The sequence below is a fragment of the Protopterus annectens genome, chromosome 17.part0, assembly GCF_019279795.1.
Source record: "Protopterus annectens isolate FY-2018-M chromosome 17.part0, PAN1.0, whole genome shotgun sequence".
NCBI classification, from domain to species: Eukaryota; Metazoa; Chordata; order Ceratodontiformes; family Protopteridae; genus Protopterus; species Protopterus annectens.
Window position 1 is genome coordinate 477,541,043 of NC_056751.1, and position 72,089 is coordinate 477,613,131.

Genomic DNA, 72,089 nt, shown 5'->3' on the forward strand with positions numbered 1-72,089 from the left:
CTGAAAAGCCGCGTTTTAGGTGGAATTAGCGTTTCAGGGAAATAACAAGCAAACAAACAGCAAGCATACAAACAAAGCTAGATTCAGCAGGCCTGGATCTAGTCTATGCTACAGCAAGCAAGGTGTACCAATTTCAGTAAGAAACAGTTCAAATATGCAGGCACTATAAGCCTTTAGCCAGAAATTCCCAGCACAGAAGGGCAGAGTCCAGCCTCTCCTCCCACAAAAGTGCAGACCACGAACCTTCTTAATGTAAAATAACTGGCCTGAAGCCCAAGTGCTTAAACCAGAACTAATACACTTTTAGAATAACAGACACTGAGCCCAGCAGTTCCCAACTTAGTAGGATGTAAGCTACCTGTCCTGCCACCACAGTGCAGGCCACAAACCTTCCTAATGTAAAACAACTGGTCTGAAGCCCAAGTGCTTAATCCAAAAGACTTACAATGATAGCTACACTTTAATCAAGTTACTACCAAGCAGTAATAAATACAATTGAATACTTTAAAGAATGCCTGGATTAGTGCTCAAGTTATACAAACAAAGCTAGATTCAGCAGGCCTGGATCTAGTCTATGCTACAGCAAACAAGGTGTACCAATTTCAGTAAGAAGCAGTTCAAATATGCAGGCACTATAAGCCTTTAACCAGAAATTCCCAGCTCAGAAGGGCAGAGTCCAGCCTCTCCTCCCACAAAAGTGCAGACCACGAACCTTCTTAATGTAAAATAACTGGCCTGAAGCCCAAGTGCTTAAACCAGAACTAATACACTTTTAGAATAACAGACACTGAGCCCTCAATCAGCAGTTCCCAACTTAGTAGGATGTAAGCTACCTGTCCTGCCACCACAGTGAAGGCCACAAACCTTCTAATGTAAAACAACTGGTCTGAAGCCCAAGTGCTTAATCCAAAAGACTTACAATGATAGCTACACTTTAATCAAGTTACTACCAAGCAGTAATAAATACAATTGAATACTTTAAAGAATGCCTGGATTAGTGCTCAAGTTATACAAACAAAGCTAGATTCAGCAGGCCTGGATCTAGTCTATGCTACAACAAACAAGGTGTACCAATTTCAGTAAGAAGCAGTTCAAATATGCAGGCACTATAAGCCTTTAACTAGAAATTCCCAGCTCAGAAGGGCAGAGTCCAGCCTCTCCTCCCACAAGAGTGCAGACCACGAACCCTCTTAATGTAAAATAACTGGCCTGAAGCCCAAGTGCTTAAACCAGAATTAATACACTTTTAGAATAACAGACACTGAGCCCTCAATCAGCAGTTCCCAACTTAGAAGGATGTAAGCTATCTGTTCTGCCACTACAGTGCAGACCACAAACCTTCTTAATGTAAAACAACTGGTTTGAAGCCCAAGAATGAGTTACACCAAGCAGTAATAAATAGAACCGAGTACTATTGAGATGACGCAAAAGCAAAATAAAGTAGGAAGAAACACAAATACAGTAAAAGCAGATAACATTTTTTTTTTTTGAGTGAGCAAATGATATGGGCCCAGGAGTTACAGGACAGAAACAAGTGCAAATGCAGGCCTTCAAATCAGAAAGTTGAGAGAGATGGAAGACCGCCCAAATGGCCAATAACTACAAATTCTGGGCCAGAACCACTCCTTATGTGGTAGACAGGTTACCTAATGCTTACCACTCCCACTGATAAGCTAGAAGGCTTCCCTCCAACACAGAAAGGCTTGGGGGGCTCAGAAGCTTACAAACAGTCCTGGATACAGCAAATCTGTATCTGGAACACTAACTCCAGGAATTAGTGGAACACTGGAAAGGACTACAGTGCTAGGAAAAGGTAGAGTTGAAAGTGATTAAGTTCGTGAGGGTAATGGAAGGCATGATTTATGAGTTGAACTTAGGGGACCACTCACACTTTTTTAAGCGGCAAAGGCACATGGGTAGGCAAATATGTATACATAAGGTACAAAAGTATAAATGTATTAGTATTACTCTAATAACAAAAGACAGGCTGGGCAGGAGGGGGCACAATTATCTTGTTAGGAGCAAGTTATTACTTTTCACAAATAGTGTGGTTGCTGTTGTTTGTCTTTCGGCTTTTCCCAGTTAGGGGTCGCCACAGCAGAACTCCGGTCCGCTAATGATTGGCAGTTGGTTTTTATGGTGTCGAGTTGCCAGCCTGACGCCCAACCTTCAATGAAGGCATGCCCATTCAACGCATGTCTTTCAAATGCCCACTCAACCGCAGGGAGGACATGCAGACTCCACACAGAAGGCACTCCCAACCCAAGCCGAGAACTGAACGGGAGAACCTCTTGCTGTGAGGCAACAACGCTACCACTGCACCACCGCGGAAGTCTTTTCAAAAATAGTGTGGTACACAGATTAATCAATTCCTGAGACTGGTGATAGAAGTTAAGAGATGAAATGTTTAAATCAGTTTCAGATTGCTGAAAATTTGATGTGGAATGGAGGTAAGGTAATTCCTAAAACTGGTTTAAACACTCTAGCCAGCAGGATAGACTTGAACCCTCCTTTTTCTGCCTACCATGTATAATGTGATGTAAAAGATGAAGAGTAATAAATTATAAGGTCATCAGCATGCAGCAGGTGTTGAAAGAGAAGTTGTCAGTGGGAAGGTTGCCATCATATCATCCAGTTTTGTAAGATAGTACAAAGGACTGGGGAGAAGCTGATCCTGACTTTGAAATATCTGTTCAATGCGTAATCTATAAACCATGTTCTAAACTTAAAGACCAGTTTTGTGTTTACTGTGATTGATAGTATGCTAAGCAATAAAGCATGATCAACAAAATCCAAAGATATTTTTAATGGTTGTGAGATCTACACACCAGGCCTTTTTCAGCAAAATCAGTACCCAAAGGCACTTGGACAACAATACAAAAATATTGTTTGAGATATGAGAAACAAAACATGCAATAACTGGAATATACCTTGAAAGTCTTAAGACATATAACTTTCTTCTTACAAACATACAAAAACAATATGGCATCCAAATGTATTCATTATGCTCAAAGTGACAGTATATATGTTTTTTCTTGAGTGTTAAGTGACAGTTGAGATTAGTATCTTAGCAATACTGCTTCTTTCAAATATATGTAATTTTTTACCTGAATGTAAGGATGGCTTGTTTAGTTAGTAAATTAACAGGCAAACAAATCCAGTTAGCTGCCTTTCTAAATGTCCTATACCAGACATAGGGTGAATGTAGGATTGTTGTTCTTTAGTCATTAAGTTGAGCTTTTCTCTTCATAACCTCAAGGACTTTAGTGAATTAGACCTTTCTAACAACTACTTCTTTAAGTTTTGAAAATTTATATTCATTACCTCCACAATGCTATTGATTCATTTTAACCTCTTACACTCCTGTCTTCTTTTGTATTTCATCTTTCCCAACATCAAAGTCTTCTTCAGTGAATGCTGCCTTTGCATCATGTCGCCAAAGTAGTTGAGTTTATTTGCAAACCACAGAATCCTTAAAAGATTACTCCAGCATTACAGTTCAAAATCATTTATTTCCTGGAGCATAGTCTTACTTAAAGTCTAGCCCTTAAGCCATAGGTTATTACTCAGTAAGCTACAATGTTGACTATACTGGCCTTTGTTTCAGTGCATGATTTGACACTAGTTATTGTGGGATAGCTAAGTTATTTGGAGATTCAATGGCTGTTCCTACAGTAATTTGCAAGCTTATTCAGGCAGAGCACTTTAGTATTGGCTGTTACTTAAGTAAAGTAGATGTCAAACAGGAGAGGTCATAACAGAGAACCTTGAGGACTCTACTGGTGAGTAGCCTCTTTTTGGATATAACTTCACCTATTTTCATTATTTGCATATTATCTGTGAGCCAGTTGGCAATCCAGGGGTGACATAGGGGTTTATTCCCAGTTTATTTAGCTTTTGTAATAATGCCTGAGTGGGGGGTTGTGTCAAAAGCTTTGGCTGGGTTGAGGTAAGCAACGTGTTCCATTCTGCCTTCATCCATTGCCTTGGTGACCTTTTCAAAAAATATCCACCAGGTTGAGTAAGCACAGCCTGATCTTGATGAATCCAAACTGAGATGAGTCCAGTGTTTGGAGGTTTCCTATGTCTTGACTGATTTCTTTTATGATAAGTCTTTCCATGTCTTTGCATAAGAGGCTGGTCAGACTTATGGGCCTGTAATTGCCTGGGTCTATGGAAGGTCCTTCCCGTATGCAGCAGAATGACTGAATCTGTTCTCCAATCACTTGGTACAAAACTTGGGTCTATATTATATTATCGAAGAGGCATTATAGTAAATGTCTCTTTATTGACCCTTAAAAAGTGAACTGAGAATGACGCGAATGCCCGAATCAGCGATTTTTTTCCTAGGGAAACAAAATCGCTTGGCCATCGGTGTACATCTGCCCCTTTCCATACTATAGTGCGATATCAGAGATGGTATATTTAGTTAGCATGGTGTGGGTAGCAAAGACCCCAACATAGGGGGTGTGGGGGAGCGAAGACCCACACTTTGAGAACTCTGGCTGGATCAGTGATTTGTTTCCCTAGGAAAAAAGTCACTGATTCAGCCATTCGTGTAATTTGTGGTTCGCTCTTTTAGGGTTGATGAAGAGGCATTCCCTGTAATGCCTCTTCAATAATATAATATAAACCGCAAAACTTATATGGAGGCAGAGATAGAACAGTGCTGTTATCTGTGTAGCTAAATCATGCTTTTAGGATGCACCCAGAAATACTGTCAGGACCCACTGATGCAGTGTTTTTAGCTTTTTATAGCACTTTTAGGACTTGATCTTGTGTGATAGCTGGATGTTAGCCATTTTCAGGTATATATTGAGGGACAGATGGAGAGGAGAGAAGGGTAAAGTTAGCGCTAAATTTAGCCGCCAGTAGGCTCATGATATCTTTACCCTCAGTGTTGAAAAAATAATATCTTTGCTGTTTTAAAATCTTATCAACAATTCTCATAGTTTTTATTTTCAAGAAGCAATAATCTTTTAATTTCATGTCTGTAAAAAGACACACAGGCTTTAAGTTCCAGATTCTGGATCGCATAGACATGGGTGATCTTGAAGGAGACATCCCAAATATTCTGGAGAAACATGAACTCATGTGGCAATTAAAGATGAACTCTTTTAGGAAGCCTGAACTAAACTACTACTGTTCAATTAAAAGTGTACTGGAATTTAAAAAATTGTCACATTGTTTGCATGAATAATTTTATTTTATTTTATTCTACATTGACTAATTTAATTTATTTTATTTTATTCTACCAGTTGGTTTTAAATACCATGTTAAATCAGTTTTAATTTAAATGTATATTTTATTTCCATCATCATACAGATTTTCTTATTCCCCCGGATTCACTAATCCTCCATGCAGGACTAAACTAGTCCTGCATGGAAGCGGCAGTTTAAAAGGAGGACGGCAGCGTGCCATGCATATTAAGGAAGGTGCGGTGCCAGAACACCTAATGCTACATGGAGTGTGGACAAGTGCAGGGGGCATGTCTGAGAGCAGAGCTCACAGAATAAACATGCCCCTGCAAAGAATAACAGAAGAATGTGTACATAAAATAGTGAGACCACCCATAAGTGTCCGCATATCCCCACCAATTGTCCCCATGTGTTCAACAGCAACAGTACACTGAAAAAAAAACACGAAGAAACCATTGTAGTAATTTATTTAAAACTCCGAGTACCGCTAACCATAGGAACATGGGTATGCTCATTGCTTAGCTACGGCTAAAGCAGCATAAAAGGCTGAAGAGGATAACAAGAAAGATATAGCAAATGAAGCAGCACAGCAATAGTGTAGTGGTCAGAGCATCCGCCTAATGAGGAGGCATTCCCAGCTCGAGTCCCACTGCAGCACATACCATTTTCCATGTGTAATCTGTATATGAACATTTATGTACATTTTATTGCTGTATAACCTAACAAATAATATTTAAATGTGAACCGGAGTACTGCATGAAATGCACTTGTGAAGAGTCAGTACCATAATGAATAAGTAAGCAGGCGTAAGCACAGATAAGTAGTAGTAAGCATATGTAAGCAATAGTAAGTGTATGCAAGTGCGTTTGGGTGGGGTGAAGCACCGCCGACACAAATCAAGCAAAGGAGACGCTAACTGCATGTAATACACTGTGACCGGAGGTCAGCAGTGCTAATCGCTGCGCAAACCCACTCGCAACCACATGAAAGTGCCTTAAGCACACCGTATCCAATGGCCGGTGTCACGTGTGAGTCTGTGTACACTAACTGAGTCAGTCGTAGGTATCGCAAAGCATGCGTGGCACACAAGGTTGGCTTGTATGCACACAAAACACAGTATCCAGCAATAACAATCAACATTACCGGATATGTAGCTAAAGAATTAGAGGTATATGTGTTTGTATGAATACCCATAACTATATAGATATATACCACCCCTCTCTGTAGTACAAATGTATACATACATAGATAGACATACATATAAATAAACACCCACAAATACAGATATACATATGCATATATGTGTATGTATGCAGACATATACATATATATATATATATATATATATATATATATATATGTGTGTGTGTGTGTGTGTGTATATATATATATATATATATATATATATATATATATATATATATATATATATATATATGTGTGTGTGTGTGTGTGTGTGTGCATAGATATACACAGATATATAACTATGATAAGATACAGCACCTATGTTCCCAGGCCATGCCAATGGAGGTGAGGGGCCCGAGAAAGAAATGTGTAACATGTAGCATGACCCCCCCCCAAGCTGGACGGGACAAACATACAAATAAACCCACAAAGAATATAAACAATCCACTGCTCCCCAGACCACAGGCAGAATACAACCGGGGGGGGGAGACACAGTGGACCCATGAAGTCTAATCTTGGAACAGAGACAGGAGCGTCCCTTGTGGGACACCCCAAAAATTGTCTTGTTATAGGAGGCATCCCGTGCAATGACCTATCAAGGGGGGGTATGTACATACCTGGACTACAAGGGTGGGAAAGCCTGATGACCCATGGGTGAAGACAAAATACAAGATGGGTTCCGTGAAGTGGAGAGTGGGCATTGTGTAGTTGTGTGTTTAGACCCGACTTACACCCAGAATAAGGATGAGTGTTGTAGAGGAGGTGTGGGTGGAGGAATTATGGGTAGGTAATTATGGGTCTAGGCGTGCAGGTGTTTGCTGGAGTGGGTCTATACGGACAGCCCTAGGGATGTAAACAATAGTGTTCATTGGCAGAGGTGCCGCCAAACGAGCAGCCACACCTGCTACGAATCCCACTGCAGCACAATCTATTTTACGTGGCAAAGAACAGAATAACCAGATGTAGATGTAAATATGTAGACATATGTGTGTGTGTGTATATCTACCCATAGTTACATGGAGATATACCTCTCTCTGTAGCACAAATGTATACATGCACAGACAGAGCATATATAAATATCCATATATAGATATATATATGCAGACACCCATACATCCATATGTCGTATATATATATATATATATATATATATATGTATATATATATGTATGTATGCATACATATATATATATATATATATATATATATATATATATATGTGTGTGTGTGTGTGCATGCATACTTATATATATATATATATATATATATATATATATATATATATGGTTATGTAGATATATATGTGTGTGTGTGTGTGTGCGTGTGTGTGTGTGTTTGGTTTTGTGTGTGTGTGTGTGTAAATATACACATATATATAGCTAGGCTATGATACAGCAGTTAAGAATTACATAGGTTTACAGGCCGTGCAAATGGGGGTGAGGGGTCGAGTCAACAAACGTGTAACACGTAGCATCACCCCCCCAGCTAGACCAGTGAAACATACAAACACACAATAAAAGTAAACACACTACTGCTTCCCAGACTACAGGCAGGATACTACCAGTAGGAGAGACCCGCCATGTCTAATCTTGAAACAAAGACATGACTGTCCCTTGTGGGACACCCCAAAAATTCTATAATTTTCAGGTTTCCAGCCATTTTACTGATGTCCAATGGCAGGCCACGCATGTTCTCAGTTTACAATGTAGGGGAAGCCTGATGATCCATGGGGCGAGGCAACATATGTGATGGGTCCTGAGAAGTGGGTAGTGTGTACTGGTGTGGCCAGACCTGATCTGCACCCGGAATAGGGAAGAGTGCCAAAGAGGATGTGCAATTTGGGAACTATGGGTATGAAATTATGGGCCTAGCTGTGCAGGTGTTGGCTGGAATGATTCTATGTGGACCACCCCAGGCATGTAAGCAATAGTTTGCATTGGGCAGAGCCAACGCCTAATGAGCAGCCATGCCTGAAACGAGTCCCACTGCAGCAAAGTCAAGTTTACATGGCAAAGGACGGCATAACCAAATGTGTTTTTGCAAACCCACTAAATTACACCAAAGAACACTTGGTTGCAACACCCACTGTAGGCATGTAAGCCGGACTAATTGGAATCACAAGGTATTATTGCTGTCTAGACCACTCAACTGTCCCTGATATAGACTCCAATATTAGGTCTATCCCTCTTAATCCCCCTGAAAACTGGTGAGTGCTAAAGAAAAGGTGATGAATTGCTCTTAATAAATAATGATAGTAATTCAGAGTTATAGAAGTTTCACGTCAGGAATCCTATATTAATCCACATTTTCTTATTCTGCAAATGTTACAGATTAATACTACAAATATTCAGAAAATGTACCTGATTGTCCCTGATTATTTGAGGAGTTGTCCCTGATTCTGTTGAGGTTTTCTTCTGATCGGTTGAGAGCTATGTTGCTGTCCTCACCCCCCACCCAGGGGTGTGATTGCCCAGACCTACCCCCAAATGCAGGGTATATACACAGCTGTTGCTGTAGAAGAAATGGTCAGCTGTGGACCTTTCTATCAGCCATCCTGTACATCCCTGGACATGTCCCCTACTATCAGCCCCTCTGTGTGGCCCAATAACACCACTTACCTATCGACTCCTGTTGCATTCGTAGTAATGTCCACAGTCGCAAGTAGGTGACACCCTCCACACAACTATATTGGCAGAATCTGGAACCCCCAACCCAGGTGTATTACCACAGCTGTCCCAGACTACATATGTAAAAACACATGAAGGGAAAACCCAAGCACACTTGGATCATCACCTGTCGAAGTCCACCACCCCCCAACACACCAGCCCCCTACACCAACTACTGACACTGACACCTCATGTCCTGCCTTGCATACATATCCCAACACCCTGCATACCTGCACTGCCCTACCCCCACCAATCAGTCGAACGGCCTACTATACAGTTAAAATGTCCCCCCTCCACCTACCCGCCTACACCTCCACTATTCACATCTACTCCACAACGCAGGTATGGCATATGTAAACCTAACCCGAATACCTGAGTGTAGCCTAACCAGAAATGCTAAACTGGAATTCCACTTAACCTTACACTGACCTTCATGAACAGTCATACCTGACATGTACACCTGACTTAAACATGTATAAAACCTACATGTACATGAAGTAGCACAGGGGTATGTGGCAGCAAGTAGGATTACATCTGTGTGGGTGGCGGTACACAGATTAAGCAAAGTAGAAGCTAACTGGTTTAAGAAACTGTAACCGGAGGTTAGCAGTGCTTACCGTCACACAAAGCCATGCAAACCCGCATGTCCTGACAGCAACAAAATAAACTGCCTCTGCAAGGTTTGAACTCAAGACCCTGTACACTATAGTCACAGTAGTCAACCAATAAACCATCATAGCAATACAGGTGAATGAGGTATCAGAAAACTAATCCTCACCACAGGTAAATCAAAAGAAAGATGTGATCTGAATCTATGTACAGTGTGAAGTGGTCTACCTTGCTACATAACATAAATATGTGAACTGGAGTACTGCAGTAAGCATAGATGTAAGGTGTTATTGTAATAAAGTGTAGAAGTCCCCAGGTCCCTATACAGTGTATGTACACATGAATCACGGATACCAGACACATAAAAACCTGTAATTAAGAATAAATTACTGCCAGAAGGCAAATATAGTGCAAATAAACTATTAAGCAATGCTAACCGCAGCACAGTTCAACTTAGTAAGAGTAAGCAATGTGTAGGGGAGCCAATCCAATCTGCCTACTGGTATACCTCGGTATACCTCTATAAGCACTGCCAACCTTAAGTAAGCAGGTGTGCCCATAGCTTAGCCTCTTCAAATCTGGCCAATCATGAAAAAGTGTAGGTAATTGGCTCTATATAAACCACACAGGCAGGAATAAGTTCCATAAGTGGTTGTAGCTACCTACTGCAGGCAGAATGGCTAGTATGGGTGAAGACACTCATTTTAGAGCACAACGCTGGGGCATCCAGGAGTCAAAATGCATGGTATGGCTCCTGGTACAACACCATGAGGAGAGACCAATGCAGGGCTAGTACCAGGGCTCGCAGTATAAAATGGAGGCCTGGGTCAGTCTTGCCCATGACCTCACCAGTGCCACAGGTATCCCCCGGGCTGGTGAGCAGGTCAGGCACCACCATGCTTTACTGAAATGGTGGAGGGGGGAAGTACTGGAACAGTGGATCCAGCAGTCTTGGCAGATGGCTAATGCCCCAGTACTAAGTACTCATTTCCCTAAGTACTTAAGAATTGCCTAGCTTGTGTATACTATAGATAGGTATGGCTAAATATCACTGTATACCTCCGACATCTGCAGATGAGCGGGCTGTGAACCAGCAAGCCCATGATGCTAGGTTGCAAAGGCTGCGTTGCGAGGCAGGTTAGTATTTCTCTGCATGTACTGTCATAACAAATAAATATAAGAGCCTTAGAAAGTGTCGTACCAGTAGGAATAAATATGTAATATTCTGTGAATAAAGGTATAACCCCTGGAATGCTTCTGTGTACTCTTCTGTCATATGTAATTGAACTGTTGCTTACTATAAATAGTACTGTTGTATTAAGCAGTGTTGCCCTTGCTGTGGTATGCAGATAAAATGTGTATGAAGGTCTGTATAACAATGTTGGAAGTGCCAAGAGGTCAGTCATATTGTACAAGTGAGGGAGACTTAGATAGAATCACATCAATTCCCTGATGGCACAGTGTACTGTGAGGTTAACTATACTTTTGTTGTCACACACAGCAGGGGTTTGAATCCTGGGAGTGCTAGTAAGCTGTATGCATAATCATACCCCAGAACTGTAGGGATTTTGTTACAATGTTCAGATAGAAAGCTGTATGTATAATTACACCCAACAACTGTACAGAATTTGTTAGAGTGTTCAGATAGACAGTTGTATGCATATTCATACTCCACAACTGTTCCAATCTGTCCAGCATGTCCAGATAAATGGCCCATATAACCAGCCTGGTACCCTGTCCCCTGAAAAAGCAGTGTGAGGTACCCAGACATGTAGGCAGCTGTTAATGACATATAACTGAAAGTCAAATGTGTACATAGTCATAGAATGTATATGAAAAAAAAAACTGTCATTGTAGCACCTCACCCAAAGTGTATGACAGCAATATGCAACATATGTTGCATTAACACCTGCATCTTGTCACGCCTGTATGTAAGATACAGGTCACGTATATAATAATCTATAAACATACCAGTGTACAATATAAGGCCATTGGGTAGTGTAATAATACTTGTATGGGAAAGAACACTGCAGTGACTAGGAATGTTGTGAAAACTACAAGGATATGTCAGTTGTTAATTGAACTCTCTCTCACCCCTACCATATGTGCGAAATAACCCAATGACAGTCCTTAACTGGTATGTGTACACTTCAAACATTTGTTGGGACATATGTCCTAATGGTTTATATATATTCACATTTGTTTCTATGCATGTGCCATGTTAAAATACACCCATATTGGTGGCCTGTTGCCATCAATGACACCTGCATGCTCTTGTAATGGCCACTGTTGTTCATATAGGCATGTGTTCTGCTTGCTCTGCAACTGTGTTAAATCTGGTGTGTCAGCTTAATGGGAATACCTATGCATGCTGTTATAACTAATCCTGAATGCTGTTGACTGTTACTAACACATATCTGCCATAAACCAGTGACAACACAGCTCGTATGGGAAGGCCAGTCCCAGCAGACCCACCTGTCCCACCTCAGCTGGCCATGGCATCGGGCACCAGCACATCTTGGGGCCCAGCCTGGGACCTCCTCCTCTGTGGGCCCTTCACCACCTTTGGGAGGAACCGCTGCAGGGGATGGGGCTGGCCCCCCCTCAGAGTGGGTGCAGAGGGGAACCTGGCACCCGTCAACAGGTCTGGGCCGTGGTGCGTAGGGAGCTCGATCTGGAGTATCAAGGGTGGCTACGCCAGCTTGAGGGCCGAGTGGTGCTATTAGAGGGTGAGCTTGCCCCTCCTACACAGCCCCCAGCACAGCCACCTTTGGGGCCGTAAAGGTGCAATGGTGACTGCCCATGGGTGGTGACCTCAGTCTCACTGTTTCCAGTTGGGGGCTCATGGGCTTGCGACTTCCAAACATCCCTCCCCATTCAAGGTGTTTACCTCCCACATGTGTCATATACTGGCCCTGTATGCATCTTGTGTGTCTTGTCTGTTAACCTACCCAACCTCCCTCCCCAAATATACCTACTACCTCTCCCCAAAATCCCACTGTCACCTGAAAAATAAAAGAAGGGCAATCTGTTCCCACAACAAAATCTCGCCCAATACATGTCTGTTCATTTTGAACACGTGCCCACTGGACTCATGTAATCTGGTCTATTTGGCATCACAATTAATATATGTTGTCCTCACCCTTCCCCCAGGGGTTTGAGGATCCAAATGTACCTGCAAATATAGTGTATATGCACAGCTGTTGCTGTAGAAGAAACAGGCAGCTATGGACCTTTCCTATACCCTTCCTGTACATGCTTAGCTATTTTCCCTACTGTTTTTCCCTCTTTGTGCCCTGTTTTTCACCACTGTCCTATCAACCCTTTTTTTTTTCTTTTATTTTAAAGAAATTAGCACGGGGGTAAGCGGCAGTCAGCACTTTTAAGCAGCAGTAAGCGGGTTTGTGTGGGCTTGCGCGGGATAAGCTATGCCTACACAGGCTGAGAAATCAGAAGCTAACTGACTGTACGAAACCATAAGTGGAGGTTAGCAGTGCTTACCATCACGCAAACCCACACAAACCTGCTGACAACTACATAAAAGTGCCTTAATCCCTCTGTAGCCAATGTCCCTTGTTCTGCCCAGCAACAAAATGAACTGCCTCTCCAAGACTTGAACCCAGGACCCTGCACTCAATACACAAAGTGATCTACCACTAAATCATGGCAGATATACATAACCTGATGTTTTCACAAACGTCATCCAGCACAAGCAGTCAACAGTACAGAAAATGTAGTAATATCATACCACACAACCACTTAATGCAAGAATTCTGGACAAAGTGTGCCAATATGTGGGTACAAGTAGGGATATATGTCAAATACTGCTCTAAGACACCTAACATGTTAATAGTCACACAATGATATGTATTAGAAAACATATCTTAAAGGAAATGAAGTATAAACACAAAAGTGTTGGCACTAGTTACTGACAACAGTCCTGTGATCATCCATGTCAATTGCCAACAGAAAGAGGTACAGGCCAAAAATATGATCCGAACATGCATGGACATATGGACAGATATACATCTGGAAATACAGACAGATAGAAAGCTATATGTATATATATATATATATATATATATATATATATATATATATCTATATACACACATATATCTATCTATATATATATATATATATATATATATATATATATATATATATATATATATATATATATACATACATGCATATATATATATATATATATATATATATACATACATATATATATATATATATATATATATATATATATATATATATATATATATATATATATATATATATATATACATACATATATATATAGATAGAACTGTGTATAGCATTACTACATGGGAACAAAATCCTGAACCACTCACTGTAACATAACAGACCATATGCAGTGTTAATGGGGATGGGGGCTCAGATGAGGGATACCTGGTAATTAGTGCTATGTTATCCCCCCACAGCCCCAACGGATATGCTGTGCAATCCAATACCCAGCACATGCAGTTTTTAGCTACAGGCCCCTCCATGACACAGCCACAATGCATTCACAGTAAGCCAATTCACCTGTAAATGTCAGGGCGATATCTGTAACATATCTTGCAGAAAAGTCATTCTAACATAGGAAATGTACAATGTGGAAGGAGTACACATCACAATGGTTCAGATATCACACACATCCATACATTGACATATATGTTCAGGTATATACAAATAAATATCTATATCAGATATATATATATATATATATATATATATATATATATATATATATATATATATACACATATATATATAAAGGTACATACACATATACACAGACAAAAGGTATTAGTAGCCATACATATGTAGTAGTGGAAGTACTGGGAGCAAAGTATATCCTTCAGCCACAAGCCCTGTAACTGGTACCTGTGAAATGTGTAGTGTGGCAACCATTCCCACAAATGAGAATACTTACATTAAACATATACCCACAAACAATTCAAAGGACATGACACAACACATAGGTTTGCATACACAGAAAACCTTTATTTGTGTACTATACAATAATGTATGCCATTACTTACAGCACATAAAGTCTGACATACGTTTTCAGTGATGAATGCAAGGCCCACACAAAACAGTAGATGCAAGCAATGTGGATATATAACATACTATGCTGTCCAGGCCAAGGCCTTCAATTGGTACAACAGTAGACAAAGGATTTGCCTTCAAGATAGGTAACAATCAACATTTACTGATGTATTTCAGCAACCTCCAATTACACCCTGTAGTCAAGCCCTAGGGGGGAATGTATTAGCTGTGGTAATGTCAATGTATCAGTCACATGTATGGACCCAACAGATATTGTGGGAGTGCACGATATGACTAGGATGATATCAGGAATGCTAGCAGTAAATAATGATAGGTCATTACCCAACACCCCTAAGTGTATCACAGCAGGACAAAGTCTGCCATATTTCTGGAGGCCAGAGGCAGGCACACAGGGCCATACTTGCAATATTGCTGTTACACATCCTGGAAATTGCTGGTGTTACAGGATTTGTTGCAACATACCCTTATGCAGGAATACGACAGCAGAAACACAAATGGATGTAGCCATGTACCGATAGCACACAACAGACAGACTGCCAGTGATATATGTAGGGCAAGACCTGTGTAGTACACAGACCAAACCAACCAGACAAGCCATTGGCCATCATTTCGATAGGCCCACAGTTGAGAGCTATGCAGACAGACTGCATTCCATCCTAAACAACTATGTACACACAAACACTGCAAGACCAGCAATATACGATGAACATAAGAACACTACTCACTCTGTCTGTAGGTCTGGAACCACATACGAATGTGTAATTGGCCTCTGTCTGCAATTCCTGCTGTAAGAGGTATTGCAACCTGCTGTCTGTAACACTGCTTCCCACATACAGGAAGGGTGTCCTCCATACTGGAAAGGTTAATGTACAGCCCCCACATGACTCAGTATTTTATAGTACTGGGTTGCCGTGACAGTGGTTATCTGAATTATTACACAGCAGGCTGCATGCAATTAGCACCTGTTGCACACTGATTGGTGCAGAGCCCATCACCTGATCATGTGCATCACTTAAAAAAGCCATGCTGCAATCCATTCAAACCAGCTCAATCACTCTAGTGGAGAGAGAGAGAGAGACACACACACACACACACACACACACACACACACACACACACACACACACACACACACACACACACACACACACACACACACACAGAAAAAAAATAGCAAACCTTAAAAACAACAAGCAATCACAGCTGTCAGGAAAAAATAATGACAGGTATGTAAAACATATATGCATGTAATTGAAAGTAGTATCTGGTATAGAATAATAGGAAATATTATGTGGAATGTTTATATGTGCCATCTGTAGTTGTCCCTGTAAAGAAGTTCTGCTGAACAACTGCTTTGGACAATACTGTCTGTCCTTGTAGGTAGTGGGACAGACCCACCAACTGTTTCAGATCAGCAAGGAATGACAAAGATTTAAGCCATAATATGTGTGTTTGGTATGTTAGTGTGGGCAATAGATGGTGATGGAAGTACTGCCGTCATGATAGACACATGAGTGTCAAAGCACACCACACGCAGGATAGTCATGTTAATGTCTAATGCAGCATGCACAAATGCCATAGGGGTATAATAGGCTTATCAGCAATCTATCACCATATATACCACCCTAATGTTAGTCTGTGTTCATATGTGACACCTGGCTGTGTTGCAGTAAGGCAGAACAGTGCAGCTGTGAATGAAAGATAGTTACAGAATGTGGACCAGATGTCTGTATGCACCCCACATATGGATAAATATGTGTATGATATATAATTAGACAGGTATGTCTACAGATATACAGACAGTCATATAGATGTAGGTATATAAACACCCAAAAGATATATCTATGCATATATGTATATATATATATATATATATATATATATATATATATATATATATATATATAAATAAAATGGCACTGACAATGGCATGCAGGTGAAATAGTCTGCAACAGGCAAGGAGAGATAATGTCCCCACAGGGAGCATGGCTACAAACACATAGCACAAAGCATGGCACAAACACATAGCACAAAGCTTGGTACAACATATGTCCCAATGGTAGGTAAGCAGCCGACATAGCAATTGCATTTTGTGAATGGTTTATTGCAGCTGATATGGTGGGGAGAGAAAAATCTGTATTAAGAACTATGTTAACCCTGCTGTATGAGTTGCACTGACCTATTTCCATCTTTATGTCTTCCAGGGAGGATGCCCCACATCCATCTGCCAGCCTACAGTACTGCCGAGACAGAGGTCATCATATCACATTTGGTACAGCAGAATGAACAGCTGTTCAGACGGACAGACCATGATCAGCAGGAGAGGACCACCCTATGGAATGAACTAGTCCACAGGGACAATGATGTCGGACTGCATAACTGCAGCTATGAGCTGGTCCGGCATCATTGCAGCTACCTGCTTCGCCATGTAAGTCGGCATGCAGCTGCTGTATGGGGAGACCATCTCACATCAGGGGGGAGGCAAGCTGTCCATCCACCCCTCACCCTTGTGGAGGAGCAATTCAGGAGCCTTGTGGCACCTGCCCACCTGCAGCACCAACAACTGGCAGGCACACTGTGGAGGTGGGTGCCACCGACACACTGGCCGAGGAGTGTGCAGCTAAGGCCCCAGGACACATCCATACACCACTCGTGTGTATGAATCTCCATCTGTACAGGTACAACATGCAAATCTGGGGTGTCATATACGTAGTCTGTTGCTGTGAAGTAGTAATAAACAGACATGCATAAGTTGTAGTATTACGGACCCCTACTGTATATGTAACATAATGCTGCATTCACCCTTTATGAATGCCACAGCTGTGGCCACTGACAACTGCATTCTCACACTCTTATGTAGGTCGCTCCAGGATACCACCACAGCAGCAGCCTGTAGCTGGTGAGTATGGTTCATGTTCATGCATTACAAGACACTGTGCATGTAATGACTATGGGATATTCCATGCACACATCTAACACACCTACCCATACTGCATGCTGTACACTTTTACGTTTTGTTGTTGCAAAATGCTCTGAGTCACCATGCTGGGGTATTGGAAGTGTACAAGAGCCACATGCAAGATAACTAACATCCTGTCATTTTGCAATGTGTCCACAGGGATGGGAAGTATGGCAGGTCACATGGCCTACAGTAGGGGCATGTGTGAAACAACACCCTCATGGCTGTAACTGCACACAATCAGGTTATGTAACTGTGGCAGATGTAACCTTGACCCACAGCAATAGTGACAGCAGTGTGTACACTCCAAGGGATGTGCACATGAGTAGACCTTGCAACCATGCAGAGTTTGGCGACATGTGTAGGGCACCCCCCACAGACGTGGTAAGGTCTGGTGGGTGTCAGTGTAATAGTCCTGTACTGGTCATACATGAAGTGCTAATGTTGTGATCTGTATCATAACATATCATGCCAGGTATGAGGTTGTGTAACACACAGTGGCTGTGAGCATTGGAACTGACATAACAGACACAGTACTATGTAAGCAGCAATGGTTTGTACACCTGTGTGGTATGGTGCACAGTACAAGGCAGGGTGCAGAACAAGTCGACAGTAACACTTTGTACATGGGTGCAGTGTTAACAAGGGGAAGGACCATCACTTACCAACACAGCCCATGCATCACACACATGTATACTGCTGCTGTGATGAGGTTAATATAGTTGCACTGCATGCTGTTGAGCACCAGATGTAATGCATGCTGACAGAAGGGTAATGGGAAGACTGTGTGTACAAAAGGTGTGCAACCCCACATGTAGGTGTGTGTGTGTAAGGGGGGTGTTGAATGTGTGTGTAAGTGCAATCTGGTAGAGTGTGGTCGATGCATGTCTGATGTGTGTGTACATGTGTGTCTGTTTGTGCGGGTGCCCATGTTTGCACAGGCGATAGTGGGATTGATCACATGGCAGTACTTCTCCTTGGGATTGTGCTGTAGATGTAGTGACACATGAGACACCAGGACAGCCTGTCCAATATGTGAAGACAGGACAGCTGATAGCATAACAAGGTCTGTAGCACAGAACATGCATTGGGAGGGAAAGTACATACCAGGTATACATATCATAATGCCAGCAGCAGATAGATAACCGGCTACCCATGTATACAGCACTACTAATGCAATGGGGAATTACCAGACCACAACAGTGAGTGTATCCAGGTATTACTATTGTCCGCATGATGGGTTGATTGTGCAGCTGATGTGGCATGGACTGATCAAGATTGTAGTATGAGGCTCCGGTGTGTGACATATGTAGTGAATGTAGCAGACCCAACCATATAGGGGCCATGTACACCATGACTGGACATACACAGGGTATTACTGGATGACAGCAGTGAGGTCATGTAAAACCTACTCCACCAAAGTCAGTGAGGTGATGGAGTAACAGGTCATGTGTTGTGATCACATGTGTAGGCATGGAGAGGTATGATATGTTAATGGGTAGTATTGATGAGTGTATGTTAGCAAGTACCATGCAGGATGGGGAACATCTGTAACTGAATGTGGGACTATCTGTAAACCCAGGGCAAGTGAGGTAATAAGGTGGACTGTCAGTGTTTGTAGGTATACATGTGTGTGTGTCTGTGTGTGTGTGTGTGTGTGTGTGTGTGTGTGTGTGTGTGTGTGTGTGTGTGTGTGTGTGTGTGTGTGTGTGTGTGTGTGTGTGTGTGTCTGTGTCCGTGTGTGTGTGTGTGTGTGTGTGTGTGTGTGTGTGTGTGTGTGTATGTGTGTGTGTATATGTGTGCGTGTGAGACTATGTGTGTGACTGTGTGTGTGAGTGTCTGTGTGTGACTGTGTGTGTGATTGTGTGTGTGTGTGTGTGTGTGTGTGTGTGTGTGTGTGTGTGTGTGTGTGACTGTGTGTGTGTGTGACTGTGTGTGTGACTGTGAGTGTGTGTGTGTGACTGTGAGCATGTCTGTGTAAATGTGTGTGCTGTTGTGCAATGCTATACAAGTCTTAAAGTGTGTGTTTGTTTCCTCCACAGGTGGTGAGGTGGATCAAGGTCCCTCCTGCATGCAAACTGAGGTAGGTGTCCGTACAAACACTGATGATGATGACGGTACTGTTAAGGCACAGGTGGGGTTGTCAGAGGCCGACACTGCGCCTACATGTGTCATCACCCTCCTAGCCACCCCAAGCCTGCACACAGTTACAGTGCCCCTACAAACCCCATCACACATGGCCATAGCAGAGGGACAGTTGGTGGTTGGTGCCAGTGACGAGGAAAGTGTGGTGTCCATGTCAACTGTGTTGGGTCACAGTCGGCATAGCCAGATGTCCGGCAGGCCACCACATCAGCAGATGTACCGTGGTACTTGTGGGAGGGTCGCTGGTCATCATGCCCCTGGCAGAGTTGCAACAACTGGTACCACCAGGAGCATGTTTCAGGCCGTACTGGAGGCATAGGCATGTATGGACATGCACAACAGACAAGGCATGAGGCTGCAGAGGGCTGCTTTCTCATCTGTGTCACCCTCCATGACATTGCTGCTACCCTCCATGAACATACCGAGGTAATGGATAGACAGTGGGGTGAGATGGTGGGCCTCCTTGACTGTGGAAGGTTTGTGCTTGAATGTGTGGTGGGAGTGGTGCGATGTCCGCATGGATGTAGGCCAGAAACACCAGCAGCTGGTAGTAAACGTGGACATGCCAGGACACCAAGCCGCTACTTTAGTGGCAGTACCAGCCCCAACCCCAGCACACCACTGGGGGTGCTGTCCACACCACTCCACAGCAAGCCTCATGCACGTGGCCCCTGGCCAGTCCCAGGTGGGACATGGTTCCAGTGGACACCTGTCATCATCAGGGGAGAGTAGCAACTCAAAGTCTGTACTGATGTGCCCATGGAGCCCCTGGCAGGCACAGTCAGTGTGTCTGTGGCCGAAGGCACTTAACTGCACACCCTGCCAGGTATGGTCTGCAGCTGTCCAACAACACCTGTATAGGGCAGCCACATGGCAGGACTATGTGCATGCATACCAACACACTATGCAACCACACCTAGGGCGACCCCATACCGACACACACCACATCACCATGCCCCAATCATTGAACCAAACCCCTCACCCACACTCATGGTAACACATGTATGGACCACCCTCGGCCTCTGGCAAACCAGCAAAACACCCTGTGCATATGATGATACCTGTGCCACAACCCTGTCATTCATAACATCGATGGAGGGACAAGCTAATATGGTTCTGATACACACAGTGACTGTTATAGAGTGCTGTAATGTACTGCAGTGTAAGATGTTGTCAGGGGTAATGTATAATGCATACATGTCAGGTAGTGTAGTCATGCAGCTATGATGCATTTCAGCTGTCAGTAACACTGATTGTTATCTCCATGTTATCCATTTGTGTTTTGGGTGTACATGTGTCAGCAGGAGGATGGTCTGCAGTCATATTTCACAAGAGTATGGCACTGTCGTGACTGCCCATGGGTGGGGACCTCAGTCCCACTGTTACCACTAGGGGGCTTGTGGGCTTCTGATATCCCAACACCCCTCCCCATCAAGGTGTTCACCCCCCATGTTTCATATACCGCCCCTGTATGTGTCTTGTGTGTCATGTCTGTTACCTACCCAACCTCCCTCTGCAAATATACCTACAACCCCTCCCCAACATCCCACTCCCACCTGAAAAGATAATGGAAGGGCAATATGTTCCCATGAAACAATCTCGCCCCATACATGGCTGTTAATTTCGCACACTTGTCCACTGGACATATGTAATCTGGTCTAATTGACATAACAATACATTTATGTTGTACTCACCCTCTCACAGGGATTTGAGGGTCCACATCTGCCTCCAAATTCAATGTATATGCACAGCTGTTGCTGTAGCAGAAATGGGCAGCTATGGACCTTTCCTACACCCTTCCTGCACATGCCTAGCTATTTCCCCTACTGCCTTACCCTCTTTGTGCCCCTTTTTCACCACTTTCCTATCAATCCTTTTTTCCTTTCCTTATAAAGATGTTAGCATCGGGGTAAGCAGCAGTGTTCTGGCCAGCAACAAAATAAACTGCTTCTGCAAGGCTCATACCCAGGACCCTACACAAAGTGATTTACCACTAAACCATGGTAGATATACATAACCTTGATGTTTCCACAAACATATCATCCAGCCCAGTCATTCAACAGTACAGAGAATGTATTGCAACATATAGATGTATGTGTGTGAGTAAATATATTAATGTCTAAACAGGTACAACATATTGATATATGTAGATATATGTATATATATATATATATATATATATATATATATATATATATATAGGAATATATACATATATAAATATATATGGACATATATACATGCAAATGCCTACATCTATGGATATATATGTCTACATCTACATGTGTAAATATATACAGCAGGTCATTTATATGTCAACAGATATATACATGTACATATATCTTTACTCTCCCCTCCTGCGCGTGGCTGCTGACTGAGCCGTTGTGTCTACTAGTGTTATCTATACTTGTATAAGGTACTTTCTCCACTCTCTTAACTCCTGGAAGTGCTCGTGTTTGGACTCCTAAGATCTGCCATACCCTCCCGCCAAATCCTGCCTTGGGTTTCCCCTGGGTTATCTAAACCACCCTGGACAACACCTCAGTAAACATCACTCTTGTATAAGGTACTTTCTCCACTCTCTTAACTCCTGGAAGTGCTCGTGTTTGGACTCCTAAGATCTGCCATACCCTCCGCCAAATCCTGCCTTGGGTTTCCTGGGTTATCTAAACCACCCTGGACAACACCTCAGTAAACATCACTCTTGTATAAGGTACTTTCTCCACTCTCTTAACTCCTGGAAGTGCTCGTGTTTGGACTCCTAAGATCTGCCATACCCTCCCGCCAAATCCTGCCTTGGGTTTCCCCTGGGTTATCTAAACCACCCTGGACAACACCTCAGTAAACATCACTCTTGTATAAGGTACTTTCTCCACTCTCTTAACTCCTGGAAGTGCTCGTGTTTGGACTCCTAAGATCTGCCATACCCTCCCGCCAAATCCTGCCTTGGGTTTCCCCTGGGTTATCTAAACCACCCTGGACAACACCTCAGTAAACATCACTCTTGTATAAGGTACTTTCTCCACTCTCTTAACTCCTGGAAGTGCTCGTGTTTGGACTCCTAAGATCTGCCATACCCTCCGCCAAATCCTGCCTTGGGTTTCCCTGGGTTATCTAAACCACCCTGGACAACACCTCAGTAAACATCACTCTTGTATAAGGTACTTTCTCCACTCTCTTAACTCCTGGAAGTGCTCGTGTTTGGACTCCTAAGATCTGCCATACCCTCCCGCCAAATCCTGCCTTGGGTTTCCTCTGGGTTATCTAAACCACCCTGGACAACACCTCAGTAAACATCACTCTTGTATAAGGTACTTTCTCCACTCTCTTAACTCCTGGAAGTGCTCGTGTTTGGACTCCTAAGATCTGCCATACCCTCCCGCCAAATCCTGCCTTGGGTTTCCCCTGGGTTATCTAAACCACCCTGGACAACACCTCAGTAAACATCACTCTTGTATAAGGTACTTTCTCCACTCTCTTAACTCCTGGAAGTGCTCGTGTTTGGACTCCTAAGATCTGCCAAACCCTCCCACCAAATCCTGCCTTGGGTTTCCCCTGGGTTATCTAAACCACCCTGGACAACACCTCAGTAAACATCACTCTTGTATAAGGTACTTTCTCCACTCTCTTAACTCCTGGAAGTGCTCGTGTTTGGACTCCTAAGATCTGCCATACCCTCCCGCCAAATCCTGCCTTGGGTTTCCCCTGGGTTATCTAAACCACCCTGGACAACACCTCAGTAAACATCACTCTTGTATAAGGTACTTTCTCCACTCTCTTAACTCCTGGAAGTGCTCGTGTTTGGACTCCTAAGATCTGCCATACCCTCCCGCCAAATCCTGCCTTGGGTTTCCCTGAGTTATCTAAACCACCCTGGACAACACCTCAGTAAACATCACTCTTGTATAAGGTACTTTCTCCACTCTCTTAACTCCTGGAAGTGCTCGTGTTTGGACTCCTAAGATCTGCCATACCCTCCCGCCAAATCCTGCCTTGGGTTTCCCCTGGGTTATCTAAACCACCCTGGACAACACCTCAGTAAACATCACTCTTGTATAAGGTACTTTCTCCACTCTCTTAACTCCTGGAAGTGCTCGTGTTTGGACTCCTAAGATCTGCCATACCCTCCCGCCAAATCCTGCCTTGGGTTTCCCCTGGGTTATCTAAACCACCCTGGACAACACCTCAGTAAACATCACTCTTGTATAAGATACTTTCTCCACTCTCTTAACTCCTGGAAGTGCTCGTGTTTGGACTCCTAAGATCTGCCATACCCTCCCGCCAAATCCTGCCTTGGGTTTCCCCTGGGTTATCTAAACCACCCTGGACAACACCTCAGTAAACATCACTCTTGTATAAGGTACTTTCTCCACTCTCTTAACTCCTGGAAGTGCTCGTGTTTGGACTCCTAAGATCTGCCATACCCTCCGCCAAATCCTGCCTTGGGTTTCCCCTGGGTTATCTAAACCACCCTGGACAACACCTCAGTAAACATCACTCTTGTATAAGGTACTTTCTCCACTCTCTTAACTCCTGGAAGTGCTCGTGTTTGGACTCCTAAGATCTGCTATACCCTCCTGCCAAATCCTGCCTTGGGTTCCCCCCTGGGTTATCTAAACCACCCTGGACAACACCTCAGTAAACATCACTGTATGTCACAGTGTTTTGATTTTTATCAAGAGTATTTCTTATGCTAGTATTTGTCCTTTACTCTTGTTTTTTGTACTAGACTACTGCCAGTCACTGCCAGCAGCGAATCTTCCTCCCTGCTTAGTATAATTATCCTATCCCTTAGACTGCCTCTTTGTTTCACTAGACCCTTACCTTCTTTATCTAGCCCTTAAGCTATCTGTGATTTTTGTACCTGCCATTCCCTTCTCCCACCTCCAGTGCTCTTCTCTCCCCCCTAAAGACATTCTAGTTTCTCCCTCTACCTCCCTTACTGATTATTTTGTTGTGCTCTCCTTGACTCTTCTCCTCTTCTTGGTTGTCTTTCCTTTCTTGAGCCCTGACCACATCTCAGTCCCTTAGTCTTATTCAACAGTCTCTAAGCTGCACCTTTACTACCTCTACACTATTCTAGGCTTCATTGAGCCTATCCAAAACGGTTTCTCTTTAGCCTCACCTATCCTTTGATTTTTCCCCTATCCTCCACTTTACCCTTAGCTACCCTCCTTTTGCCAGCCTATTGCCACTGAATTATACCTTACTGATTGTTTTCACTCCCACTGCTCTCTCCTGATTTTGTGAACCTCTGGTCACTCATCTATGTTTCCTCATTCTGACTAGTACCTTCCTCTCTATTTAGTGCTTACACCCCTTTCATTCTATGAATCCTCTCCTCACTGTGTCCTCCCCTACTTATTGGGTGTATCCTACTGCTATACCTCTCTCCTCGTACTGCTGTCTTCATCTCTATTCTCTAGAGGATTATCTTTACCTGTTTACAAAATAGGTATTGTGCCCAATTATTGTCTCTTCCTGGACATTTCCATTCTATTCCTACCTTTTTCCAACTGTTGTTTATTGTAATTCCTGCTTCTCCCTCTTCTCTGTATCCGCTGTTTCTTCCCACCTTTCACTTGTTATTACTGCCTTCTTTTTTTTGCTACTTGAATACTCTGCCCGCCCCTTAGCTCTTGACTTCCGCTTGTGAACTTATATATAGATGTGTTTCCTTAGGGCGCCATCTTTACTCTCCCCTCCTGCGCGTGGCTGCTGACTGAGCCGTTGTGTCTACTAGTGTTATCTATAGTAAGTTTTGTATGTTGTGTTAATTTAGCTAGTTAACTGAACAAAAGCCTTACCTGTCTTGTTACTGAATTACACTGAATGTAACCTTATGCTGTGTTACTTCCTATGTTGTGTTGTATTTCTTTTTAAAGCATTTTTCTGTTCTTTTTCCTGGATACTTTTACGTATTATTAGCACAGATTATTGCCGCCTAAACTGCTGCGCCTGAAACGCTGCGGATTTTTCTTTTTTAGAGCGTTTTTCTGTTTTTTATCCTGGATACTTTTACTTAGCACAGTTGATTACCGCCTAAACTGATGCGCCTGAAACGCTGCTCTTACTAAACGCGCCATAGCTACTCGCGCTTTTTGATCCGTGCTTAGGATTGAAACTTAGTTTGTATTTTCTCCTTTACCTGTATTTTGTCTACTGATTAATAGCATAGAAGCTTGCCGCCTTAACGGTTGCACCTGAAACGCTGCATTCAATAGACGTGTTATAGCTAATTGCACCTTTAGTTGAGTGTTTGATTGGTAAATAGTATGTATTCAACTGGTTATTACTGATGTTGAGCAACGTTATGGTTATTGTTGGTTTTGAATACTATCTCTTGAAACGACATTCTACTTACTTATTTAGTGTAGCCTTTAGCCTTTGGGCTAGCCTTACATTTAATCTTGGTTCCGCTACCCTTATTGCTACTTGTGAAAGGGGTGCTAGCGATTTGAGCTCTACATCGCCAGTCTCTATGCATGGCCTGTGTCTTAAGACAATACCATTTTTTGTTTACCTACTTCTCCCCTGTATGTGCAAGGTAGAATTCTAGGGGATTTATTTGGTGTGTTATAGTAACTCTACTTTTATGTACTCCTAATATCTGTGATTTAGGTGCTTTCTGTTATTCCTTTTTTGTTGGCCTTGTAGTATCTATGTTTAGCTCTCATAGGGTAGGCTCTGTTGATTGTTGCTAGTTTATTGTGGGATTGTGATTAAACTGTAATGGTATTTTAAAGAAATTAGCTTTTACTACTTTTGTCTTTTCTTTGTGCTTGGCTATGTCGCATTGACTTTTAGCTTAATCTGTGTCAGGCACTGTTACCTAATAAGGGTTCAACTTGGGGATAGCACTGAAGCTATCTGAATACTTTTTTTTCCGCCTTATCACTGTTGAATTCCCTCTAGCAAATTGCGTTGCACCACATTACTGCATTTTGGATTAAACTATTGTTACTGCACTGTGTTCCTGTCCTCTGCTTTTACAGTTGGGTTTTGTGTAACCGGATGCAGATGCGTACATGCAGAAAAGAAATTGTACTTTAATCTTAACACCTGGCTGCAAAGTATATTAACCTTTGTTATTATTGCCTAGTAAATGCATATATATGTCAGTCCTATGTATGATCTGATTTTGTAGGTCAGAGTACCACTGTATTACATGCTGCTCATTTATTGTCTTTTTATTTATCTTTTCTCTACCAGCTTGTATAAGGTACTTTCTCCACTCTCTTAACTCCTGGAAGTGCTCGTGTTTGGACTCCTAAGATCTGCCATACCCTCCCGCCAAATCCTGCCTTGGGTTTCCCCTGGGTTATCTAAACCACCCTGGACAACACCTCAGTAAACATCACTGTATGTCACAGTGTTTTGATTTTTATCAAGAGTATTTCTTATGCTAGTATTTGTCCTTTACTCTTGTTTTTGTACTAGACTACTGCCAGTCACTGCCAGCAGCGAATCCCTCCCTGCTTAGTATAATTATCCTATCCCTTAGACTGCCTCTTTGTTTCACTAGACCCTTACCTTCTTTATCTAGCCCTTAAGCTATCTGTGATTTTTGTACCTGCCATTCCCTTCTCCCACCTCCAGTGCTCTTCTCTCCCCTAAAGACATTCTAGTTTCTCCCTCTACCTCCCTTACTGATTATTTTGTTGTGCTCTCCTTGACTCTTCTCCTCTTCTTGGTTGTCTTTCCTTTCTTGAGCCCTGACCACATCTCAGTCCCTTAGTCTTATTCAACAGTCTCTAAGCTGCACCTTTACTACCTCTACACTATTCTAGGCTTCATTGAGCCTATCCAAAACGGTTTCTCTTTAGCCTCACCTATCCTTTGATTTTTCCCCTATCCTCCACTTTACCCTTAGCTACCCTCCTTTTGCCAGCCTATTGCCACTGAATTATACCTTACTGATTGTTTTCACTCCCACTGCTCTCTCCTGATTTTGTGAACCTCTGGTCACTCATCTATGTTTCCTCATTCTGACTAGTACCTTCCTCTCTATTTAGTGCTTACACCCCTTTCATTCTATGAATCCTCTCCTCACTGTGTCCTCCCCTACTTATTGGGTGTATCCTACTGCTATACCTCTCTCCTCGTACTGCTGTCTTCATCTCTATTCTCTAGAGGATTATCTTTACCTGTTTACAAAATAGGTATTGTGCCCAATTATTGTCTCTTCCTGGACATTTCCATTCTATTCCTACCTTTTTCCAACTGTTGTTTATTGTAATTCCTGCTTCTCCCTCTTCTCTGTATCCGCTGTTTCTTCCCACCTTTCACTTGTTATTACTGCCTTCTTTTTTTTTGCTACTTGAATACTCTGCCCGCCCCTTAGCTCTTGACTTCCGCTTGTGAACTTATATATAGATGTGTTTCCTTAGGGCGCCATCTTTACTCTCCCCTCCTGCGTGGCTGCTGACTGAGCCGTTGTGTCTACTAGTGTTATCTATAGTAAGTTTTGTATGTTGTGTTAATTTAGCTAGTTAACTGAACAAAAGCCTTACCTGTCTTGTTACTGAATTACACTGAATGTAACCTTATGCTGTGTTACTTCCTATGTTGTGTTGTATTTCTTTTTTAAAGCATTTTTCTGTTCTTTTTCCTGGATACTTTTACGTATTATTAGCACAGATTATTGCCGCCTAAACTGCTGCGCCTGAAACGCTGCGGATTTTTCTTTTTTAGAGCGTTTTTCTGTTTTTTATCCTGGATACTTTTACTTAGCACAGTTGATTACCGCCTAAACTGATGCGCCTGAAACGCTGCTCTTACTAAACGCGCCATAGCTACTCGCGCTTTTTGATCCGTGCTTAGGATTGAAACTTAGTTTGTATTTTCTCCTTTACCTGTATTTTGTCTACTGATTAATAGCATAGAAGCTTGCCGCCTTAACGGTTGCACCTGAAACGCTGCATTCAATAGACGTGTTATAGCTAATTGCACCTTTAGTTGAGTGTTTGATTGGTAAATAGTATGTATTCAACTGGTTATTACTGATGTTGAGCAACGTTATGGTTATTGTTGGTTTTTGAATACTATCTCTTGAAACGACATTCTACTTACTTATTTAGTGTAGCCTTTAGCCTTTGGGCTAGCCTTACATTTAATCTTGGTTCCGCTACCCTTATTGCTACTTGTGAAAAGGGGGTGCTAGCGATTTGAGCTCTACATCGCCAGTCTCTATGCATGGCCTGTGTCTTAAGACAATACCATTTTTTGTTTACCTACTTCTCCCCTGTATGTGCAAGGTAGAATTCTAGGGGATTTATTTGGTGTGTTATAGTAACTCTACTTTTATGTACTCCTAATATCTGTGATTTAGGTGCTTTCTGTTATTCCTTTTTTGTTGGCCTTGTAGTATCTATGTTTAGCTCTCATAGGGTAGGCTCTGTTGATTGTTGCTAGTTTATTGTGGGATTGTGATTAAACTGTAATGGTATTTTAAAGAAATTAGCTTTTACTACTTTTGTCTTTTCTTTGTGCTTGGCTATGTCGCATTGACTTTTAGCTTAATCTGTGTCAGGCACTGTTACCTAATAAGGGTTCAACTTGGGGATAGCACTGAAGCTATCTGAATACTTTTTTTTTTTCCCGCCTTATCACTGTTGAATTCCCTCTAGCAAATTGCGCGCGTTGCACCACATTACTGCATTTTGGATTAAACTATTGTTACTGCACTGTGTTCCTGTCCTCTGCTTTTACAGTTGGGTTTTGTGTAACCGGATGCAGATGCGTACATGCAGAAAAGAAATTGTACTTTAATCTTAACACCTGGCTGCAAAGTATATTAACCTTTGTTATTATTGCCTAGTAAATGCATATATATGTCAGTCCTATGTATGATCTGATTTTGTAGGTCAGAGTACCACTGTATTACATGCTGCTCATTTATTGTCTTTTTATTTATCTTTTCTCTACCAGCTTGTATAAGGTACTTTCTCCACTCTCTTAACTCCTGGAAGTGCTCGTGTTTGGACTCCTAAGATCTGCCATACCCTCCCGCCAAATCCTGCCTTGGGTTTCCCCTGGGTTATCTAAACCACCCTGGACAACACCTCAGTAAACATCACTGTATGTCACAGTGTTTTGATTTTTATCAAGAGTATTTCTTATGCTAGTATTTGTCCTTTACTCTTGTTTTTTGTACTAGACTACTGCCAGTCACTGCCAGCAGCGAATCCCCCTCCCTGCTTAGTATAATTATCCTATCCCTTAGACTGCCTCTTTGTTTCACTAGACCCTTACCTTCTTTATCTAGCCCTTAAGCTATCTGTGATTTTTGTACCTGCCATTCCCTTCTCCCACCTCCAGTGCTCTTCTCTCCCCTAAAGACATTCTAGTTTCTCCCTCTACCTCCCTTACTGATTATTTTGTTGTGCTCTCCTTGACTCTTCTCCTCTTCTTGGTTGTCTTTCCTTTCTTGAGCCCTGACCACATCTCAGTCCCTTAGTCTTATTCAACAGTCTCTAAGCTGCACCTTTACTACCTCTACACTATTCTAGGCTTCATTGAGCCTATCCAAAACGGTTTCTCTTTAGCCTCACCTATCCTTTGATTTTTCCCCTATCCTCCACTTTACCCTTAGCTACCCTCCTTTTGCCAGCCTATTGCCACTGAATTATACCTTACTGATTGTTTTCACTCCCACTGCTCTCTCCTGATTTTGTGAACCTCTGGTCACTCATCTATGTTTCCTCATTCTGACTAGTACCTTCCTCTCTATTTAGTGCTTACACCCCTTTCATTCTATGAATCCTCTCCTCACTGTGTCCTCCCCTACTTATTGGGTGTATCCTACTGCTATACCTCTCTCCTCGTACTGCTGTCTTCATCTCTATTCTCTAGAGGATTATCTTTACCTGTTTACAAAATAGGTATTGTGCCCAATTATTGTCTCTTCCTGGACATTTCCATTCTATTCCTACCTTTTTCCAACTGTTGTTTATTGTAATTCCTGCTTCTCCCTCTTCTCTGTATCCGCTGTTTCTTCCCACCTTTCACTTGTTATTACTGCCTTCTTTTATTTTGCTACTTGAATACTCTGCCCGCCCCTTAGCTCTTGACTTCCGCTTGTGAACTTATATATAGATGTGTTTCCTTAGGGCGCCATCTTTACTCTCCCCTCCTGCGTGGCTGCTGACTGAGCCGTTGTGTCTACTAGTGTTATCTATAGTAAGTTTTGTATGTTGTGTTAATTTAGCTAGTTAACTGAACAAAAGCCTTACCTGTCTTGTTACTGAATTACACTGAATGTAACCTTATGCTGTGTTACTTCCTATGTTGTGTTGTATTTCTTTTTTAAAGCATTTTTCTGTTCTTTTTCCTGGATACTTTTACGTATTATTAGCACAGATTATTGCCGCCTAAACTGCTGCGCCTGAAACGCTGCGGATTTTTCTTTTTTAGAGCGTTTTTCTGTTTTTTATCCTGGATACTTTTACTTAGCACAGTTGATTACCGCCTAAACTGATGCGCCTGAAATGCTGCTCTTACTAAACGCCATAGCTACTCGCTTTTTGATCCGTGCTTAGGATTGAAACTTAGTTTGTATTTTCTCCTTTACCTGTATTTTGTCTACTGATTAATAGCATAGAAGCTTGCCGCCTTAACGGTTGCACCTGAAACGCTGCATTCAATAGACGTGTTATAGCTAATTGCACCTTTAGTTGAGTGTTTGATTGGTAAATAGTATGTATTCAACTGGTTATTACTGATGTTGAGCAACGTTATGGTTATTGTTGGTTTTTGAATACTATCTCTTGAAACGACATTCTACTTACTTATTTAGTGTAGCCTTTAGCCTTTGGGCTAGCCTTACATTTAATCTTGGTTCCGCTACCCTTATTGCTACTTGTGAAAAGGGGGTGCTAGCGATTTGAGCTCTACATCGCCAGTCTCTATGCATGGCCTGTGTCTTAAGACAATACCATTTTTTGTTTACCTACTTCTCCCCTGTATGTGCAAGGTAGAGTTCTAGTGGATTTATTTGGTGTGTTATAGTAACTCTACTTTTATGTACTCCTAATATCTGTGATTTAGGTGCTTTCTGTTATTCCTTTTTTGTTGGCCTTGTAGTATCTATGTTTAGCTCTCATAGGGTAGGCTCTGTTGATTGTTGCTAGTTTATTGTGGGATTGTGATTAAACTGTAATGGTATTTTAAAGAAATTAGCTTTTACTACTTTTGTCTTTTCTTTGTGCTTGGCTATGTCGCATTGACTTTTAGCTTAATCTGTGTCAGGCACTGTTACCTAATAAGGGTTCAACTTGGGGATAGCACTGAAGCTATCTGAATACTTTTTTCCCGCCTTATCACTGTTGAATTCCCTCTAGCAAATTGCGCGCGTTGCACCACATTACTGCATTTTGGATTAAACTATTGTTACTGCACTGTGTTCCTGTCCTCTGCTTTTACAGTTGGGTTTTGTGTAACCGGATGCAGATGCGTACATGCAGAAAAGAAATTGTACTTTAATCTTAACACCTGGCTGCAAAGTATATTAACCTTTGTTATTATTGCCTAGTAAATGCATATATATGTCAGTCCTATGTATGATCTGATTTTGTAGGTCAGAGTACCACTGTATTACATGCTGCTCATTTATTGTCTTTTTATTTATCTTTTCTCTACCAGCTTGTATAAGGTACTTTCTCCACTCTCTTAACTCCTGGAAGTGCTCGTGTTTGGACTCCTAAGATCTGCCATACCCTCCCGCCAAATCCTGCCTTGGGTTTCCCCTGGGTTATCTAAACCACCCTGGACAACACCTCAGTAAACATCACTGTATGTCACAGTGTTTTGATTTTTATCAAGAGTATTTCTTATGCTAGTATTTGTCCTTTACTCTTGTTTTTTGTACTAGACTACTGCCAGTCACTGCCAGCATCGAATCCCTCCCTGCTTAGTATAATTATCCTATCCCTTAGACTGCCTCTTTGTTTCACTAGACCCTTACCTTCTTTATCTAGCCCTTAAGCTATCTGTGATTTTTGTACCTGCCATTCCCTTCTCCCACCTCCAGTGCTCTTCTCTCCCCCCTAAAGACATTCTAGTTTCTCCCTCTACCTCCCTTACTGATTATTTTGTTGTGCTCTCCTTGACTCTTCTCCTCTTCTTGGTTGTCTTTCCTTTCTTGAGCCCTGACCACATCTCAGTCCCTTAGTCTTATTCAACAGTCTCTAAGCTGCACCTTTACTACCTCTACACTATTCTAGGCTTCATTGAGCCTATCCAAAACGGTTTCTCTTTAGCCTCACCTATCCTTTGATTTTTCCCCTATCCTCCACTTTACCCTTAGCTACCCTCCTTTTGCCAGCCTATTGCCACTGAATTATACCTTACTGATTGTTTTCACTCCCACTGCTCTCTCCTGATTTTGTGAACCTCTGGTCACTCATCTATGTTTCCTCATTCTGACTAGTACCTTCCTCTCTATTTAGTGCTTACACCCCTTTCATTCTATGAATCCTCTCCTCACTGTGTCCTCCCCTACTTATTGGGTGTATCCTACTGCTATACCTCTCTCCTCGTACTGCTGTCTTCATCTCTATTCTCTAGAGGATTATCTTTACCTGTTTACAAAATAGGTATTGTGCCCAATTATTGTCTCTTCCTGGACATTTCCATTCTATTCCTACCTTTTCCAACTGTTGTTTATTGTAATTCCTGCTTCTCCCTCTTCTCTGTATCCGCTGTTTCTTCCCACCTTTCACTTGTTATTACTGCCTTCTTTTTTTTGCTACTTGAATACTCTGCCCGCCCCTTAGCTCTTGACTTCCGCTTGTGAACTTATATATAGATGTGTTTCCTTAGGGCGCCATCTTTACTCTCCCCTCCTGCGTGGCTGCTGACTGAGCCGTTGTGTCTACTAGTGTTATCTATAGTAAGTTTTGTATGTTGTGTTAATTTAGCTAGTTAACTGAACAAAAGCCTTACCTGTCTTGTTACTGAATTACACTGAATGTAACCTTATGCTGTGTTACTTCCTATGTTGTGTTGTATTTCTTTTTAAAGCATTTTTCTGTTCTTTTTCCTGGATACTTTTACGTATTATTAGCACAGATTATTGCCGCCTAAACTGCTGCGCCTGAAACGCTGCGGATTTTTCTTTTTTAGAGCGTTTCTGTTTTTTATCCTGGATACTTTTACTTAGCACAGTTGATTACCGCCTAAACTGATGCGCCTGAAATGCTGCTCTTACTAAACGCGCCATAGCTACTCGCGCTTTTTGATCCGTGCTTAGGATTGAAACTTAGTTTGTATTTTCTCCTTTACCTGTATTTTGTCTACTGATTAATAGCATAGAAGCTTGCCGCCTTAACGGTTGCACCTGAAACGCTGCATTCAATAGACGTGTTATAGCTAATTGCACCTTTAGTTGAGTGTTTGATTGGTAAATAGTATGTATTCAACTGGTTATTACTGATGTTGAGCAACGTTATGGTTATTGTTGGTTTTTGAATACTATCTCTTGAAACGACATTCTACTTACTTATTTAGTGTAGCCTTTAGCCTTTGGGCTAGCCTTACATTTAATCTTGGTTCCGCTACCCTTATTGCTACTTGTGAAAAGGGGGTGCTAGCGATTTGAGCTCTACATCGCCAGTCTCTATGCATGGCCTGTGTCTTAAGACAATACCATTTTTTGTTTACCTACTTCTCCCCTGTATGTGCAAGGTAGAATTCTAGGGGATTTATTTGGTGTGTTATAGTAACTCTACTTTTATGTACTCCTAATATCTGTGATTTAGGTGCTTTCTGTTATTCCTTTTTTGTTGGCCTTGTAGTATCTATGTTTAGCTCTCATAGGGTAGGCTCTGTTGATTGTTGCTAGTTTATTGTGGGATTGTGATTAAACTGTAATGGTATTTTAAAGAAATTAGCTTTTACTACTTTTGTCTTTTCTTTGTGCTTGGCTATGTCGCATTGACTTTTAGCTTAATCTGTGTCAGGCACTGTTACCTAATAAGGGTTCAACTTGGGGATAGCACTGAAGCTATACGAATACTTTTTTTTTTTCCCGCCTTATCACTGTTGAATTCCCTCTAGCAAATTGCGCGCGTTGCACCACATTACTGCATTTTGGATTAAACTATTGTTACTGCACTGTGTTCCTGTCCTCTGCTTTTACAGTTGGGTTTTGTGTAACCGGATGCAGATGCGTACATGCAGAAAAGAAATTGTACTTTAATCTTAACACCTGGCTGCAAAGTATATTAACCTTTGTTATTATTGCCTAGTAAATGCATATATATGTCAGTCCTATGTATGATCTGATTTTGTAGGTCAGAGTACCACTGTATTACATGCTGCTCATTTATTGTCTTTTATTTATCTTTTCTCTACCAGCTTGTATAAGGTACTTTCTCCACTCTCTTAACTCCTGGAAGTGCTCGTGTTTGGACTCCTAAGATCTGCCATACCCTCCCGCCAAATCCTGCCTTGGGTTTCCCCTGGGTTATCTAAACCACCCTGGACAACACCTCAGTAAACATCACTGTATGTCACAGTGTTTTGATTTTTATCAAGAGTATTTCTTATGCTAGTATTTGTCCTTTACTCTTGTTTTTGTACTAGACTACTGCCAGTCACTGCCAGCAGCGAATCCCCTCCCTGCTTAGTATAATTATCCTATCCCTTAGACTGCCTCTTTGTTTCACTAGACCCTTACCTTCTTTATCTAGCCCTTAAGTTATCTGTGATTTTGTACCTGCCATTCCCTTCTCCCACCTCCAGTGCTCTTCTCTCCCCTAAAGACATTCTAGTTTCTCCCTCTACCTCCCTTACTGATTATTTTGTTGTGCTCTCCTTGACTCTTCTCCTCTTCTTGGTTGTCTTTCCTTTCTTGAGCCCTGACCACATCTCAGTCCCTTAGTCTTATTCAACAGTCTCTAAGCTGCACCTTTACTACCTCTACACTATTCTAGGCTTCATTGAGCCTATCCAAAACGGTTTCTCTTTAGCCTCACCTATCCTTTGATTTTTCCCCTATCCTCCACTTTACCCTTAGCTACCCTCCTTTTGCCAGCCTATTGCCACTGAATTATACCTTACTGATTGTTTTCACTCCCACTGCTCTCTCCTGATTTTGTGTCTGCCCCGCTGCACTCCCCTCCCTACCCCCAAATCCCACCCACCCCTAGAGGTCCTTAACTTATAGCTCTCTAGACACACCCCCTTATCTCCTACCCTATCTCCATCCTTTTATCAGTAGACCTCTCCCCTTAGCAATTATCTCTCTTCCTTTTCTCCTCCTCCTCTTGCTCCACCCATTTCTAATCCTCCACCTCCACACTATCTTCTAATTTCCTTTTACACCCATTAATTTTCATTTACATCATTCCCCATCTTTTAATTTCTTACCTAACCAAGCCTAACTACACACTGTACCTGCTAACTGTCCTAGTATCTACCTGTTACTGACAACCTCTTCCTATTTGCTTTCTTCTTGTTTCTTTTCTTTCTTCATAATACACCACTCTACTAATTTAACACATACCCAAACTACATCAGTCCTAAGACTTACTCAACACTATGTCTCCAACACGAAAACCCTTTCTTATATACATCCTTCTCTCCACCACTGTTTTAGCCTCGCTTTCTATATCTTACTATATCACCTTCTTTGAAAACAACTCATTAAAGGAACAAAATCATCATCTCCAGCAAACACTACCATCCTCTTTTCTTACTACCCTTAATCACAGTAATATAACCTGCTCAGCCAATTATCTTCTACCAAAATACCACAGAACAACTCATATGACATTCTATGTTAACAAAAAGAATTGTAATAACTTACTTAAAATCCTTAAATTCCTATCCTATTCCAATCATTACCTCCTCCTACATGGAGATATTCACCCAAACCCTGGTCCCTCTACCAAGGTTAACCTAAACACAAATAGACATCCTCCAACTTTACCTTCACCATGCACTAAAATAACTAACTCCCTCCTTATAGCTCACCTTAATATCAGAAGCATTAATAACAAAGTTCATCACCTCCATGCTTTATTGGACTTGCATTCATTTGACATTTTATGTCTTACAGAAACATGGTTAAAACCCTCTACCCAGGACCAGGAAATAACCCCACCTGGCTACAACATACTCAGAAACGACCGCAAAACCAAGAAAGGTGGTGGTGTAGCCATCATCTATAAATCTAATCTCCAACTTACCCTCCATAATGAACTTTCATTAATAGACCCTAAAGCTGAATCACTATCAACCAAACTCCAGATTAACAACAACAAATCAATCTACTTAATTTGTATGTATCTTCCCCCTGGTAATAATACTCAGACTCTGGAAAACTTACTTAGTTCACTTTCCAACCAACAACCCCAAGAAACCATAATACTTGGTGACTTTAACATTGACTGGATAACCTGTTCACACCAGCACCCAACTAACCATATTAATCTCTATGGGTTCTCACAATTAATAACAACTCCTACTAGAATCCATAAACAAAATAGAAAAGAAACAACTCTAGACTGGATCCTTATTAATAACCAACCTTGCAGTTATACTCCAGGAACCCTTCCAGATAATATTAGTGATCATATGCTTACATATGTGCTAAGATAAAGCATATAGTGCGATAGTGCTGTGGTGTATCATACATAGTTAGTTAGGGTGGGGTTTGTAGAAAGTGCTAGTATGTGTGTAAGCTATGTTGTTAAGTTAATAGCACAACAGGTTGTGTTGTTGCCTTGCTTTTAATCATCTCTCATCTGCTGCTGGACAGAGGCACAACAAACTAACAACAAACTAATTTTTTTTTTTAATATGGGCGTAAAGCCACAATAATTTGGGCTAGGCTTATAAATGCCTTAGGGCAGATAGCCTAGTATAAACCTATGAACCTATGAACCTATGAACCTAAGACAAAAAGTGAATATTCCACACACTCATAAACTGAAAACATCCCGCTCAAAAAAGTTCTTCAACCCAGATAACTTCCTTACTGAATTGCAGGCATGCGACTGGTCACCACTAACTCATCTTGAACTTAACAAAGCCGTGACCTACTTTAATACAAACTTTCTTCAAATCCTTGATCATCATGCCCCTTTTCACTCTACTAGAATAAGATCCAAACCTGCTCCATGGCTATCTAAACAAACAAAAGAAAAAATGAGCCTTAGAAATCAAATCTGGGCCAAATGGAGAGGTAGTAAAAGTGCATCTGACCACCTCCTCTTCAAACAATTAAGGAATGCTACCAAGAAAGATACTGTTAGAGACAAAAGGAATATTATCTTCACCTTCAACAAAGCAGTCAAAACCCTCAAAAATTCTGGTCAAGTGTTAATAAACTTCTTAAACCTGGACATTCACCGACTCCTACCCCTTCAGGCTTTCATCTCAACAATGCTACACAGATCCCTGAAGCCTTTAATAAGTATTTTACAGAAGCCATTCAATCGCTAGCTAACTCATTACCGACATCTACTGCTTCATTACCAAATACCTTTTTACCCTCATCTAAGACCTTTCAGATTCAACCCGTTGCTACATCCCTTATTTATAAGCTTCTTAAAAAACTAAAACCTTGCACCCCATCTGCTGATAAACTACCATCCGAATACTTACAAATAGCTGCAAAGCTATCAAATATCCAGTATCCATACTGATAAATAGGACTATCACTGAGGGAACAATCCCAACCTTATGGAAAATATCTCATATAATTCCCCTACACAAAGGAGGCTCATCAACTGAACTCTCAAATTTTCGACCTATTGCCTTACTTTCCCCATTAGCCAAGATTATGGAAAGATGTGTTCATAAACAAATTCTTAACTACCTTCTTCAAAACAAACTTCTAGCCGACTGTCAACATGGTTTCAGACCATTCCACAGCACCACAACTGCCCTCCTTTCCTTCTCTGACACCATAAATATTAATAGAAACAAAAATCATTTCTCCTCAGCATTATTCATAGACCTTTCAAAAGCCTTTGATATGGTTAACCACAATTTACTTCTTGATAAACTAAACCTTTATTCTCTCAGCCCACACTCACTACAGTGGTTTAAGAGCTATCTCCAAAACAGGCAACAAGCAGTCCTATGGGAGAACAACCTATCTTCCTTACTCCCAGTAAATATTGGTGTTCCACAAGGATCAATCCTTGGCCCCCTTCTTTTCATTATTTATCAATGACCTACATCTCAATATACCTCAAGCCAACTGCATTCAATATGCTGATGACTCAACATTAATCTGCACTGCTAAAAATATTCCCTCCCTCCAGTCCCTCACCCAAACAGTCTTCTTAACTGTCAAAAACTGGTTTTTGCAACACTGCCTCCTCCTTAACCCCAAAAAAACTAAGCTTCTTCTCTTTACTCCCACTCATAAATCTCCCACACCTCTCTTTACTATCTCCTCAAATAATGCAACCAGTATTAACCCTGATAAGACCACTCGATTACTAGGGGTAACTATTGATAACAGTCTCAATTATGATGAACACATTAACACCACTATTAAAGCTGTAAACAAAAAAATTGGGACTCTCTACAGAATTAAACCCTTTCTGACCCCAGTAGCTAGAAAACCATTGCTCAGACACACCTGATCTCCACCCTCTTCTATGCCTCACCTATCTATACTAACTTATCCAAAAATAACATTATCAAACTCTCTATCTGTTACAATAGCATAGCCAGATTCATTACTGCTACTCCCCTAAGAACACACCACTGTCTTAACCTCAAACAGCTAGACTGGTTAGAGCTAACTAACCACTTACACTATCAACAACTACTCATCATTCAAAAGACCCTCTTCTACCCTGATGCCACCCCTAGCCTTTCAAAACTGATAATCCCATATAAAAACCTAGCCACACTCCGTTCTGCTAACAAACTCCTAGTATCTCTAACTAAATCATATAATAAAGCAGGAGATTCATTATTTTCAAATTCCATAGGTAAAATCTGGAATCAACTCCTCAAGAAATTACTAATCAAAACTCTACCTCTCTTTTCAAAAAACACATCAGAGAACATCTTAAAGCACAGTGGTTGTGTCCTTGTGCTAATCCCGACTGAAACCATGTCCTCATTTACCTAATTTTTCCTCCCCTTTCCACTTTCTGAGCTCCTCACAAACACTTTCAATAGTTGGAGATTTGTATCTGAGAATGTAGACTTTGCCAGCAACCTTTTTAACTTCATCTTGTGTTATTGTTTCTGTTTTAATAAGGCTAATACAGTAGTATATATTAGTAGTAGTGTTATAGTTTCTTTTTAATAAGTCTAATACAGTAGTACATATTAGTAGTAGTGTTATAGTTTCTTTTTAATAAGTCTAATACAGTAGTACATATTATAAGTTTATCTCCTATTTTTAGTATCTCTTTTGTGTTGAAATTGAATTTTCTTTTTTACCTTGTATTGTTTACTCATATTAATGCTTTATTGTGCCAAATTATTGTTTATTGCCTGTACTGGAGCTTTTCTCCCCGGGCCTCTACTGAAAACGGATACATGTCCAGCTAGACTAGCCCGGTCAACAAATGTAAAATAAATAAAATAAAAATAATATAGGTGTATATGGACAGACATCTGGTGATAACAATGAGGATATAACAAAAACATATATGTCGTCATGCAACATTAATGGTGTTGAGAGGCCCCACACAATATATGTCTGGTACAAATAGGTATACTCCCCCCAGCCAAGCACGTCCCCCCTGTAATACAGTAACAAGTGTTGCAGATCCCATAGCAAGGACCACACATGACATGGCCATCCCTAGGATACATATACACAGACAGATATATGTAGATACAGGTATATATATATATATATATATATAAGTACACATACACACACAGAGATATGTACGATAAGATACCTATGTAGTACATGCAGACAAATTGAGCAGCCAGTATTCCTACAGTCACCACCTTACCAACTGGAGACTGTATGAGCCACCCATACAGATGACATTCATAGCCTGCAACACATACCCACAGAGATATCAAAGGGTATAACACCACACACAGGTGCCCATAAATGAATGTGAAAGCTATTTTTGTGTACTATGACAGTTGTATATGTCATGACATATAGCCGTTTAGACACTGACATCCATATGAACAGTGTAATGCAACTGTGAAACAGTTATACTGAGACAGTAGTCTGGAAAGGTTGACACATGTTACTTTCCAGGCAGAGGCCTCCTAGTAGTACAATAATAATGACAGACTGGACCACAGCATACCAGACAATCAACAGTACGTAATGCAGATGTATAGGTCAGCAGCCTCTATCTACAGTTTGTACACAATTCCTAGGGGGCACAGACCCCAGTTGACACAATCGGATGTATCTGTTACATAACAAGGCATAACTAACACCATCACAATCACACTGACAAACACAACATTCCATATGGCAGGAGGCAGTAGGCCTGCATGTACCCACGGTGGACTATATGGTAATGTACATCCAGATACCTTAAGGCAGTTTACCCCAGATACCCACACAAGTTGTAACAGCCTAGGTTAGTCATGGTGCACCCCCTCTACACTCACTACTACTGGGCCATATAACAAGGTTATGTACACTGCCCTCTGCAATGCATTAGGGCACACATTTATTGTGTAGGTGGAGGCCACATATGTGGCCCCAACCCCCCAGTATGTGTGGGGGACACAACAGCAGTGGAAGGATGGCAGGAATGACTGCATGACATACACACAGCCCACTACATAACCAACCCTGACAGCATGTCACATGTGCAAAGCCAAGTATGTAGGTGGAGGACAGAGTCTGGAACACAGGCACATATGTGTACAACTGTTGTCATACAGTAAGCAAGATATGTAAATGTGTACATATCTATATGGATATATGTATAATAATATATACATATATGTTTGCCATATGTCCTGCACATGGAGTGGAGCCCTATCTCAGCCCCAATAGTCCCAACCTGTCAGTGCAAGGGGATGTCATGCATGTATTACAGGTATATTTGTAGACTATTGTTACTGTAATAGGGATCGTCTTCACAGACATGATGTGTGTGGCAGGCCACATCTGCTGTGAAAATGTGCACCATTGGCTACTGACAGACATCCTAAGGTCATCATAGTACAGTACCACTGCTAGCACAGTAATGCCCCTGTGGACTACAGCTGCGATACGCCCAATATATGTGGACAGTCTGACACATGCTGGTCAGTCCAGGGGTATACACAGAACTCCTTTATGCAAGACATGTGGACCAGGCCTTTCAATGTGGATGTTAACAGCCATGTAGATGGGTATAACACGTAAATACAGGTATACATTTGCCCCCATAGGTTATGCATACATACACCCCTGTCTGTCCTCACACATAGTAACCATTGGTACAGAGGTGCCACGGCCACATACTACCCACTACTTAGTAACGTACATCTGAACAGCATCCCATTGCTTTGTCTGACATACATGACTGTCATGGTGGCCTGGCAGAAGTACATCTGGCAAGTATCTGGACATGTCATCTCACTGGATAAGTACAGTAATGTGCTAGGCATGTACCAAAGCACAGTGCAAGCTACAGGCAGACTGACTCAACACTGGGCTACATCTCCCATGTGGGGATACACATGTACCTGCATAGATAGCAGGCTCTACAGGCATGTCACATCACAGACACTTGTGTGAAAGTGCATAAGCACAACAAATGTGAACACAGCCACAACCACATATGGTAAGCTAGCGTACGATTACAGTATATGGACTATCTGACCTACACCATCCTCATATGAGCCACTCACACAACACCCCAACATATACTGGGCCGCTAGACAGTGCGGTCCGATGCCTGTCTGTGGTATGGGACATGTGTGTTCACCCCTACAAACATGTAAGTTGTTAGAGTGACATACAGTGGAGCAGTATGTAACGTCGGGTAGAACAGGACCAAGAACAATGACATCTACAACAGTCTCTACACAGGCCAAGGTACACATTCACTATACACACACTGTCGACATTTACCAGATTTACACATACCTCAGTACTGTACACACAACCACATAATGCCCAGGCTATGTCCTCAGTTATAACCCCTACTATACAAAACATGTGTAGCAGTCTGATATCTCACTGGCTTGATATCAGATATGCGGTCAATGATTATGGAGTACAGAACATATGCACCCCCTACTGCATGACATATGTACAAAGGTTGACAGAGTTACGGCTGGAGGTACAAACACAGGGCCAATATTGACATGTCACTGTAATACCCTCTTACATATACTGTCATAACAGGGTTTGTCGCACCATATGTCCTATGAGGGATGTGACGTCAGTAACTCTCCCATCTGTCACCATCTACTGACTGCTATCCTCACACTACCTTCTACATTCCACAGATAGGTGCACCGTAGCTGACACATGAAACCAAAGGCACAACACTGCCCAGTCTGCAGATAACCCTGCAGATGGGGATCCCTCATATAAATGGAACCGACATGGCAGGTATTACAACATGTATGACAGGCATATCCAGACAAACACTGTTAAACCAACACTACTCCACATGCAGTATAGCAGCACTTACAGTCTGTAGTCAGGTCAGGCACATCCCCCTCCTGTTTGTTGCCCTCTTTCCACAGTGTATGTTGTTAGAGGTAAATCCCCAATCCATCTGAGATACTGTTTGCCAAACAACAGATCGAGTTCCTGCTCACAGTGACTGTAAAGGGCCAACACCACCATGTTGTTCCTATGTATTGGAGTGTATTCCCATGCAGTTGGCTATGGGACTGTTATCACAGCCATTCCACATGCAATCAGCTAGGGGAGGGCTGGAATTTGTGAAGAGGCCATCAGCTGATCATGAGCATCACTTAAATTACACATGCTGCTGCCTAAGCATAGCAGGTGTGGGTCTCCAAATCCACTGGAGAGGGAGCGGGGGAGGCAGACAGAGGCAAATATATGTCAGGGAGGGGAGGTAGAGTAAAACAGAAGCATGTTTGTGTCCCACACCTACCAGCACAGGGTATCAAACCCCTGGCAACTATGTAGTGCTATCACAGTTCAATGAAGTTATTGGATGCACCACATGGATTACCAGCTGTGGAGCACTCAGAGCATATTTGTGATGATGAGTGACATCTGCAACAGGGCTACGGTAGATGTACGGTAGGTGACATTCAAGTGCCTGTCTGCATGAACAGCTGTCAGCGTCAACACAGGCACACTCACACAAGGATGCACACACATTGACACACTTGGCAGGGCCAGTAGTTCAACTCATCACTAGTGGGATTGCCACAACACATCAGTGTGCATGTATTACATGCAACACATGGGTCATACGGAGGTCGTATGGGGATAGAGCATGATGAGGCATCAGACATCAAACAGCATGCTTCAGTATGCCCTGGGGGGTTGTAGTGAGTGTGGCTGTGGTCAGATGCACCATACAACACACACACGGACACATAGGGTGCCAGTCCTGACATGCATGGGTGCATGTCTGCACGGTTGTGTGGTGGTCAACTGTGCCAGCAGGCTGTTCAAGGGTAGGGGATGGGTATACCTTGTCATCAGGCTACATGATGATGGTCTGCATTGTACCACAGGCCTGTAGTTTCTGCCTTTGCCCACACAGGTGGGTACTGCATCCCCCATCCAGTAACCTGCGTGACTATTGTGTGTGGCCAATGCTGTGCATCACTTGCCATGTATATGTTCCTTACTCCATGATATGGATGGTGTCTGGGATGTGCACAGCTCCCACATAGATGTACAGTGACATGTGGAACTGTACCTGGTGTGTCTGGCCCATGTTGTGAACACAGATTATCATCGGATGTGCCAGTCTTGCCCACCTGTGGCAGGAACTGGTAATGGACAGCAGGTTTACCCTGCACCTACATTGATAGCATGCTAACAGCATTCCCTGATGTTGGTGTCATCTGTCCATACAGGGCATGTTATCAGGCATGGTATGTCTGTTGGGAGTCACATGTGAAGGCACCACGGGTGGTGCAGGTGTCCATTTGGGAACATGGTGGAGGCGCACTGTCTGCATGTATGTGCATATTGGACAGATGGGCAAGGTGACATGCCCTCTGTAGCCCACTGCTATCACTGCAGAGTTACTACCAGTGGCCAATATGCAGTAAACTACCCACATATTGGTTGTTGCCTAGGCATGTGTGTGTGCTCTGGGTAATTGAGGGGTTGCTAACTGTGATTGGCTGGCCTTGATGTCACATGTCCGGGTATGTCTTTGCACCTCAGCCCCTCAGCTAATTTACATCTGTTACCCCTGTATGGTTGTGCTGCGGTAGCGTTGTCGCCTCACAGTTAGACGTTGCCCGTTCGATTCTCAGTTAGAGCGTCTTCTGTGTGGCGACATGCGTGAATGGGCATTCCTTCGTTGAAGGTTGTGCATTAGGCCCGGCAAGCCAGCACGTAAAACTCTACTGCCAATCATTAGCGGACCGGAGTTCCTCTGTGGTGACCGCTAACCGGGAAAAGCCGAAAGACACAAACAAACAAACCCCTGTATGGTTGACATGGTGATATATAGTAGGGCCACCATAAAAGAACTGAGCAAAACCCCTGCCACATTGGCCACGTCTGCACAGAATATGAATTACATACATATACACCTGTCATGTCTGGGAATAGAACCCCTACCTAACTAGTTTATTACATTACAGAACTACGCAGTTATAGTACACGCAACAGACATTACTGGTGTATCTCTTCCCCAAAGGTGTATTTCACAATGTATGACATCAGGAGGGTTACCAAAGTAGGGCATTTTAACTGTACTGAGAGTGAATAGCCTAAAACACATTGCTCCCTACACAGACAGTGAGACACACACAAAACATCCACAACTGACATGTGTGGGTATAGAACCCCTGACTGAGGTATATATTACACTACAACATAGGGCTGTTTCAGAACACAACACAGGGATTACTGATGAATTGTCTCCACAAAGTTGTATTTCAAAATGGATGACATCAGCAGGATTGCCACAGTGGGGCATTTGAAATATACTGTGAGTGAGTAGCCTATAATGCATTGCTCCATACACACACATTGAAACACACACAAAACATCCAGAACTGCCATGGGTGGGGCTGGAACCCTACCACAATTCTAAATCACACTACATCAGTACACGGATACAAGACGAGCTACGGAGATTACTGGCCTACACTTTTCCCAGAGGTGTATGTCTAGGTGAGTGATATCAGCAGCCTTGCCAAGGCTGAGTATATAAATTGTATGGAGTGTGAGTAGCCTAAGAAGCATAGCTTGCAACTCTGTCAGACACACACACACAGATTCCTGCTCTAACACACACAGTTGTCAGTCTGGGGTTAGAACACCTACCTAACTATGTTATCACACTACAGCAGTATGCAGTTATAGGACACGCTATGGAGATTACTTGGTATGATTTTCCCAGAGATGTATTTCTAGGTGAGTGACATCAGCAGGCTTGCCAAAGTTGAGTATATGAATTGTACAGAGTGTGAGTAGCCTAAAAAGCATTACTTTCTACTCAGTTAAACACACATGCAGATCCACACACAAGCACACGGTTGCCAGATCTGGGATTAGAGCACCTACGTAACTTTGTTATCACACTACAATGGTATGCATTTACAGGACGCACCACAGAGATTAGTGCGTCATGACTTTCCCAGTGGTGTATTTCTAAGTGAGTGAGATCAGCAAGCTTGCCAAAGTTGAGTATATGAAGTGTACAGAGTGTGAGTAGCCTAAAAAGCATTGCTCTCTACTCAGTCAGACACACACACAGATCCACACACAATTGCCAGGTCTGAGGTTAGAATGCTTACCAAACTACATTATCATACTACATCTGTATGTGGATACAGGACGTGCCACGGACATTACTGGGCTATGATTTTCCCAAAGGTGTATTTCTAGGTGAATGACATCAGCAGCCTTGCCAAAGTTGAGTATATGAATTGTACAGAGTGTGAGTAGCCTAAAAAGCATTGCTCTCTATTCAGTCAGAGACACACACAGATCCACACACAAACACACAGTTGCCAGGTCTGGGGTTAGAACACCTATCTAACTACTTTATCACACTACAGAAGGATGCATTTACAGGATGCACTACAGAGATTACTGATTTATGACTTTTACAGAGGTGTATTCCTAGGTGAGTGATATCAGCGGCCTTGCCAAAGTTGAGTATATGAATTGTACAGAGCTTGAGTATCCTAAAAAGCATTGTTCTCTACACAGTCAGAGACAGACAGACACACACAAACACAGTTAACAAGTCTGGGGTTTGAACTACTACCTAACGGGTTTGTCACTACAGCAGTATGCAGTTATGGGACGCGCCATGGAAATTTGTGTGTTACAGTTTTCACAAAGGTGTATTTCACATTGGATGACCTCAGCAGGCTTGTCATAATACTACTGTGGGGTGGGCGGTGTGTGCATGGGCCATAACTCATTCATGTAGGGGTTGACATGCCACATGTGGGCACACACGGGGTCATATGTCACAGGTAAGTGTATACAGCTACTAGATGACTACTTCCATGTACAGTCATGTTGCACAGCTGGCACGAGCACCACATAGTCTGTCATGCTGACAGATGCTGATGGCTAGTATCTGCAGTGAGTGACATCTGCACCTCATGTGTTTGTGGGCCTTTGGCTGTGTGCTGGGTGAGACAATCCCAGATGGGTCCTTGTCACGGTGACCCTCTTCCACACATCTATGTCTGTCTACCTTTGGCTTATTATAGTGTGTTTTTCTTACATATATGTCTGTATTCCTGTCTACTGTGGTGCATACTGACGTGTGTCTGCACTAAGAACTGCGACTGCCAGATATGTCTGGTCCACTGGTGTTTGCAGACATGGCCTTCATGTGTTTAAGTGTGTGAACATGCCCAGTATGACCTTTCAGTATGTTGTTGAATGACATTGCCTTCATTCCTCTAAGTGTGTGAGCATGCCCAGTATGGCTATCAGTACTGCATGTGTGGATCATGTCCAGGTTGTTTGTACTGCAGTGCTGGCCTTTGTGTTGTACACCAACAGGTAGCATGCTGTGTCTGCAGGGTATCCATTGGTCATTTGGCATGTACTGTTGCTACATTTCTGCATAGCGGGGGGGGGACCTGACTGTTTCTACATTTCTACAAAGGAGTGGGGGGGCACACCTGACTGTTACTATAAGAGTACATAGGATGGGGGGTACACTTGACACTTCTACACATTTGCTAGGACTGTACTGGTATGTCAGGTACTCCATTTCAGTCTGTAGTCTTACCTATCATGCTGGCTAGAGGCATAGCAATGTACTACAGATCCTAGCTTTCACTGCCTACATATTAGTTTCTGACTTCCAAGCCTTCACATCTTACATCCAACTGCCTGGCCTGCTGTAGTCTGTCTGTGTAGGCCTGGGGGGGTGGGGTTACACATAGGGCTCATTCAGAGGCCATAGTGCAGCATTTGTTTGTGTTTGTCAACATCTATCCTGTTGGCTGTAACAGTTGTTGGGTATGTGACCCCCCACAACTGGCGTGTGTGAGTCACTTACCTTGCGGGTGTTCCAGTACTGAGGGTGGTGCTGCAAGGCTGCCTATTTTGGATGCACAGAGCATGCACCCTATACATGGTTGAGCACAAGTAGTGTAATGTTTGTCATCCCTTTTACTGTATGTGCAAGTCGGAGAGAGGTGACATTCCCTGGGTCCCTACTGTGTCAGTGCATGTGCTATGCATTGCCTCTTAGCCAAGGCCAGGGCATACTGGGCATGCCTCCTTCTGCCTACTGGGGCAGGCTCAGGTTGTTCCTCCTCTGAGTCACTCTGTGCCTGTGCAGGCCTTGGCAATGGTGGGGGGCTGTGTGGCCCTGCCCCATGCTCTTCCTGCTGCAGCTGTTTCTGCAGGATCATATTGTGTAGCATGGCACATACAAGGATAATTCGGGTACAAGTAGTTGGTGAGTACTGCAAGGCTCCACCAGATGTGTCCAGACACCAGAACCGTGACATGAGCATCCCAAACACATGTTCTATTATGAATCGTGTTTGTGCATGTCCCTCATTATGGAGTTCTTGTTCGGGTGTGTGTGCATTTCTGATGGGTGTCATCAGCCATGGCTCCAGTGTGTATCCAGCATCCCTCACTAGGTGACCGTGTGGGATGTCCCCACTGGCAAATCTGTGGTACAGCTGCATCAGATGCCAGATATGGGAATTGTGGTAGCTTCCAGGGCTGCCAGCACACACATTAATTATTATGCCCTGGGCATCGCACATGACCTGGCAGTTGATGGAGGGGAAGCCCTTGCGGTTGAAATAGATCCTACCCCACTCACCAGGTGGTGCTTTGATGCATATGTGCATGCAGTCTATCACACCCACTGCCTCAGGGTATTCTGCTATTTGATGGAAGAGATGCATATTGCTGGCCAACGCCTCACGACTGATGGAGTGATATACATGCTCACCGACAAGTGCTGGCATGGCATCCAGGAACTGGTGGAGTACCCTGGATGCTGATGCCTGTGATATCCCCATCATATGCCCAAATGGCTTTTGGAAGTTACCTGTAGCTAGTATTCATAGGCCTACACATACCTTGGTATCCACTGGAATGGGTTCCCTTCTGTTAGTTCTGTGTGAGGCATGGCCAGCACAGCTCAACAATCTGCTGTAGGAGGTCCCCTGTCTACCCTATAGTGCTCCACTATCTCCAGCTCATGTAGCCCTTGGTAGGTTACCCTGGGTTTGTACCCTCTTCTCCGTCTCCTCACTGTGGGTTGCTCAGCAGCATTCACATCCTCACCACCCTCAGCCTCTTGCACATGCTGGTTTATGATAGCAAATGCATTCCCTAACATTATTTCTCTTGCTTTCATTTTCCAAAATTTCCCCGTTTGTATACACGGGTGGTGCAGAGTTATTGGGAATAACAAGGGGGAAAAGTGTTTGCATAGTTTATAGTGGTGTGCTGGGCTGGGCTGCTGCCTGTGTGATTGACTGTTTCTGATACATTTCACCTGTCAGCTAAGCTAGTTCTCCTTGATTACCTTCCTTCTGTTGTTTTCCCTTCCCATTGCCTCCCTGTTTAAGCCTGTGTGCACGCCACACAAACAGAGTGCTGAAATCTGCAAAGTGCTGCTATTTCCTGATTTAACTTTCTTTTTCTTCCTGTGAAACCCAGTGTGTGGCGCGCACACCTGCTTACATTTTGTAAGGAGTGCTAGGCAGTTTGGACACACCTCTAGCTTAGCTGTGCTAAGCTAGGAGCAGTCCTGAGCCACAGGGCTCCAGTCCACTTACAGTATGCCTGACCCCCCCCACCCCCAAGATGTCACCTATATCCTAGTCTTGCACTCAGTTATTTCTACTCTTACACTCTTGGGACCTGCCTCACAACCTGGGAAAATCTGGGATTCACTATCCTTCCCCTCATTTGCATAGGATTGACTACTAATGCATAGTTACATATCCCACACTGAGCCTCCCCCCTTAGCAACCATTACTCACTGGCCAGGTTGTCATATGCCTGCCAATGACTTGCATGGCTGAATACTGCTTTTAGTTAGAATGCTCATTATAAGTTTATTTTTTATATACCCTTCGATCCCGTTTGCACGCCGCTGCCCTATGTTTAAACAGTCGAGATTGGCGAAAAAAAAATGAAAAGTTGATTTTTTTAGTTTTGAAACAGTTTGCAATGCCATTGGCCTTATACTTAGCCATTGGCATGCTTCCTCAATGATATGCAGCCTTTATTTTGCGCTGTCATAACTCCGTTTTGTAGTTTGCAGAAATGTACTCGGTTACTAACCGAGTGCATTTCTGCAGACTGCACTCGTCCTGCACTGACAGCTGCCAGCTTCCTGGATCACAGATTACCCTCATTTGCATGGTTTTCATCTGCAAATGAGGGTAATTTGCATACAGGAGCTCGGTCCATGCAGGATTAGCCTAAGAGCTCACGTGCACTTCCGGGAGCTCGTTCCTGGGTCGCACATCGGCCATATTGCCGAAAATAGCTCTTAGACTAATTCTGCATGCTATAAAGGGCTTCATAAATCTGGGAGATTATTTTTTCTTTTACTTGTTCTCTTTTTTCCACTTAATTTAAAATGATGTGTAATAACAATACTTACTAATTATACAATAATATTTTTATAGATAGTTTTTAGGGTTCTTGTGCACAGACCTGAAGAAGTCTAGAAGGATGAAAGCGATCTTTGTTAACAATAGGTTATGAAAATAGAATATGATTTTTACAATTCATTTTTTACATGCAAAGTCTATATGTATATATTTATATATATTTTTTGATTGCCAAATGGACTAAGGTTGATATATTTCCAGCCATGTAGTATATTGTCTTAGATAAAATCACAGACTTAATCTGGTTAAATAAGAGGTACCACATCATTATAAATTTTAATTAAAGTACATAAGGGTTATATTATTATGACAGCTACTAAGTAGGGCAGAACCAACTCAAATGTCACACTGATGGCGGAAGGGATGTGAATTTAACATGTATACCAATAACATTTTGTTTTACAGCACAATAAACTACTCCTTTACCTGATAAAAAGTTTATATATATATTTAGAAAGCTTGTGAGGAAATTATTACTCTGTTAATTTAATTTACATGGATCGCTTGTCTGTGTACTTAATAAAGGATTCTCGACTAGAAACAGACTGCCTGGCTTGCTTGGATTACTTTTGAATACTTAGTAATTCTGTACAGTATTTCATATATATATTTTTTTACTTAAGATGATTTTAAGTTCACTACTTCTACTACTATTGCCTAATCTGATTAATATACAGTGATTAACTAGAAATATATGGACTGGAAAATCTTCTACACAGTGAAGTTTCTTACACTGTTTCGTTTTAGGACCCACTATACTTGTTTAGTGGGTTCATAGATTAGTACTAGGCTAACTGCCCTTGTGGGCCATTTTGAGCCTAGCCAATTACCCCCCTGTGAGAATCAAACCCTGCATCATGTGCCTGCAAGGTAAGCACCTTAACCATTAAGCCAACCTCCTTTGGGGATACCACAGAGATTACTTGTTTTTTTTTTTTATTATTTACATTTGAAGGGATATTTGAATTAAGAAAAAGATGATTTCTCACTGACTTCACTTTATTCCCATCTACTTGCAAACAACTGAGAGGGCAAGTTGACATAATTTTAGTTTTTAACATTCAACAGAAAGCCAACTAGCACTGCCAGCTTTCACCTTCAACAACAAACTCTTCAGCTGTTCCTCCGTTTCAGCCATCAGAGTTGTATCACCTACATAGCTAAGGTTTTTAACATTTTTACTGACAGTTTTGATCCTGGCATCTCAGTTGCTAACCAAGGATTTTACATAATGTATTAACTGTCTACATTAAGTCAATATGGTAAAAATAGAACACCTTGCTGCACTCCTGTGACAAGACTGAATCAGTCATTTACTCAATATTAATTTTTAACTGTAGCTTCTTGTTCTGCACAGGAATTTCTGAGGAAGCAAATACGATGACCCAGTATGATTATTCTAAGAACTTGGAACAGTGTATCCTATGACTCATAGAAATCATATGACACAAGATAGTTGAGTTACTTGTCCATTTACAACTCACCAGTGTCCACCCTTAGATCACACCTCCATTCTCTATGATAGCGATGTTCATTCGAGGGTGAATTTGTGGGTACTCATTCAATCATCAAAGTGTCCTTTAAATAATGATAGTTTAGTCAGCCAACGCTTTACACTAGTCAATGTATCAGAAGGAAACATTTTTCCTGAAATGTCCTTGCTTTTTCCATTATCCAGTGGATGCTAACAATTAAATCTTTGGTTTCTACACCACTTTCGCAATTAGCTTGCACATCTCTCAGTAATTAATCCATTTATTGCTGCAGTATAGCTTGCAAGGTTTTGAATATTACCCTGCTAGGATGTGAAACAAGTGCTGCTTATGGGCCATTAAACTTCACTGACCATAGAACTTCTCATTCTAGATTAGATAACATATTATTGTATACATTAGGGCTCATCTTATACAGTCCTTTGCCCCATAGTGTACCTCTTTATTCACGTTTCCTAACCCTAACTCTACGATTGTCACAGCTGTTAATGTCAACTCCACAAATTATCTTAGCAAAACCTCTATCCTTAACAGGACTATTACACAAGACACACACACACACACACACACAAAATCTTTCCCGTGATGTCTCTTTTTCTAGCAGTCACACACTCTCTCTCTCACTCTTACTCACACGCACACGCGCACACACACACACGCACACACGCACACACGCACACACACACACACACACACACACACACACACACACACACACACACACACACACACACACACACACACACACACACAAATTTCCATGCTCTAATGCCAAAATGTTTTGTGTATCCAAAAATGTCATAGCAGAAAAAAATGCTTACTGTAACCAAAAGCATATCCCACATGGATAATGAGCTTACAATGTTGCTACATTTGAAACCTCTTGCAATCAACAATCAGAGATGTCAATAAAAATAGGTAGCAATAAACTCTGCTAGTGAAATACACATTCAACAAAGTTTACTTCAAACTTACATTTTCATGGAATAAGATGGCAATTGCCTATCTGTCAGATCAAATTTGCTGAGTAATGTTTCACTGTGCTCTCTTGCAGAGCAGCAACCAAGTATAAAGTTTAACAATGACATAAGTTAAACTGACTACATTCAAACACCAGCCTTTAGACTGCATGGGGGAGAGTCTTAGTGTTCAGAGTTGAGCTTGTTGCCCTGTCCTAACAGGACAAGAAGATTAAGCAGGCAGTATAGGCAAACAGAACTTGCATCCAAGTAGTTAAGTAATAATTCTTATTAGATAAAGGTTTTGAAAATGAGCAGTCCTCACCGAATCCAATGATCCAGAGCAGGGTACCAAATGGACAATTAAATGGAATAATATTGCACAAAATCACAGCACCAAGACTGAAATTTTGCTGAAGAGTCACCATTTCAATTCCCCTTGCTAACCAAATATCTTAAAAAAGGTGCAGTTATCAAGAAGGATAAAAAAGTAATATGAAGGCATGTTTTTCCTTTCCCCTCATTAAGTGGGCTTAGCCTGAAAATGGTCCACTTGGATCTGCCTTAGTCAATAAATAGATGAATTAAAAAATAAATAAATATATTAAAATACTGAGGCCCATAGAATGATGTGTTTGGCGAGGAGGAAAATAAATAAATAAATAAATGCAACAATATAACCCAAGTGACCACAGCAGCTGCAAGAATATGCATTTACTTTTCTTCTCATTAACAGATGCTCTGAGAATGCTATGGTTAATGAGTGGGGAAAAATAAACAAGGAAATTAAAACAAAAAAGATCTAACATCAGTAATTGCAGTAGCAGTTACAAGTATATGTGTGTGTGTGTGTGTGTGTGTGTGTGTGTGTGTGTGTGTGTGGTGTGTGTGCATGTGTGTGTGTGTAAACATTATAAATACATGAATTATTTACATATCTTTTGTTTTGGATGTAAATTACTTCCTTAAGCTACAATTACATATATCCTACAGGAATTCTGAAGAATTAGGCAGACAAACTATTTTACATCAAAGACATAAAAAACATATAAATACAAATAGCAAAACAAATACAACCAAATTTAATAGGCAGTCCATTGTCTAAGCACATTAATCCCTCTGGAGTGGGCATTGTAGGGGAATGGACTTTCCAGGGATAGTGAAACCTCTGAAATGTCCATTATTTCCCCTGTAATGCCTGCTTTCTTATGCACCATTTCTTGCTTACCACCATGAATTGAACTAACTAGAACCAGAGGTGTCTTTTAAGTCTACAGAAGACTGTATGTACCAGGAGATGTTTATAAAAGGTCGATGCTTGTATTTGTAATTAGCATTACAATCTTGTGTGTCTACCAATAATATCGATATGCTGTGCAATATATGTGAGGAACTGGGTGCAATGGAGTGAGAAAGGGGCAAAAACTTAAGTATAGGGACAGAGAACAATGATAAATTTGCTGACTGTTGCCAACCTAGTAGATAAGCCAATATAAATGTGTGACTAACTATCACATTTGCTCCCATGATCACATGATTATAGGATAAATGTTAAACTGCATACTTTTCTGTCCAGAAAATCTAAACCATTAGTATTTCCAAAACAAATATGGAGATTATTACAGAGAAACTACCAGGACTGCTTCCTGCCATTTTACACCAGTGTGTTTTATCATATTATAAACTATCTTGATTTTTCTGCACTTGGAAAATAATCAACTATCCTAGCACAAAAGCAGGCAGTAAAGTGTTTCATTATCTTTTCTGATCTATTTCAGATTTCAATATTGAACAGCAAGAGGAAGGACATTATAGCATTTATCTCCATAGATCACTTCATCTGTTTTATCTGGAGGTGTGCAGGACTGTAAATAGCTTTACAGCCATCTTCAACAAAAATTGTTTTTTTTCAGAGACCTTCTTGCTTTGGAGGTGGGGGTTGAGATCATAGCACAAATACTAATGATATTAATAAGTGTTAAAAAATAAATGTTCTCTGTAGTATCCCAGAGAGGAATTGCTGCAATTGTGACCAGCCCTCTTGACCTTTAAAACATCACATTATCACCATAGCTTCAGGGATTTTCTTTAATTCAGAGAAGACTATGTCAGTATGACAGCAAATGAGCTATTATTTTGTCTTGTAAGACAAACATCTTTATTATTGCAGTGAATTGGTTACACACTATTGATATATATGTATATATATATATATATATATATATATATATATATATATGTGTGTATAAATGTGCATATATTTTATAGAACTGGCTACATCTATAATAAAGGTGTAAGCAATTGTGTTTTATTTAAAAGTAGAACAATCTTTATAAGTAATTGTATTAAATAAAAGAAATTCATTGCAACTACAGGATCTTGGCTGTAAGTAAAAGAATGTGAAAAAGAAGATCTTTCTGTTGTTTAATTCTCATGTTGTTTTCAACTTGCTAGTGCTTCATTTGGGACTACATCTGATAGTACATTTGTGCTTCTAACACACAGTACAGACCATACTTCATTACTTCATGTTTGCTTAATAACAGAACTATTAAGAAATGCATACTCAGTGGTACTAACCAGAAAATACATATTTAAGCATTAACAGAAACACTACTCAGGAAAGCACAAGGATCTTTAAAATGCAAACTCCTATGAGTGATGATGACTTAGTTTAATCCAGTTAAATGAGGCATGCAAAAGGGACATCCTTGTGCTAAATGAGGGTCTTGTATGTGTTAACTGTTGATTAAAGCTAAGGATGGCTCTGACAAATCAGGTGCAAGGGAGAGAAAGGAGAAGTCATGCACAGTTGTGTGCCAAGCAGTAAGATTAATGTACTGAATGCTAGGATTTTTAGACTCATTAATTCAACAGTTAAGGATAGAGAGCATTGAAGGCTGCCAGCTTTGATAAAGAGAATCCAAAGATCATTTGCACATTCTGATATGGTCTGTTTCATCTTCTGCCTCATTTTCTGTTTTTTTTTCCTCAATATGATCTCCTAATTTCTTAACTAAACTACAAAGCAGGAACAGAATCATGTACAAGGACTTTTTATGATGCAACAAACTTTGGGGTGTAGCTTATCTGTGGCAGACATCATGGCAAAATAATTAGAAGGCCAAACAACAATGAAATGAAAAAAAATATAGACATTTGCAGGGATTGTGTGATGCATTATATATACTCAAACACACACACACACACACACACACACACACACACACACACACACACACACACACACACACACACACACACACATTTTATATTAAGCATTGTGATATATGTCCTATAATGGATTAGCTTTGTAAAAAAATGTTTTGATGGCTGAAGTCAACTCACAAATGTAGGCAATGTATTATGTATCTTGGCCAGTATAATCACAATCAGGTTCTACAGCCAGTCTTACACATTTAAAGTATGACAAATAAGTAGCAGTGGTCTAGCAGTTAAAGCATTGCTACCACACACCTCTTAATTCTCTTCTTCATTTCTTTGTTGTAGTGTCTTAGTTGTGTCAGTAAGTGTCTCTGTAGGGTGGTCTGATTTCCTCCTACATCTCAAAAACAAGCCATTAGGTGAATTGATAATCTTATAAATTGTCCATAAGTGCAGATTCTTAAGTGCAAGAGTGCTGGGAAAGACAGGCGTCTCAGTCATAAATAGTCATCTGCTATGCGTCCACTGCTTGATGGGCTAGGTTCTTATTCCCCACAAACCTGAAGAAGATAAACAGGGCAATATACAATGAAAGAAGGAAAGTAAGTAAATAAAATGACCCTAAAATAAAAGATGTTGTTGCCCATGGTCAGTACTGCACAAACAAATATCCATGAGAAGTCAGATTTCATTGCAACTACATAGATTGTGACATAATCCTAGCTAGATTAGTTGATTTTGTATTTTGTGCATTGCTCTACTTTATTTAATTTATGTTTTGGTTATATACAATGCACGCAGTCTATTTAAGCTTCTTTTTTGTTATGCGGTACACTATTATGGTTGCCCCAAATCAGTAGTAGTAGCTTATTTATTTATTTATATTTATTTATTTATTGACATTTGGTGACTGGGAAAGTCCAACTGGGTCAGGAACCCACTTTGAGTGGAGGCCATGGGGAGAAAAGCTCCAGCAATTAGAAAACATTTATAATTATATGATTAAACAATTGAGTTGATTGAAACATTTATACATATATAAATACAACATTAAGTTGATACGATAAAATAATAAGGCAATGAGACAGCATAATTGTTAAAGTAGTTGTATTATTATCAGGTACTAATACAGTACAATGCAAAAAAAAAACATCTGGAAGATAGAAGTACTTAAAGTTTAAGGACAGAAAATAGAACACGGAGAATAGAAAATAAAAATATCTAAATTATGCTGGCTGGAAAGAATGATTGACGTAATGGGTTTAGTATTAGGTTGTATAAATACACGGTGATATGGGCTTTATTTTAGGTATTAGCCTTAGTAATAGAGGAAGTAATAGAACACATAGGAGGGCTAGGAGATGAAAATAGTGATATAGTGGTGTAAGTAACTAAAATTTACATGATGAAATTCTTACCATGGGTGCATTTTTTGTAATGATGAAATAAGGCAAGACAGTTTATTATCTTACTGCAGCAATAGTACTCTATGGTATTGCACATACAGTGAGAAAAAATGAGGAGAACCCTATCAAGTACAAGTGCCATCAAACGCATATGAAGAAAGGTTTGGGAGTATGGTTTTCATTTTCTGAACATAGATTTATAAGGTGATAGGTGATGATTATTTTCAAGATCACTTGATTATCAGGTTCTTGTCTGTGTGGTATATAATCTGGGATTCCTTAAACCTGCATTCTCATTTCTTTCTCTTCCCCGAAGAGTATACCCATCCTGTCTTTGGTGAAGAGAGCTATGTTTTAAGTTACCCACAAAGCTATTAAAGCTGCAGTGTTTAATGTCCTGCAGATTTCTAATTAAAAAAGGAATGAAAAGTTAAATTCTTGCAATGTAGCCAGAAAGTAGTGATGGGAACTGTTTTCGTTATCACAATAAGACTGATTAGACTAGCACCTACAGCACTTTGGGCAACTAGTTTATTTTATAGTAAATATTGTGTCCTCGGAAGGTACATTTAACAGATTCAACAATAAATAAAAGAAGAAAACTCTAGTCTAATGGTAAACGCACAGGGGGTTTGCTCATGCTGCCAGCAGTGTGTCTGTGAACTGCACTGAGAACTGCAGGATGCAGATGGGAAATGAGGGAGGAAGAGCTTTTCACCAGACCTGCCTGATGTGCTCTACTACCTTCAACCAACTAGCCCATTTGTTCCATCTGGTGGATGACAGGTAGGCATCATTACACTAGGTAAGAGTCTTATGACCTATTTATTCCAGCCAAAGGTGCCTTATTAACCCATGCTTTCCATCTGGTAGGTAATAGCTACTCATTACTGCACTAGGTGAGAGTGTCATGACCCATTTATTCCTGCTATAGGTGGCATGTTTTCCCCTTTGATCTCTGAAAAGAGTCAGATGATAAGAGATTGGCCAGTTTAGTTGTTCAGAGGGCTAGCCTTCTCTCTCCCAATAGACCATCCACATTCCCTTACAGCTGCTCATTGACCTCCACATCTGTGCTTCTGGCAATAGGATGTGTGTCTCTACAAGCTATCCTGACTTACATACATGCGCACAGGTAGTGCATGCTCACAGATTCATGCTGTATGAGTGCAGTACCTAATGCCCTCACTAAATGTTACCCAAGCATACATCTCAGCTTTCCAGATTTTCACAGAATGTCAAGATTTTGGCCACATACTTTTAGTCTGTCCTCAAAATTTGTGGTTTTGCGGCAAATCAGTGAGGATTAAAGCACTGAATAATAACATTCATTTCAGTTTCAGACTTCAAATTATGCAGAAAATGCATGTTATCACAGATCTTCACTGTTTAAGTTTAATGAAGCAATTTTTTAAATCTGTTCCTATTTTTGGAGCTTTGTCACCCTTTTATTTTAGGCTTTGTCCTGATGTCTAGTGCTAAGAGGTTGAGAGGTATGTACCCAAGTGGTAGCTCAGTCCTATCTTCCTCTATCAGTTCCTACAAATGCCTGATTCTTTAGATGAAACTAGGTCACCTGCATCATAGTTAGGACTTTAGCATCTCTGCTATGGCGCTGACACCTGCTTACCTTCCTTGACAAGGATGAAGAATGTACATCATCATCATCATCATCTCTCCTACTGCTGACTGCATAAAGATGTAGGCTTTGCAAGTTGAGAATGTAAACACACTCACACACACAAATGCACACTAACACATGTATACCCCCAACAAAAATATGTTTATTATATGTTTATTTGTAGATGTAGGCAGCGAGTTACGGGGGGGGGGTGGTGTATGCTACAAATACCACATGCACAGGAGAGATGTGAGTCTTGACTAAAGGATAAGGACTTTAAAATCCATGGATATATAGAACTATGTGTATCAAGCACAGCTTAAATGATTTATTGCACTTATATTGTTTTAGCTGGAATTTTATGTTTAGTAATTTATATAAGATACATATCTGTTTTGCAGTATATTGCAATGTAAAATTATTCCTCCATCCATTTTAACTGATTGTTAGGCAAGTATATAACATTTTAATTAAGTGAAATTGTGTTATGAAATCTCGGAGTAGGCATTTTAGATCCCTTTCTGTCATAACGTTGAATGACACAATTCCTTTTATAAAAGATATTTTGAAGTAATTTTTTTGCAAATCACAACATGGATAAGAATAACAGAAATTCAGTGCCAAGGCAGTGATGGTGGACCAAAAGATATGTGGATTTTTTGTTGGAAATAATGAATCTAACAGTCCCTGGGCCTCAGTGGTGGTTCTGGCATCAAGCATAGATAGGAAGAGTAGGTTATGTGTTGATTTTCGAAAACAAAAAGACCACACAGAAGAAAAAGATGCTTACCTCTTGCCCAGGGCAACAAATATTAGAGCAACTAGGTGTGGTTATTACCTGATATTAGTGAGGTGAATAAAGGTTACTGGCAGTACCCTTCTCATCTGCAACCAATGAGAGGTCAGCATTTGTTACATGTTTAGGTTTAGTAAGAATTCTGCAAAAAAATCTATAAATAATTCCTTAGCAGCTTTCTGGTGGCTGGTAGATTACATTTCAGTAGGAACTGGACTTTCCTTAGATAGATAATATGGCAATCCTGAAATTAGTTCTGGCAAAAACATGTGTGACATGTCAGAAAGATGTTGTGTTGACAAGTAAGGAGAACAAATATCAGGCAGGAATAGAAGAAAACACTTATATTTGTCATCCATCAGGTGAGTGGTGAGAAGATTCAGCCAGTGCCTGACAAATGGGAAGAAATCCAAGCAAGGTCTACCCCTGTTAACAAAAAGCTGGCACTATTTATTTTATTTATATTTGTTTATCATGTTTGTGCATTGATCACAGCTGACTATTTGTAGATGTGACATTGGTGAAAAAGGAAAGTTACATGTAGATGCAGAAGACTTGCAAAACATTCACAAGCACAGACATACATGTACTTGTTCACAGTACAGTATATGAAGTGTGCAAAAAATTAACACGAAATGCAAATGAAGTACCAGTGCATTGGGTTCCAATCCTTAAGGAGTAGCATAGAAGAGAAAGTTAATAGATAAGAAGGTTGGGCAACATTTGGGAAAAGGGAAACCTATATGAACATACATGCAAAAGTTAATATGGTTAAGCACTGGTGTACAAGCATCAGTGTTAATGTTGAGTTAGGCGATGTGACTTTTAGTAGAGTGACAGCAAGGATTACTTGGCATGATGTTCAAGATGCCTTTTATGGCTATTGCTGAAAGAGGTTGAGTAACGGCATCACATGGGTCATTGATATATTAAAGAATGGTTATCCCTCAATATAGTGCAATAGTGAATCCTCCATAGACCTTGCCTGAAAAATTAATAACAGGTTAGATAAATAAATCTGGAAACTATTTCATCAACAAGCTAGCCAGAAGCTAAAGTAGTTTTTCTGTGAACTCTGCACTAGCTAGCCCTGATTATAGTTAAAATATGTCATGCAGGTAGATTCTTCAAAAATAGATTGAGGGGTACTTGTAGGGATTACATTCACAAACTTGAAGTTTTAAAACTTCAAACTGCAAATGGTCCAGACCATAAGATCAAAGTTTTGAAATGTCAATAATTTTGAATGGAGATCGTCATACAGCACGGAATGGGAAATTTACCATTTCCTTCACTGCAGTGTGAACTTGGAGTTGTTATATTTATTTAGCAGGTGGGTGTGCAGGGGGGCTTGTCCCCCCTGCAAAAACTTAAGTGAAATTTTTTTTGTTTGTTTTTTTGGTTTTTTTTAAATACAATTTCGAAGTTTTAAAACTTTGATTTTATGATCTTGACCATTTGCAGTTCGAAGTTTTGAAACTTCAAGCTTGTAAAGTAGATCCATTTATAGGTATCTTCAATAGGCCAAGAAAATACAGTACTATACATTAGTCAAATAATTCAGCCAAGAGGGAAAATATGCAGTTGCTGAAAAGGAACAACTGGGAATACTTTGGGCTCTCAAAAACCTTCAACCCTTGCTATATGGTACAAAATTCACAATAGCTATAGATAATAAATCTTTAATGTCATTATACAGAGCCAGAGAGTTAAACTGATAGCTTCTTAGATAGAATCAAGGATTATAGCCTTACAGTAAGTTATACAAGCACTGGAGAGATATCATATCACTAATGCAAATGCAAATAAACTGTCATGAAAGCAGACTAGGTAGTGCAACTTAAAACTTAATTTTTTTTTTTTGCAACCTCCATGATTTTTTCTTTTCAGTATTGCAAGACAACATTTTAACTGAAAGATGGAGAAGTGTGAAAGGCTGTATGAATCTTGTAATTATCTTTCAGTAGAATACACAGAAAAGCTGAAATAAGCAGATTTAAACATTTTTTTCTCTGAGACTTTTTTGTTTTAGGAAGTCCTGCAGCAGATAAAACACATGCAATGGGCAGTCTCAGTAATTCAACAGGTAGTACAGTAGCCTTTGGTGCTGGTAGATTAAAAGGCTGTGGGATTTATTCCCACTCCAGGTAGTTGGATTAACTTTTCCAGTACTGAAAACGCCCCATATGCCTGGACTGGGATTAGCTCAGTTAGATGCAAAAGATCTCCCCCCAGATCCTCTATACCTTGAATGGGATGCAAGATCAGTGCAGGAGCTCTAGCAGGCAGTATATCTGCTGTGCGATCCAGGAACAGCTTGCAGGGGCACGCACGAGCGCTTCTGCACTAATCCTGCATGGACTAAGCCCATGTATGCAAATCACCCCATTTGCAGGAGAAATCTATGCAAATGAGGTGATTTTGCAATCCAGTAAGCTTGCAACCGGCTGTGCAGGACTAGTGCAATCTGCAGAAATTTACTCGGTTAATAACCAAATTTCTGCAAACTCTGAAATGGAGCTGTGACAGCTCCAAATAAAGGCTGCATATCATGTAGTATGCATGCCAATGGCCAAGTATAATTCCATTGGCATTGCAAACAATGAATAAAATACAAAAATCAACTTTTATTTTTTTTTAGCCGATCACGGCTGTTTAAGAGTAGGGCAGCAGCGTGCAAACGGGATCGGGGGGGGGGGGGATAACAAAATAAACCTAAATTAAGCATTCTAACTAAAAACAGTATTCTGCCATGCAAGACAATGGCAGGCAGAAGACAACATGCCCAGTGAGTAGTGGTTGCTAAGGGGGGAGGCTCAGTGTGAGACATGTAACTATGCATTAGCAGGCAATCCTATGCAAATGAGGGGAATGATAGTGAATCCCAGTTTTCCCCAGCATGTGAGTCAGGTACCAACAGTGTAAGAGTAGGAATAGCTTGGTGCAAGCCTAGGAGTTAGGTGACATCATGGCGGGGTTGTCAGGCATACTGTAAGCGGATTGGAACCCTGTGGCTCAGGTTTGCTCCTAACTTAGCCCAGCTAAGCTATGGGGTGTGTCTGAATCTGCCCTTGCACTCTTTATATTGCCTAGGCAGGTGTGCACACTGTGCACTGGGTTTTAAAGGAAGAAAAAGAAAGTTAAACCAGGAAATAGCAGCACTGTGCAAATTTGAGCACTCTGTTTGTGCGGCGTGCCCCCGGGCTTAAACAGGAAGGCAACGGGAAGGGAAAACAGCAGTAGGAAGGTAATCAGGGAGAAGTAGCATAGCTGGCAGGTGAAATGTATCAGAATCAGCCAATTACACAGGCAGCAGACCAGCCCAGCCCAGAACACTACTATAAACTATGCAAACACCTTCCCCTCTGGTTTTTCCCACAGTCTACACCACTGGTGTATACAAGCAGGGAAAGTTTAACAAACAAACCTACAAAATGAGAGGGGCTGCAGCAGGCAATATAGAACAACATATGCAAGGGGCTGAGGGTGGAAAGGATGTGAATGCTGCTGATGAAACCCACAGGGAAGAGACAGAAAAGAGTGTACAGACTCAGAGTAACCTACCAGGTGCTACATGAGCTGGAGATAGTGGAGTGCTATTGGTGGACAGAGACCTCCTACAGCAAATTGTTGAGCTGTGCTGGCCACACCTGACAGACCAAACTGACAGAGGGGAACCCATCCCAGTGGATACCAAGGTATGTGTAGGCCTAGGAATAGTAGCCACAGGTACCTCCCAAGCTCAACTGGGGATATCATGGCGATCTCACATGCATCAGCATCCAGAGTATTCCACCATTTCCTGGATGCCATGTCAGCACATGCCAGTGAGCACATATATTTCCCCAACACCCGTGAGGTGTTGGCCAGCAATATGTATCTCAGTTTGTCGGTGATGCCCAGGGCATTATAATGAATGAGTGTGCTGGCTGCCCTGGAAGCTATCACAATTCCCGCATATGGCATCTTGCATAGCTGTACCAGAGATTTGCCAATGGGGACATCCCCTACGGTCACCTAGTGGGGGATGCTGGTTACACACATTGGAGTCGTGGCTGATGACACCCGTCAGAAATGCACACACACCTAAACAAGAATGCCATAATGAGGCACATGCACAGACCAGATTTATAATAGAGCATGTGTTTGGGATTCTCAGGTCATGGTTCTGGTCTGGACACATCCAGTGGAGCCTTGCAGTACTCACCAGCTACATGTACCCAAATTTTTATGGTATGTGCCATGCTACACAATATGATTCTGCAGAAATAGCTGCAGCAGGAACAGCATGGGGCAGGGCCACAAAGCCCCCCACCAATGCCAAGGCCTGCACAGACACAGAGTGACTCAGAGGAAGAACAACCTGAGCCTGCCCCAGTAGGCAGATTGAGGCATGCCCAGTATGCGAAGGCTGTGGCAAAGAGACACACATCTGTCACACATACTGAAGTCACCATAGTAGCCAGTACTACACTGGGTGACAAAACCCACTGCAGGAAATATGCTGCATGACATGTGTGTCCATATGACTCACACATGCCAGTCAGGGCAGTTCACATACCCAACAACAGTCTCAGCCAGCAGGACAGATGTAGACAAAACCAAACAGAGCCTTTGCAATGGCCCCTGAATGATGGCTATGGTTAGCCTTCCCCCCAGGCCTACACAGACAGACTACAGCAGGTCAGGCAGTGGGATGTTAGGTCTGAAGGGTAGGAAGTCAGACACTAATATGTAGGGCAACCAAAGCTACGATCTGTAGTACACTGGTATGCCTCTAGTCAGCATGATATGTAAGAATACAGAATGAAATAGAGTACCTGACATACCAGTACAGTCATATCAAATGTGTACAAGTGTCAGGTGTGCCCCCATCCTATGTAGTAATGTAATAACACTCAAGTGTGCCCCTCCAATCCTGTGTAGAAATGTAGAAATAGACAGGTGTGCCCCCTGATCCTACATAGTAATGTAATAACAGCCAGGTGTGATCCCGAATCCTGTGTAGACATGCAGAAATAGTGTGCCCTCTATGTAGTAACATAATAACACTCAGGTGTGCCCCCAATCCTGTGTAGCAATGTAGAAATAGACAGGTGTGCCCCCCATCCTACATAGTACTGTAATAATAGTCAGGTGTGCCCCTCAATCCTGTGTAGAAATGTAGAAATAGTCAGGTGTGCCCCCCATCCTATGTAGAAATGTAGTAACAGTCAGGTGTGCCCCCCCCAATCCTGTGTAGAAATGTAGAAATAGTCAGGAGAGCCCCCCCATCCCATGCAGACATGTAGTAAGAGTCAATGCCAAATGCTCGATGGATACCCTGCAGAAACAGCATGCTACCTGTACAATACAAGGGTCAGCACTGCAGTACAAGCTACCTCGACTTGATTCACACATTAAATACAGATGGGCATACTGGGCATGCTCACACACTTAGAGAAATGAAGGCAATGTCAGTCAACAACATACTGACAGGTCATACTGGGCATGCTCACACATGAAGCCCATGTCTGTAAACACCAGTGGACCAGGGAAATTAAGGCAATGTCAGTCAACAACATACTGACAGGTCATACTGGGCATGCTCACACATGAAGCCCATGTCTGTAAACAGTGGACCAGGTAAATTAAGGCAATGTCAGTCAACAACATACTGACAGGTCATACTGGGCATGCTCACACACTTAAACACATGAAGGTCATGTCTGCAAACACCAGTGGACCAGATATATCTGGCAGCCACAATTGTTAGTGCAGACACTCGTCAGTATGCACCACTCATGCCTTGCACACACAGTGGATAGGAATACAGACATGTATGTAAGGACAACACACTATAATAAGCCAAAGGTAGATGTACATAGATGTGTGGAAGAAGGTGACTGTGACAAGGAGCCATCCAGGCCTGTTGCACACAGCCAAAGGGCCCCAACCACATGAGGTTCAGATGTCACTCACTGCAGATACTAGCTACCAGTATCTGTCAGCATTACAGACTATGTGGTGCACATGCTAGCTGTGTAACATGACTGTACAAGGAAGTAGTCATCTAGCAGCTTTATACACGTACCTGTGAAATATGACCCTGTGTGTGCCTGCATGTGGCATGTCAACCTCTAAATGAATGGATTATGGCCCATGTACACACACTGCCCTCCCCATAGCCCTGCTATGACAAGCCTGCTGAGGTCATCCACTGTGAAATACACCTTTGGGAGTGTTGTAGCCCAGTAAGCTCTGTGGTGCATCCCATAACTGCATACTGCTGTAGTGTGAAAAACTAATTAGGTAGGAGTTCAAAACCCAGACATGGCAACTGTGATTGTGTCTGTCTGTATAGAGAGCAATGACTTTTTAGGGTAGTTACACTCCCTAGACTTGAAATGCTCTACTTTGGGAAGGCTGCTGATGTCATCCACCTAGAAATACATCTCTGGGAAGGCTGCATCCCAGTAATCTCTATAGCATATGCCATAGCGGCATACTGCTGAAGTGTGATACATTAGTAAGGTAGGAGTTCTAATCCCAGACCTGGCAAGTGTGTGTGTGTCTGTCGGTGTAGAGAGCAATGCTTTTTGGGGTAGTCACACTCCATATAATTCATATGCTCTACTTTATCAAGGCTGCTGATGTCCTCCACCTAGAAATACACCTCTGGGAAGGTCAAAACCCAGTAATTTCTGTAGAGTGTCCTATAACTGTGTACTGCTGTACTACAATAAATTAAGTCAGTAGGAGTTCTAATCCCAGATGTGGCAAGTGTGTGTGGGTCTGTCTGTGTCCAGAGCAATGCTTTTTAGGGTAGTCACACTACATACAATTTGAATGTTATACTTTGGTATGGTTGCTGATGTCATCCACCTAGAAATACACCTCTGGGATAGATGCAGCTCAGTAATCTCCATGTGCCATAACTGTATACTGCTGTAGTGTGATATAGAACTCTGCTAGGGTTTTATTCCCACCCATGGCAGTTCTGGATGTTATGTGTATGTTTCAATATCTGTGTAGGGAGCAATGCATTTTTGGCTAGTCACACTCACTACATTTCAAATGCCTTACTTTGGCAATCCTGCTGATGTCATTCACTGTGAAATACACCTTTGGGGAAAGAGCTCTCCTGTAATTCCCGTGGTGCATCCTATAACAGTGTCATGTTTTATTGTGATATAGACCACCGTTAGGGGTTCTATACCCACACATGTCAGTTGTGGATGTTTTGTATGTGTTTCAATGTCTGTGTAGGGAGCAGTGCATTTTAGCCTAGCCACACTCACTACAATTTGAATGCCCTACTTTGGCAATCCTGCTGATATCATCCAATGTGAAATACGCCTTTAAAAAAGGAGTACTCCAGTAATCACCATGGCATGTACTATAACTGCGTACTGTTGTAGTGTAGTAAAACAGTTACATAGGAATTCTAATCCCAGACATGATGTGTGTGTCTGTAACTTGTATCCTGTGTGGAGGTTTTGGGCCCAATGTGGAGTGGATTTTGCAAATTTCTTATATGGTGGCCCCAGTATATATCACAATGTCCACCATACAGGGATAACATATGTGAAATAGCCGAGAGGCTGGGGTGCAGATCCATACCCATACATGTGACATCAAGACCAGGCAAACAAAGTTAGCAACCCTAGTATTAGACAGAGAACACTCTCCACCCATGTCTCATACACACACACACACACACACACACACACACACACACACACACACACACACACACACACACACACACACACACACACACACACTCTTGCCTAGGCAACAGCCGCTATGTTGGTAGTACACTGCATATTGCCCACTGATAGTAACTATGGAGTGATTGCAGTGGCCTACAGAGGGCATGGCACCCTGTCCATCTGTCCAATAGACACGTACATGCAGACAGTGCACCTTCCTCATGTTCCCCACTGGAAACCTGCAACACCTGTGGTGCCATCAAATGTGACCCACAAAGGACATACCATGCCAGAAAACATGCCCTGTATGGACAGATGACACTGACACCAGGGAATGCCATTAGCATGCTATCAATGTAGGTGCAGGGTAAACCTGCTGTCCATTACCAAATCCCACCACATGAGGCCAGAACTGGCATATCTGATGATAATCTGTGTACATAACAAGGGCCAGACACCCCAGCTACAGTTCCACATGTAATTATACATGCATGTGGGAGGTGTGCACATCACAGACATCATCCATTTCATGGACTAAGGAACACATACATGACAAGCAATGCACAGCATTGCCCACATGCAATAGTCACCCAGGTGACTGGATGGTGAATACAATACCCACCTGTGTGGGCAAATCCAGAATCTACACCCCTGAGCCACAATGCAGACCACTGTCACATGGCCTGATGCCAAGGTGTACCCATCACTTAGCCTTGTATAGCCATCTGGCACAGTTGACCACTACACACCCGTGAATCAATGCACCCATGCATGTCAGTACTGGCACCGTGTGTGTGTGTGTGTGTGTGTGTGTGTGTGTGTGTGTGTGTGTGTGTGTGTGTGTGTGTGTGTGTGTGTGTTGTATGATGTGTATGTTCACATTCACACTCACTACAACCCCCAGTGGCATACTGAAGCATGCTGTCTGATGTCAGACACCTCCCCATACCCTTTGCCCATATAACCTCTGTATGTCCCCTGTGGTGCATATGATACCTGCACAGTAATGTGTTGTGGCAATCTCACTAATAATGGGTTGTATTCATGGGCCTGCCAAGTGTGTCAGTGTGTGTGCATCCCTGTGAGAATGTGGCTGTGTTGACGCTGGTACCTGTTCATGCGGATAGGCATGTGTACTACACGTACCGTATAGCTACCATATCCCTGTTGCAAATGTCACTCACCACAACATATACGTTCTGAGTGTTCCACAACATGTAACCTATGTGGCGCATCCAATAACTGCATAGAAATGTGATAGCACTACATACTCAGAGGGGTTTGATACCTTGTTCTGCTAGGTGTGTGACACAAACATGCTTAAGTTTTACTCTCCCACCTCTCCCTGACATGTCTTTCCCTCTCCCTGCCTCTCTCACTCCCTTTCTGGTGGATGTGGAGACCTACACCTGCTTTGCTTAGGCAGCAGCATGTGCATTTTACGTAATGCTCATGATCAGCTGATGGCCTCTGCATGAATTGAAGCCCTTCCCTAGCTGATTGCATGTGGAACAGCTGTGGTAACATTCCCATAGCCAATTGCATGGAACACACACTCCACTATCTAGGGGCATCAGGTTGGTGTTGGGCCTTTTTATTCACTGTAAGCAGGAACTAGATCTGTTGTTTGGCAAACAGCATCTCAGATGGATTGGGAAGTTACTTCTAACTGCATACACTGTGGAAACAGGGCAACACCTGTTTGGGTTTCCTCTGGGTACTCTGATTTCCTCCCACATTCTAAAGACATGCGTCTGGAGAATTTCTCCCCAGGCCTCCGCTGAAAACAGGCTCTGTGGAACCAAGATGGACTTTCCCGGTCAACAAATGTTAAATAAAATAAAATAAATAAATAAATAAATAAAAACATACAGGAGGGGGATGTGCCTGACCTGACTACAGACTGTAAGTGCAGCTATACTGCATTTGGAGTAATGTTGGTTTAACAGTGTGTGTGTGTGTGTGTGTGTGTGTGTGTGTGTGTGTGTGTGTGTGTGTGTGTGGATATGGCTGTCGTACATGTTTTAATACCTGCCATTTCAGTTCTATGTTTATGAGGAATCCCCATCTGTAAGATCATCTGCAAACTGGGCAGTGTGTGGTGCCTTTGGTTTCATGTGTTACCGACAGAGCATCTATCTGTGAACTGCAGAAGGTAGTGTGAGGATTGCAGTCTGTAGATGGTGAAAGCTGTGACAGTTACTGACTTCATATCCCTCATAGGACATATGTTGCAACAAACCCTTTTACAACAGGAAATGTATGAGGTTATCACATCAACATGTCAATATTGGTCCTGTGTATGTGCTTGCAGCCACAACTCTGTCAACCTTTGTACATATGTCATGCATTAAGAGGTGCATATGTGCTCTACACCATGATTAGTGTCATCATATCTTATAACAAGCCAGTGAGATATCAGACTGCTACACATGTTATGTACAGTAGGAGTTATATTTGATGACATAACGTGGACATTCTGTGGTTGTTTGTACAGTACTGAGGTCTGCGTACTTATGGTGAATGTCAACAGTGTGTGTATTGTTAATATGTACTTTGGCCAATGTACAGACTGTGGTAGATGTCATTGTTCTAGGTCCCATCCTATCTGATGTTACATCCTGCTCCACTTTATGTTATCATATTGGCTTACATGTTTGTAGGGCCATACACACACATTTCCCATACCACAGACAGGCATAAGAACACACTGTGTAGCGGCCCAGTATATGTAGGGTTAGTCTGTGAGTGGCACATATGAGGATGGTGTTGAACAGATAGACTGTATACTGTAATATTATGCTAGCTTACCATATGTGGCTGTGGCTGTGTTCACATTGGTTGTGGTTATGCATTTTCACACAGGTGTATCATACCCAGTGCTGTGACATGCCTGTAGATCCTGCTATATATGCAGGTACATGTGCATTCCCTCATAGGAGATGTAGGCCAGTGTTGAGCCAGTCTGCTTGTAGTCTGCACAGTGCATTGTCACATTCCTAGTAGCTTAGTGTACTTACCCAGTGAGATGTCATGTCCAGATACTTGCCAGATGTACTGTTGCCGGGCCTCCCTTAACAGTCATGTATGTCAGGCAGAGCAGTGGGATGTTGTACAGATGTATGTCAATATCTAGTGGGTAGTATGTGGCCATGGCACCCCTGTACCAGTGGTTATTATGTGTCAGGACAGACAGGGGTGTGTGAATGTATAACTTATGGGGGCAAATGTATACCAGTCGTTATGTGTTATACCTATCTACATGGCTGTTAACATCCATATTGTCAGGCTTGGTCCACATGTTTTTCACTAAGGAGTTCTGTGTATACCTGTAGACTGTACAGAGTGTGTCAGAATGTCCACATATATTGGCCAATATCTCTGCTTCAGTCCACAGGGGCATTACGTGCTAGCAGTAGTACTGAACTATGATGTCCTTAGGATGTCTGTCAGTAGCCAATGGCACACATGTGAAAAGCAGATGTGACCTCCCACACACACCATGTCTGTGAAGACAATCCCTATTACAGTAGCAATAGTCTACTAATATACTTGCTATACATACCTGACATCCCCTTGCATTACGAAGTTGCGACTATAGGGGCTGAGGTAGAGCTACACTCCATGTTCAGGACATATGGTGAAAATATATGTACATATAATTATCCAGATATATATATATATATATATATATATATATATATATATATATATATATATAATTACACATATACATATCGACATATATAGATGGATATGTATATGTACATAGATATACATATACACACTCAGATATATACATATACAGAGCAATATATGTCTACACATATACAGATAGTGATACATATGTACATATATGTATGGATATCTACAGATATATTGACAGTAGTAGGTAT

General features: G+C 41.8%; 1 long non-coding RNA gene across 1 annotated transcript; it reads left to right on the forward strand.

The window, feature by feature from the left end:
• Positions 1-24,303: 24,303 nt before the first annotated feature.
• On the forward strand, positions 24,304-35,406 carry LOC122791267. The gene is made up of 5 exons (XR_006363124.1): positions 24,304-24,500; positions 27,063-27,212; positions 29,781-29,930; positions 32,493-32,642; positions 35,208-35,406. It is a non-coding gene; the product is annotated as an uncharacterized LOC122791267 (long non-coding RNA).
• Positions 35,407-72,089: the final 36,683 nt, after the last annotated feature.